At 42.3% G+C, this 71,798-nt stretch overlaps 2 protein-coding genes across 3 annotated transcripts; one reads left to right on the top strand and one right to left on the bottom strand.

Annotated features, from left to right (window-relative positions):
* Positions 1 to 14,042: 14,042 nt before the first annotated feature.
* On the top strand, positions 14,043 to 50,978 carry CCNYL1 (cyclin Y like 1). Of its 2 annotated transcripts, XM_025892549.2 has the most exons (10): positions 14,048 to 14,511; positions 25,434 to 25,508; positions 27,140 to 27,174; positions 32,534 to 32,634; positions 35,708 to 35,743; positions 38,531 to 38,582; positions 39,845 to 39,964; positions 43,938 to 44,104; positions 47,410 to 47,572; positions 48,954 to 50,978. In XM_025892549.2, the coding sequence occupies exons 1-10, from the start codon at positions 14,286 to 14,288 to the stop codon at positions 49,068 to 49,070; spliced, it is 1,092 nt and encodes a 363-aa protein (XP_025748334.1). In that variant the 5' UTR covers positions 14,048 to 14,285; the 3' UTR covers positions 49,071 to 50,978. The 2 variants fall into 2 exon arrangements, with proteins under 2 accessions (XP_025748343.1, XP_025748334.1); XM_025892558.2 differs by lacking the exons at positions 32,534 to 32,634; positions 38,531 to 38,582 and having other exon boundaries at positions 14,043 to 14,511.
* Positions 50,979 to 55,849: 4,871 nt separating this feature from the next.
* Positions 55,850 to 63,215, bottom strand: FZD5 (frizzled class receptor 5). The gene is given in 3 exon segments (XM_025887187.2): positions 55,850 to 60,431; positions 60,433 to 62,408; positions 62,686 to 63,215. Coding segments are annotated over 2 exon segments (1,773 nt in total). The 5' UTR covers positions 62,146 to 62,408; positions 62,686 to 63,215; the 3' UTR covers positions 55,850 to 60,371.
* Positions 63,216 to 71,798: the final 8,583 nt, after the last annotated feature.

Here is a 71,798-nt window from a genome sequence, read left to right as displayed (position 1 = left end):
GAGATTAAGCTTGAAGCCAGAGCTGAGTGTTGGCTATGTCACTTACAGCTATGTGGCCTTTGGCAGGTTGCTTCAACTCTGTACCTTAGTCTCCTCATCCCTAAAATGGGAACAATCAGACCACCTGCTTTGTGGAGAGTCATGAGGAATGAATGAGTTAATACGTGTACAGTGCCTGGCACACAGTAAGTTCTCGATAAAAATCTTAGCCATTCACTAGAATAAGAATTAACAAATGACCTATCTCATGAGGATGTTGGGAAGTTTATATAAAATAATTCATAAAAGTGCTTAACTAGCAAAGCTTCTAGCTCATATTAAGTACTCGGTTAGAGTTACATATTACACTGGTGATTATTATTACTACAATTACTGGTATCTCACTATATTGTATAGTTCTGTTATATAAGGCATATGTCTACATTTCTAACAACAATGATGTGTTAAAGAGTAATTAATTAGATGCTATCATGAGTTGATAAGAACAGCATTTTCACATGTGGAATTGTAAAGGGTTGCAATAATATAACTAAAGAAGATACAAAATTTATTAGCCTTTATGGAAATGGCTGACTTTACTACTTTCCAACTCTTCATAACACAGATTTTCTGAGTTTTCAATGTTTTGCCATCTGAGTTAAAGATATATATAGTTTTTCCTTCAAAGTAATTTGAGTCAGTCCCCTGGTATTTAACTAAATTGAACTCCGTTATTTTGGAATGGTGTCTGTTGACACAAATATATTTGGCATCACTGGGGAATTTAAAACTACATACAGACAGTGTCATGATCCCTCAAACTCAAGACAACAGTATTATTAGGAAGTATAAGCATTGCTAACAAGTTTTATGCTGTCATTTCTCTCCTGAACACAGAGGCATGTTAGTGTCTGGGGTAGCCACGGCAGTTACAAAGATTAAACTATAGTTTTACAAACGTTCTTAACTGAATGCACTAGGCGCTTTGCTATTTTGCTCAGGAAAAGAAGCATGAGAATCTGGTAAGATACGCAGCAAAACCTGCGTAACTTTCCACTCACCTTCTATCTGATTTTGAGATGACCGTGTAGGGTAAAAATCAGCTCCCTTGCTCTCATTTCATCTAGAGGCATATCGGATTCTCCCTCAACCTGGAGGATGTGGATTCACACATGAGATTTTGTTTTGGTCTTGCTTAGCTATTTCTAGTCTAGAAAATTCCCTGACAGCTGATTGAAACAAAAAATCTAAGAATTCGGAAACTGGCTGGCCTGGGCAGAACATTTGCGACTCTGGATCTTCTGCAACAACATTTTATTTTTCTAAGTAAAGAAGTAACATGAGGAGGCCCAAGTGCTGAATGACCAGACGTTGTCACCTTGCCTTGGTTTCAGGTTTTCGTACGGCCTGTCAGAGGTCGGGAGAGGCACAGGCCACTTCCATGTTAAAGCAAACCAAAACAACACAAAACAAAAAGAAGAAGATCATGCCAAAATAGGGTTGCAGCGTTTGTAGTGTATTTTAAATGTCAGTATCTAAGAAGTAAACAATTTCAACCCATGCATGCGCACCCACACACATTCAGTTCAATGTAATTATGCTATTCCCAAGATGATTAAGGAACTATTAGAGGATTTATTAAAAATACTGGTTCATCATTCACGATAGATGTGGCCCGGTAATGAGACAGAGTTAGGTAGGTGGGAAATCATCTTCCTTCTTCAAACCCACCGATGCTTCTCCGTACATATAGGTATAACCTGGAGGCATTGAGGCCCTTTGTGACAGTGAGGACCCAGGCCAGTGGCCCTCCTGATGTTTCTCTTCTTATGCCCTTGCAAATATCCAGCTGCCTGTCTTTATAATGTCAACTCTCATCTGTGGTCAAGTGAACAGATCAGCCCAAGAGTCTGGGCTGAACTGGGACCCTAACTAATGGCATCCATTTCTCTTCCCCCCCCCAATTCTGTGTGTTTATCACTCTGGAGAAAGAGAACCAGTTTGATCTCTTATTTTCATGAAGTGAGTAATGGTCAAAATGCAGCCTAGAGCAGATTAAGTATAGGTTGATAGCATAGGTTGGCCTCGGCGGGGGAGGACATGTCCTGACCCTAAGCAGGAAGCAAACATATGCACAGTGTTAAACGAAGCTACTGATGAGGGTTCCTGCCAAGAGGGAGGACCCCTAAGGAGCCCAAGAGGAGTCTGGAAACTAACAAAAACTTCCCTAGAGGGGCACACAGGTCAAAGTTCGGTCCAGCCCTGAGCTAGTTACTGCCCCTGTGGCCATTACCTCTGATCTGACAGAAGGCGTGAGGCTTCAAACTGGGCAGAGGAGCCATGACCTCAGTCCCCCGTCTGACTAACGGAGTCAGACATCATCTCCTTCCCTGAAATTTCACTTGCAGATCTCAGGTAAGACTCCCACTTCTCCATTCCCTAGGGGAAGGCAGGCCTGAGGGAATGGGAGGGAGAGGCGGGGAGAGGGGAGTGAGACAGAACGCTGGCAGATGGCAGTTGGTGAGTTGGGGTAGAGGGAGTCTGAGGATTGGGGTCCCGTGCGTAAGCGCCAGCAAGAGGGAAAAGAGATAGGGAGAGGAGGAAGAGGAAGCCACCCGAAGGCCTTAACGTGGGGGAAGACAGGTCTCGCTGAATGAGCGGGACCTTTCCAACCTGTGGAAGACGACTCATGGAAAAACGTCTGAGGCTGGTTTAAAATGATGGCTTATCCAGTTTGTCAGATGGGGGAGTGGGAGGGCCAAGGGGGATGGAGGAGGTACACAGCGGGCTTAGGACTCGGGGCCCCCCGGCCTCTGCCTGCGAACCTTTACCTGGCACTGCTATGTCATTTCACTGATTGGTAAGAGTGTTACAGCCTTTCCGATACAGCTACGCTGTTGTGAAAATATGTCAGGTCCAGTGGCTCTCCAGTGGTTTCCTATTTCCCAGAATACACTCTGAAGTCCTTTTTGAGGCCTGCAGGCTACTTTAGGACAGAGTGGTGCCTGCTTCCTCCCCTGACCTCACCTCCTTCCATTCCGCCTTGCTTCCTCTCCCCCTTGCCTCCTCTCACGCTCAGGCGGCTCTCTGCCCCTGTTAGTCGGCTAGGGCCGCTGTAACAAAGTCCCCGATTGGCGACTTAAACAACAGAAATGAATTTTCTCACAGTTCTAGAGGCTGGAAGTCCACGACGGTGTGGCAAGACTGGTTTTCTCTGAGGGCCATGTGGGAAAAATCTGTTCCGGGTCCCTCTCCTTGGTTTATAGGTGATCGTCTTCTCCCCATGTCTTCACAGGACCTTCCCTCTCTGTATGTCTGTGTCCAAACTTCTTCTTCTTAAAAGGGCACCAGTCATTTGGATTAGGGCTCACCCTAATGATCTAATTTTAACTTACTACCTCTCTAAAGACACTATCTCCAAATATAGTCACATTGTGAGGGAGTGGGGGTTAGGACTTCAGCATATGAATGGGGGGAGGATGCAGTTCAGCCCCAAACAGCTTCCTATCACAGAAGACTCCCTGACAACATCCAAAATAGTGTCCCTATTAGTTGACACACATTTTTTAAAAAATATTTTATTTATTTATTTGACAGAGAGAGACACAGCGAGAGAGGGAACACAAGCAGGGGGAGAGGCAGAGGGAGAAGCAGGGAGCCGGATGCGGGGCTCGATCCCAGGACTCCTGGATCATGACCTGAGCCGAAGGCAGACGCTTAACGGACAGAGCCACCCAGGCGTCCCTAACTGACACACATTTATTCATTTATTTTTCGAAGGTCTTCCTCTATTTAATTTTTTTTAAAGATTTTATTTATTTGTCAGACAGAGAGAGGGAGATCACAAGCAGGGGGAGCTGCAGGCAGAGAGAGAAGCAGGCTCCCCGCTGAGCAAGGAGCCCGATGCGGGGCTCGATCCCAGGACCCTGGGATCAGACCTGAGCGAAGGCAGATGCTTAACCAACTGAGCCACCCAGGCGTCCCCGGTCTCCCTCTGTTTAAATGTCAACCCTAGAGGGACAAATTCTGTTTGGTTAACTGATGCATCTCCAGTGCCTGCCTAGTCACTGCCTGGAGAGTAGCAGGCCCTCAATAAATATTCATGAACCAGTGAATGCATATTATGAAGCTATTGCAAATTACACTGCAAAAAATCAACGACAGAAAAAGATGCTCGTGGGATACTGTTAGGAGAGCATGGTAAAAACATGCGTGTGTAGCATCATTTTATGTTTAAATCGTATGCATGTAATTTATCTTTATTAAAATAAAACTTGGAAATGCAACAAAACGCTAACAGTGGAGTGGTTCTTGGTGTAGGATTTTGATTTATTTTGATTTCTCTCACTTATGTGTATTTTCTTATTTCTCTTCAAAGAATATATATTACTTTTGTACCAGGAAAAAAGTTATTAAAAGTTAACAGAAGATATTTTTGTCATGACTTTTAGCTGGCTATTAAGAGGAAAAAATACATTATTAATCCTTTTTGTGGGGACACAGTGAATGGGCAGTCTCTCAGAGCACAGACTACGGAGTGAAGTCCTCACTTTCCACTTTCTAGATTTGTCTTCTTAGGCATGTCGGTCACATGCACTGAGTCCCTGTTTCTCATCTGTAAAATGCGGTAATAGTGGTCCACAAAAGACTTGGGCTGTCTTTCATCCCTGACTAGAATTTGATTATTCTCATCTCAGTGATTTGGAAATTTCAAGACGCCAAGGATCAGAGACCAGTCCAAGGGTTTGGCTCACCCTCTCTTCCCTGCCTAGGGCAGGCCAAGCAGTATCCAGATAACCCTCCCATTGTTTCTGGGCTTAAGACCTGGTCTGAGGAGAGGTGAGTCAGTCACTTGCCACAGGAGCCCCATGTAAGGGTGCACAAACACTCAGTAATTAAGATAGATAAATAAATAAATAGCATGTTTTGAAAAATAAAATTATGTTAAAAATCTATAATGAACAAAATACCAACAATTTTAATAAAGATGGGATAAGCATTACCAATTTCCCCTTTGCCTCAGGCTCCGTTATGGCTCAGTGTGTTACTGCTTCCAGCCCACGGCCTGCAGGTAAGGAACCTGCAATTATTCAAATCATTATTAATTACTACTCAATTATAATTAATTATCCAAAGGATCATGAGCCTCAGAATTGCCATTGTTCACTCTGTGATTGTTTTGGCTTCTAGTCAAGCCCCTGTAGGGATACCCATAGAGAAAGGCATATTTTTCTGACCCTGTTTCTTTCTTTTTCCTCTAGAGACACCTCATCCCAATTGCTAACTAATCAGCCATCTCCCCTCACCGAAGACTCCGAGGGGCAAGCATCTCCCTATTCTTTTATAGAAACATAAATTGCCAGCTAAGTATGATTTCTACCCAAAAGAGTGCTAAGCAGAGTTTGCAGATGTGGCAGGCTCCTCCCTTGATACTTTTGGGAAGGGCACATAGACCTTGGCATACCTTGCTTCAGAAGTAGGCAATAGCAAACAGCATGCTCCTTCCGTCTACTTCCCAGAAGGGAAAGTCCTTATGTAATGGGAACAGATGGGTCAATGGTACCAGGTGGAGAGTTGCCCTGAGGGGCTTTCATATTACCACATCCTGAGATTTTGGTGGCTATATTAGTTTATGCATGTAAAGCACTTCACAGTGCATGTTCGCAGGGAAATTACTAGTTAAACATAGCAATCACAGTAACATTTAAAGTCATGTTTTCATGAGATGGTTTCATTTTACACTGGACACTTCATTTGCTGAAACCATAGATTCTAAGGTGCTCTACCAAAGTAATCACTAGAAAAATGCGATGTTGTCAGCATGTAGATTTTAGGAGATTTCTCCGATTGCTCCTAAATTTGATTTAAGGTGAACACTATTTTCAAACATACAATTCGAAACATCACAAAATGCACGTAACCAATGGCAAATTTGTTTCTGAAAGCACCTGCAGAAATCTGTGTTCTTCCTAACTTCTAAAACACTCAGAGAGCAAGGAGGGAAAGGGATTGCTTAGATGCCAGGTAGTGCAGAAGACTTAGATTTGGTTACAGTACATTTAACGTGATCCATTGTAAGGTGATGATCTGGACAAACCTGATAATAGTGAAGGAACTGGCTTGGTGGGGGGGGGGTGTTTTAATTGAAGGAATGTTGCTCACCACACCTCTCCCTCCTTCCCCCACATTTTTATATTAAATAGTGTTTACCAGAGAAGTGAAACCCACTGGGATTTTATATTTGTGTCCAATAAGAAGTCTGACTACTCTGAGACCACCACACCCTGAGGGATACCCAACCGGTCCCTGATGTTCCGGCCTCTGTGGGCCAGGCCCCTGATGTGTGAGTGAAGAAGCTGCCTGGGCCCTCGGGCCTCGGGAGTCACGACATACAGAAGGCCGGAGGAGCCCAGCTGACAGCCAGAACTGCTGCTCCAGACGGATGGCCCCAGGTGAGCCAGCCTGGCCAGCTCCAGTGGCCAGACTCACTCCAGCTGAGGCCGCGGGGGTGCTGGGGCGGCGCGCGTGCACAGTTCTCACCGTGTCCTGCCTGCTGTCCTCACCCACACACACTTGAGGGCATTATAAAATAGCTGTGGTTTTAAACAATGCTGTCAGGGAACAGAAACTAGAAGCAGAGGCACAAAAGAGAATAGAGAATACCAAAAAATAAGGAATGGTTATAATCGCTCTTGAATTGTGATTGTTGGTCCTCTCAGATTCAAATTTTTTCATTCATGTATCCTCTCATTCCAGAAAAGTGTATGAAAGGGCTGCAAGCCAGGCATTATACTTAGCGCTGGGGATACAAAACCTGAATAAAATAGCTCTGTCCTCTGGGTAGTGCCTAGTTTAATGGGGGTGGGGGGTGGGGGGAGGCCGTTCAAACAAGTAAGCAATTCTCATACAATGTGATACAAGGCTGCATCCTGGCAGAGGTTTGCAGAAGGGACTGATTGCCCCAAAGATGCAGAATTTTACAGTCTTAAGTCAAAGAAGCTTGGCCGCAGGCTCTGCTTGATATAAGCCTCAGAGCATGAGGAGAGGTTGACCGAATGGCCCAGGTGGGGCAGCTCCAACACTCCAACAGGCAGACTGGGTTGGGGTGCGGGCTTCGGCTGCTACCACTTCTGTTGTCTCAGTTTTCCTTTGCCTCTTCTCAGCCAAGCATTGACTCTAGAACCAGACTATCTTTTTTTTTTTTTCCAGAAGAGTATTCTATGTCATCTGCATAGTAAATAGAACAGAGAAGACATAGCTCATGGGATGTGGGGCATCACTCAGAGAAGCACCCTTACAGAAGCGGGGCCTACTCAGCAGAGGGGCCAAGGCCCTAGCTCCTCCCTCCCCAAATGCAATCTAAGTTGTTCGTTTTGTTGTTGCTGTTGTTTTTTTAAGTGCACTTTCTCTACAAATGTGTCTCTTAAGACAAATTTCCTGGTCCCTACATCTATCCAGTTTGCCATCCTAATCCCTTATGATAGAAAATTCTAGAGGTAGTGCAGGGTGGACTCTGCGCTGTGAGGATAAAGATGGATCTGTCTCCACAATAGGTCAATAGAGTCATCACGAGGAAAAGATCATGCCCTGAAAACTATGAGCTCTGTTCCTAGGGGACAAACTTGGTTAAAAAGGCTTCTTTAAACTTTTCCCTGCTGTCAAGTTTAATGAGACTCCTCCTCCTACAGTGTTTCTAATATCAGCTTGACTTCAGGAAGCTGCTGTCAAAAAGGCTACCCGAAGACACAGAGGGGAACATGTTAAATCACTGCGAGAGAAAGGTTCTAACTTCAGTAAGCCACCTTGGCCAAGGATTCCATTTTAAGAGTAAAAGTGACACATCTAAGATTGACACATCTTAAAAGCAACAAGGTATCACACAAGCGAAACAAGTGGAAATAGTGAAGCCTGGGGTGGTAGGGTGGGTAAGGAGGATCCGCAAGAAAGGGAAAAACAACCGAAAGCTAAATAATGTATTTATTTCTCCTCAACCTAGTTCTTTTTTTTTTAAGATTTTATTTATTTATTTGAGAGAGAGATAACACCAGTGGGCTGAGGGGCAGAGGGAAAAGCAGACTCCCTTCTGAGAAGGGAGCCTGATGCAGGGCTTGATCCTGGGACTCGGGGATCATGACCTGAGCCGAAGGCAGATGCTTAACCGACTGAGCCACCCACAGATTCCTCTACTCTGCTTTCTTCTAAAGTGGATTTGGCAGTGAGTTTATTTCTGGGGCAAGTGTACAGGGCAGCTCTTTCTAGAAACTGGTTAAGTACAGATCACATGCCTTTATAGCCTTTGGATCTGGGAGTAGAACTGGCACCTGCTTCAGAAAACCAGGAGCCTGAACAGCTGTGGGCTAAGATTTTAGATTTCCTATAGCACTTAGACAAATGCAACTGGAAGCAAATAAGCCATTAAACAGCAAAGAAGAGAAAAGCCTCCAGGAAAAGCAAAAAGAAAATCCTGGCCTCTTAAAACCGTAGGCCCTTCCTAGAACTTGTCCTAGAAAGGGACCCGATGTTTGGAGTTGTAATCACAGTGGACATTTGGGGCCAGAACCGACCTGTCCAATGAACGTTAACTGCTCTAATGGTATGGCAAACTAACACCTTTTTATTTATTTATTTATTTATTTATTTATTTATTTTTTACTAACACCTTTTTAAAAAATTTTTTTTCAGAGCATCATTTCAAATAAATTAACATTCTGATCTCAACTGACTCAGTGGGCAGAAAGAAACCTGCATCCTATGAAAAGAGAGAAGGCAGGAGAGCAGTTCAGAAGGTGTAGAAAGAGACAGATGGAAGAGGCACTGGATAGTTTTCTTAAGTATGAGTACCAGCACTGTCAAATGCCCCACTTACTGAAAAATACCAATTATAATTTTCTAAAGTCAGGAATGAGAAAAGTCAAGTTGTTCCACGTCAGATCAGATATAGTAATAATTCTTAGCATTTTGTCATTAAGAATATGGTGATAAGGGGAGACTCTCTGCCCAGAAAAAAATGTACATATTACCTACACACAAAATCCTATTCTATGACTAATCATTATAGTCAAGATGGAATCGAATTAGGCACAACACACCTGTAATATATATTCCTAATCACTTGACTGCCATAAAATCTTTCTTGCATCTAAGCTAGTTTTATTCTATAGTTTAAGCCTCTCTCCACTTTTTTCTGTCCTCTTAGCTTAAGAAAAGATCATTACAGAACTCTGTGTATAAGTTTTTGTATATGCTTGCAAAGGGATATGAAATTTTACCATGATCCCTTTTGCTTTAAGCTGAAACTTCTCTAATCTTTTCTTACAGATTTTAGCATAGAGTGCTAATTAATGTACAATACCCAGTTATCCCTTCAGCATTAGTTACTCAGCTATATGATTACGTTTTCTGAGCCCCTCTTGCAGTTACATGTGGCCATATGATCAAGCTTTAAGTCAATGATATGTAAGTTCTATGCTATGTGCATCTTCTTAAAAAATCTCCATTCCTTTCCTCCACCCTGATGTCTGGAATGAAGAAAAAAAAGTGAGGCAGGAGAGGAAAATTAATTATAGTCTCTTATATGGCTCAAATAGAATAGAATACAAGGCCCTAAAAATGTAACTACCAATTATTAATCTAATTAAAGAGGCACCTGGGTGGCTCAGTCGTTAAGTGTCTGCCTTGGGATCAGGTCATGATCTCGGGGTCCTGGGAACCAGCCCTGCATGGGGCTCCCTGCTCAGCCGGGAGCCTGCTTCTCTCTCTCCCTCTGCTGCTCCTCCGGCTTGTGCGCACTCTCTCTCTCCAATAAATAAATAAAATCTTAAAAAAAAAAAAAATTCCTCCCAGGGGGTATTCAGCCATCAGCAGGCACAGACAAGTTCTCAGATTCTATCACAGAATCAAACTCTGCTTAATTCAAATCACATTACTACTCTTTGCTTCCCTTTGTTCTGTCATCGGAGGATAGAGTTTTTTTCTTAATGCTCTCCAATGTCCTCTTCACACAAAATATTTTAAAATCTATTTTTATAACAATGCTTTCCAATGTTTTCTTAACAAGATTTAAGATTCTTTAATTTTCAAAGTCATACATATCTATTTTGATGTGTGTCTATTGTTAAATGCAAGCACTATTTTATAACATAATCTTAGGCATCGTCTCAAGTCTACAAGAATCATCCAAAATGGCATTTGTAGGGGTCTCTGGGTGGCGCAGTTGGTTAAGCGACCGACTCTTGGTTTTGGCTAGGGGTCCTAATCTCAGGATTGTAAGATTGAGCTCGCGTTGGGCTCCACACTCAGCGCAGAGTCGGCTTGGGATTCTCTCTGCTCATCCTGCCACATGCTCATGCTCTCTCTCTAAAATAAATTTTGGGGGCACCTGGGTGGCTAAGCATCTGCCTTCAGCTCAGGTCATGATCCTGGGGTCCTGGGATCAAGCCCTATGTCTGGCTCCCTGCTCAGTGGGGAGTCTGCTTCTCCCTTTGCCCCTCCCCCTGCTTGTGCTCTCTCTCTCAAATAAATGAAATCTTAAAAAAAATAAACAAAATGGCATCCATGACATTCCTAGAACTTCAGACAATATTATTATTATCATAGAATGTAGTCACTGAGGATTTAACAAGATATTCACTGAAACCTAAACTTTACTGAACCTTTTACCATTCTACTGTGGTTTCCCACATTTCAATTTATTGCCTATTTTTGTCCCCAAACCTTATTTACATCTTTTAAACAATTAAATTAAGCATTAATCATCCCTGCTTCTCTGAATTTTAGATCTTTATCTTTTTTTTTCTTTTGAGTATAGTTGACACACGGTGTTACATTAGTTTCGGGTGTGCCTGCTTCTCTGATTTTTGAGGTTACCTTTTCTTTCTGCCATCCTAATAAAGGAGGACATTCCTCCCTTTGGTCCTTTTTTGGGTACCTTATGTGGTTAAAGGTTTGTAAATGTTCGTACTTTTTGCAATTACATGTCATTTTCTTCTTAATTTTGTTTTTACTTGCACCCCAGAGTTGTTGCAATTTCTTTTTACTTTTTGGGGGGAATAATGGCCCCATCTACTTTTGCGACATACCTGTTTATACTAGAGCTCCTTGATTCGTGGTCAAATCTCTTCAATTTACCCACCTTTGAGGGAAGATATTTACATTTTGTAAATAAGTATATTGAGCTTTTATGAAGTGCTGACTTCTCTACACATTGTCCTCTCTTTCCCAGAGGAGCTTTCCAAATAGAAGCTTATTAAAATAGAGGAACATAGAGTCACCAGATGAGCACTTCCTAAGCCTCTCCTTTATCATAAATGTCTGTGTGGCCACACAGGTCCTTTCTTCTTCCTTGCTTTCCTATCAGTCCAAAGCTAATCTATCCCGGCTCTGGAGTACATCCACTTCTGCCTCCTTGGGGACCTTGCTCTTTTAATTCTCTCATCTTCTGTAACTTCAAACTTTTTTTCTCCATTGACTCTTACCTTTAACATATAAATAGACTCACTTTTTTGGGGGGCGGATATTAAAAAAGAAATCCTTGATCATACAGCTCCCTCTAACTACTACTGCATCTCTCTTCTCAGTCAGATGTTTGGGAAGAGAAGCTCTCGGTTCTGGGCTCACCTCTGATTCATTTCTTTATTCACTACCTGCCATCTGCCTCACACACATCCTCAGTCTCCCAGTTGCCAGAGCCAATGGCATTTGTAACTTTCCCCACCCTTGACTCCTCAGGGAATTACTTATTGCATGCCTACTGGCCAGGCACTGTTCTAGGAGCCACCCTGTAATGAGAGGCAGATGTGACCCCCACCCTCACGGGACTCACCTGATCCATCAGCCATTCCTGGTCCTTTGAATTCACCACTCACCTTTTCAGGCTTTACTTAAATGCTGGCTTAAATCTCTCTATTCTCCAGTCTTTCTTTTTTTTTTTTTAAATCTTTTTAATTACACACATCTTTTTAAGACAATCATTTCTGTACCCATGGCTTAAATTACATTCTATATATTCTAATGACAACACAATTTTACATGTTTTTTCATTTAAGTTTTATTTTACATAAAATGCTTCATTTGCTAAAACCGTAGACTCCAAGTTGTTCTACAAAAGTAGTCATTAAGAAATGTTGTATTCTTAGCATGTCAAATTTAGGAAATTTCCCCAATTACATTTTTTTTTCTTTTTTGGTTTAATATGTGTGTTATTTTTGAAAATACAGGTTAGGCTATCACAAAACAGACTTAATCAAAAGAGGTATATATCCAACTTTCCACCAGAGAGCTCCTTTGGGGTGTTCCACTTAACAGGCGAAAATTATCTTCCTCCTCAAGCCTGTTCCTCTTCCTGTATTCTATCTAGGAGAGAGTCACTGTTGTCTACCCCATCCTCTAAGCCAGGACCCTAGGGGCCATTTTTACCTCCCCCTTCACTTCTCCCTCCATATCGAGTTATCAAGCCCTTTGATTCTACCTCCCCAAAGATCTGAAGTCCTTTCCCTCCTGTTCAGTCACTGCCACCGCCTTCTCTCCTAGCTGAACTTAAAGTCCCTGAACTGGTCTTGTTGCTTCCTTCAGTCTTGACTGTCGCAAGTGACCTCCCTACAAACAATCTGATAGTGACTCCTCGACTACATATTATTCAATTGTCTCATGTTTGCAGGATAAAATCCATCCTCTTTCCCCCAGCGTCTACTTTGGGGTCCGATAGGTCTAGGTTTGAATCTCAGTCTCAAGCCCTTTCCCTCAGTCTGACCTCAGACAGTTGGACTCTCTTAAGTCTTTTTTGTCATCTGTGTGAGCTCACTGAGGGCAGGAGGGTTTCTGCATACAGTGCCTAGCATGTGGGAGAGAATGTTGAATGAAGAGAAAACATTTCAAAATCTACATTAAAAAATTGTCCTTCCTTCAAAAAAAAAAATCCTGATGTAAAATGTCACTTCCTCTCAAGTTTTACGTCTATCTTTATTTTCTGGTAATCACGATGAGGTGCCTGTGGTGATCTGCACTATCTAGGATCAAATCCTGGCCCCACACCTGAGCAATCACGTGGCCTTAGGAATGTTATTTCATCTCAATTTCTTCTGTAAAAGGATTATTTTTGAGGGTTAAATGAATACCTCGCTTGGAATGGGGTTGGGCACACACTTAAGTGCTTGCCGAACGTTAAACTATCATTATCATCAAATCAGGACCGTGTCACCCCACTTTGTGGTTCTCAACTTTGTATGAGAAAATCGTGCTTTATGTGCTGTTGGACAAAGAAGATAAACCTGGAAACTCCTGTCGTGGAAGGGAGAAAGAGAAGGGAGAAAAGCGAGTTGGTGAATCCCAGCGTTTCTGGGCTGGGAGGTACGAGTTCGGTCCCTATTTTACGGATAACGAAAGGGAGGGTAACCTGTCCTCGAGTCTCATGCAAGACACACAGCCACAGTGCTTTATTGAGAGCAGGACCAGGGCTCCGGGAGTTGCTGTGGTCAAGTTGCAGGCGAAAACTAAAACTTGGAAGGCAGGAGAGGAGGAGCATTTAGTTACAAAAACGGTCAACAATTCAGGTGGAACTAAGTTCGGTGACCAATACATAAAATGAGTCAGCTGTCAAACGGTGGAACAGAGTTGCTGAGGAAATCGGCTCTATACTAACAAGACTTTCTATAAAGCCCACCAACCCAGGACCGCTTGGAGTAACAAACCCCCGCTGCGCTTCCCGCAGAACCGGAAAGCTCCCGGCTGCGCGAGATGAATGGAAACCCGAGTCCGTGGCGCGCCGCGCGGAGGGCGGAGCAGCCGCGGGGCAGGGGCGGGGCATTATGAGTCACGTGCCTCCGCTCCGAGGCGGGCGCGTGGAGGGAACTCTGGGCGTGATTGGTCCCTTGTAACCAGGTGACCACAGAATGCGTTCCGGTTGGCAAGTGCCAGCCAGGCAAGCCGACTTCAGTCTGGAGGTGGCGGCGGAAGGAGGAGGAGCTCTGACCGCGCTCTCTCCCGGCAGTGGCTGTGCCTCTGAGCGCTTGTCGGGTCCCCACCCCTTTTAAATAAGCCGGGCTGGTCGCCGCCCTCACAGACTAGTTGGCTTGGGGGAGGCGGCGGCGGCGGCGCGGCGGCGGGGGTGCGGCCGGGGCCGGAGCCCTGCCCGGGGCCCGGCGGCGGGGCGGACCGGCGGACAGCGGGCGAGGCCGCGCCTCTATGCGCGGCGCAGCCCCGGCGTAGCCCGGGGCTGCCGGTGCCGACCGCGCCATTGTTGGGGGAGGGGGTAGCTGCTGAGCGCGGCGGAGTCAGGGGCGAGCGAAGGCGGCGAGGAGTGGAGGCGCCCCATGGGGAACACGTTGACCTGTTGCGTGTCCCCCAATGCCAGCCCCAAGCTGGGCCGGCGTACGGGGCCCGCGGAGCCCGACTACGAGTCTGAGATCTACGAGGCGGCGGCCGGGGACGCGGTGGCAGTAGCGCCGGCGCCTGCTGCCGTGGAGCCCGCCGAGTTGGATTTCGGAGCGGGTGAGGGCCACCACCTGCAGCACATCAGCGACCGGGAGATGCCTGAAGGTAGGGAGGAGGCGGGCGCTGTCCGCTCTCGGGCGGTCCCCCGGGACGGAGCCGCCGCCTCGGGCTCCTTCCTGCCGGGAGCCGGCTTTCCCAGGGCTGGGCGCCGGGGCTGAAGGCTGGCTCTGCTTGACGTCCCCACCCCTTATTCTTTCCTCGTCGTGTCCAGCCAGTTGCTCTCCCTCTTCCCTGCCCCGAACGCTCAGTTCTTTACCGTATTCCCATTTCCCAGCCCGGCCTGAGACCCTCCAGTCCGCAACCCCTTCCTGTTTGTCGGTCTACTTAACGTGTCCGGGGACTTTATAAAGACTTTTTGGTATATTCACTCCCCAAAATGTAATTACCCCAACTTCAGAGTATCCACCCCATCTCCCAATCCTTACCAAAGCGAAGAAACCAGGTAAGAGCCTGATGGTATCCTTCCTCCCACCCGTTAAAGTACTTGATACGCGGGACAGTTAAGACGTATTGTTAAGGATTTGTTATTTAAATTCAAAGTAGAGATTGGCCTGTGAGAGTCTATGTGGTGTTCTTAAGTAGGCTGTTTTCAACAGCCTCGATAGAAGCTGCCTTTCTCTAACTATAATTTGAAGACAGACGGAAAGAAAATGATGGGAGGAAGGGGCTTGAAATAACTGTGAACGGTGTGAAATGTTACTGCCAGGGCTGCGACAATAGTTTTTATACCGAACGGAGAGCCCAGGGAGTTCTCATTACTTTAAAATTCCCACTTTGACCCAAATATGTCTTCAGCCCTACCTCAGTGACTTAACAGACTTCACTTACTTGTTGCCTGTTCTAAAAATGAGAAGAGGGGTGGTCCATGAGACTATTGGTCAGAAGTTTACAAAGAGAAAAAAAAAAACCCATAAATTTAGACCTTAATTTGTAATATAAAGGTTTGGTAATTAAGGTGTCATCTTGGGGCGCCTGGGTCGCTCCGTCGGTTAAGCGCCTGCCTTCTGCTCAGGTCATGATTCCAGAGTCTTGGGATCAAGCCCCTTATGGGGCCCCCTGCTCAGCAGTGAGTCTGTTTCTCCCTCTTCCTTTGCCTCTCCACTTGCTTGTGCGTGCGCGCGCTCTCTCTCTCTCTCAAATAAATAAATAAATAAAATCTTTTTTTTAAAAAAAAGGTGTCAGATCTTGCACAAGAATGTTTGTCTCCTAATCTCCCTCTCCTTTCCCCCCAGCTCCTGTCTGTAGAATCTTGTTCAACTTTAAGAATGTTGGCGTGAAAGTTCTTCTGACTAACTGTTGGGGGAGGGGAAGAGAAAAGAGGAAATGTTTGATTTTTGCCTCTGGAATTTTGGAAAGGGATAACTAGGTAAAGATAATTCTGAGTAACTGCCTGGCTCTTTAATGAAGTCTTACATCCTTTGAAGTAGAAAACATTGTATCATAAAGATGTTAAAGCCCCATTAGCCCATTTGTTTCATTTAAGTGCCCCAGCTAATTTCATCATATCCTAGAGGAAATGTAGCTCTTTTTCTAAGTAAACTTTAGTTGGGCTGTTAATTTCTTTGAGTTATAATAATTAAGCCTGTGGATTTACCCATATGATGGACATGGCTTTGTAACTGCAAAGTACTGCTTTTTCAGAATATTGAAGTATTGTAAGAGAATGAACAAATTATATGAATTAATTGTACTTTTAAACACAAAGCATGTAAGGACTTGAGAAAACTTCTGCTCTGCTTGGTGCTGTAAGGTAAGCCTCTGAGTGATTTGACAAACTAGTTAATAGACGGGTAGTGTTGGATGAGAGACCAAAGTTGGACCTTTTTATAATTCTTTGAAGATTTGCAACACATCTTCATGTCTGTCTCATTTGGCCCTTCCAACTACAAATAAGGCCCATGTGTATTCTCCCCGCGTTGCTGATGAAGGAGGAGAGACTCCAAGATGGGCAATGACTGTGTAACACAGCTACTGAACAGAAGAGACTGACATGGAGGTGATAGATTGCCAAATTCAGTTCTAGGGATGCCTAAGAAACTCTTTAGAATGCATCTGGTATTTTATTACTTATCCATACGATAGACCTATCTCCACTCACTTGTTTTATTTCCATTCAAAGTTATTGTTCACAATTCAGAAGCAACTTTTACCTCTCCCTCCTATGTCTTTAATCATTACAGTAGAAAAGACTAAAAGTAGAAGTCTTGATATAGCCTAGATTAACCAGTCAGATAAATGGGTTGATGCGTTTAAAAGAGTTTGTTCTGGTGATCTCTAATTAAAGCCAAGAATGCCCTGGACAGAGGAACATTAGGAAACGCTGATAAGGTAAGGTACCCAGTATTAAGCATAGGACTATAAGGAGTGTTAAACTAGAAAAGTTAAAAAAAAAAAAAGTTCATGAATACACAACTTACCTTTTGTGTTTAACATGATAGTTTAAAATTTCATTTGTTTGTCTTAATTTTCTTTGGCGTTCAATAAAATGATAAGAGAAGCCTCAATTTCAGCATTTGCCTATTAGGTTTCCATAGAAACAAGGTCAGAACACCAAATAAAAGTACAGGCACATTGAAAGTTTGCTTTTAATGTCTTTATTTCAGGCAGTTTTATATCAGTTTCCCTAGAAACTAAGAAATACCTACTTAAATATAAAACATTTTGGCTTTTCTACAATGAAGAATTTAATTGGTTCATTTCTTAGACAAAATCATCCATACATAATGTGCCTTTTTTTTCTGAAACATTTCAGAAGAACATGATTTCTTCAAGCCATTTCAAAGAGCTATTCCTAAGAACCTAGTGTAGATGTCATATAGACTCAAAAGAATTTTTCCACTACCTTACCTTTATCTAACAGCATATCCACAATAACTGATGGTAGTATCAATAACACAAAATAAGACACTAACATCCTATTATGCGGCCTTATTACTATTCATCAACTTTTCATATAGCCTTTTATGTTCTGACCTGACAGGCTTCACTAATTTGCTGGCCAAAAATGCTCTCTCAAGTGACCCCTTCTTCCCCCTTCCCCTGAGGAGTGGGGAAGGAATTGGCAATATGATGTGGAAAAACCCCTGAGCAACAGAGCTTTCCTCTTTCCAGTAGCTATTTTGAACACTTTTGTTTTGCTTTTTTTCGATGACAATAGGCGTTTGCTGTAAAAGGTTTAGAAAATACAAAAAAGTCATTCACTTAGAATATCCAGAATTTTTATTAATATTTTAGTGTTTATTCTTCCTAAACCTTTCATATGTATATAAACATAACATTTTGTTTATTTCACAAAAATGAGATAACTTTATTTTTGCTGCTCTATAACTTTTTGTTTTAAAGAGAAATAATGACCTAAAGCCCCTGGAACTGTGCTTGACACCGAGAAAGCACTCCAGGATGTATTTCCATGGAGCTGCACAGAGCTCTACCACATGCCTTTTAATAACTGTTTAGTGTACCATTGAATGCTTGGAGCACCATTCATTTACCTACCCTTTATGATTGGGCATCTCTTCCAGTAAAACAGAACACAATCCCATTATCATGCTTTATTCTGGGGACACAGATAAAAACTGGTGCATTGTACCGCTCTTTAGAATTCAGATGGTATACTTTGTCTTATGACCTAGTCATTTTGTAGGTAAAGTACTTTAACATTAAATGTCCTTATACCAAATTGAAGTTACTGTTGGTTTTTCACTGGATGTTAGAATTCCTCTTTGAGATTTTTGTGGTTCTTGGTAGCTTGTCTTTAATTCGGAATAACTACTACTCTAAGAGATCTGAAAGTAATGCTGGTCTAAGATGACTAATCAAAAGAAGCATTAGAAGAAATCTTAGTTGGGAAAACTGGGAGAAACTTAACTGGGTTTGAGTACACTGAAACAGATGTTTTTTGGGCACTGTTTCAGATGCAGGACAGACTGGTATACAGGACAGAGCCCCTACCCTTAACTCCTTACATTCTGGAGGGACCTAGGGGCAGACAGCACATGAATAATAAAAGAACCTCAGGTAGAGAGGTGCTGAAAGAAAGTGAAAGAAGGTAAAGGATGGGAGAAGGGCAGGTTTACAAGAAGTGGTTAAAGACTGCTGCTCTCAAGTGACAAGTACACAGCCCTAAAAGTGCGAGGGAGCTGTGAGAGGATGTGGGAGAAGAGGCTTCCGAGCAGAGTTCCTCCCATGGGAATATGCTGGTGCAGGCACAGGACAGAGACACGGGCACGGCAGCAGCAGGGTGAGAGGGATGCCAGCAGGGATGCGGTGGGTTCAGACCTCGTGTGCCTATCGGGCCTTCACAAAAAATAGGGATCTTAGTTTAGCTGTAATGGGAAACCAGTGGAGGATTATATGCAGGGGAATGAGGTTAATTCTTTAAAAAACAAAACACAAAAACAACAGGCTAGCCCTGTGTGAGAATGTGTAACATAGGCATGGATGGAAGCGGGGAGACCAGGTAGAAGGCTGGTGCAGTAGTTGAGGTGAGAGCCAAGAGTGGACTGAACAGAAAACCATACAGGCCTAAACCATAGACTAATAACAAAGATATGAAGGGCAAGTCACAGAAAAAAATGCAGATGACCCTTAACCATGTCTTCATGCGTAGGAGAAATGCAAAATAAAAAACTATACTGTAGCTTCTCTCCTTTCGAGAGAAAATCCGATGATGCCACATTCTTTGGTGAGACTGTGAAGAAACAATTATATTCATATATTGCTGGTAGAAATGCAAAATGGTTTGACCCCGTGAAGGGGAAATCAGCACAATCTCACAACGTTGCAGACACATTTAATCCAGAAACCCTATCTCGAGGAATTTATTCTGAAGATATACCCCACAAATATGAAAACCACATATTCACTAAGTTTTTGTTGTAATATTTTCAAAAGCAAAGTATTAGCAATAACTCAAATGTCCGGTAGGAGCTGGTAAAATCAACTGGTACATCCACATGGTGAAGAGCTATGGAGCTGTAAAAAAGAACAAGGTCTTCACTGCTGTGAAGTGATCTCTAGGATATGTTACATGGAAAAAGCAAGGAGAGGATATAACAGTAATCGACATGACAGAAGCAGAGGAACTAGGGATTTGCTTAAAGAAACCAAAATCACTGAGAGAAATTCTTACTAATTGTGTGACTTTTATTCCTTTCCCTTTACTGTTAGCCAAAGCACATATTTGCTTAAGGTGATATTTGGGTGTGAGTAAAGCGTGGGCATTTCATACACCTTCTAATGAAATGCTAAATGTTCACTTTTTGCTTTTGAGTTCATTTGTAAGAGCTTTGTTTTGTCATTTATTGTGCTTTATAGGTATATTGATTGCTCTTGCATTTCTTTTGATTCTCACAATGTTTTGAGTTACACAGTATAAGAATTAAATGTTTTACACATGAGGAGACAGGCTCTCAGAGATACAAACTGAGTAGTCCAAGTTTTAAAAATGAGAATAGATCAGGGATATAAATTACAGATATATGACATACTAGAATAGAATTTATTGAATGACTTATCATGTGGGCTACTTTGGATACTACTTTTTTTCCTCACCCTTTTGTGTGTGTGTGTGTGTGTGTGTGTGTGTGTATTAAAGTCATTAAGCTTTAGAATTAATATATTAACATTGCCCAGTGTGAAATAAAAATAAAGGTAACTTGCAGCCCAGAAATGTTCTTTGAAGTTCAAGAAACTGAGCAAAAATACTCGTTAGAAGTGTATAAAGGAAGAAAGGTGTACTTCCCTCTATGAAATGTCACATCTCCGTTACAGTCCCTAAACACGGATTGAGAATTAAAACAAGGCAAGACTGAGAACCAAGGTAGATGCGGGTACAGAGGTGGCTTGGAAGCCAGAGTTAAGAAGCAGGAGAATTAATTAGGAATTACCTGGAAGGAGTGGACTCAGGGATAAAATCATCAGTGTACGTGGTAATTGTAAGACTTGAAATATTTGTGCTAATGGACCATAAAATGAACACAGTGTACTGTATAGGGATGAGAGCATAGTTCAGTAAATGCAGGAAGCCGTAAGTGAACAGGTGCCCAAGCAGTTGGCCCAGAAACTGCTGACATCTTCTATTTAATTGGAATATATTGAAATCAATATATTGAAATCAATCTCTTTGTGAAATACGCTGCTCTGACAGTTTCTTGGTCACTACCTTCTCTCCCTAATATTTTTACATTTATTGACATTTATAGTTGCATAATTTTACACATTTAGCCTTTGATAATGCATTTCATTTTTTCTAAGTTGCCTGTATTTTCACATTTTTAACATCTGTGCATCTTATAACTGGGGGACTCCTAGATTAAGGGAAAAGCAGTATTGGATGTCAGTGGCTTTTATAGATTTCCTCTGTATTTACATTAAGATCCAAGTTTAATTTTTTTTTGAAGTCCTACTTTTCCTACATCAGCCTGTCATGCTGTCAAATTAAGTTGCAATTTAAATTGATTTAAAAAAATGATGGGTCTTAAAATACAATTTGAATCATAACTTCTAATCATGAACTCAGGAATATTTCTCTTAGGTTAAAACATTCTTAGAGGTTTCTAAAGAAGTAATTTGGGGGGCGCCTGGATGGCTCAGTCGTTAAGCGTCTACCTTCGGCGCAGGTCATGATCCCAGGGTCCTGGGATCGAGCCCCGCATCGGGCTCCCTGCTCGGCGGGAAGCCTACTTCTCCCTCTCCTGCTCCCCCTGCTTGTGTTCCCTCTCTCACTGTCTCTCTCTCTGTGTCAAATAAATAAAATCTTAAAAATAAAGTAATTTGGGATAGGTTCACATACAAGATGTACAATAATATCATGACATCTCTCTAAATCACTGCGCACACATGCATATGTGCATGTTGGTGGGAGGTGGTGACACTTTGCTTGATAGTTGGCAGTCTTACCTTTGTGATAGTGCAAATAGGGTAGTACAGTTTATCACAGTTGTCTTAGGTTCTTGGGAAAACAGTAGTGGACAGTGCAGAAACACTGTGCATCTGAGTTTAATATCTAATGGCTTAAGTACCCATTCTGTAAAATAGAAATGTGGTTTTTGTCATTAGCAAAAAGTGCAAGTTATATAGAAAATTGTCATAGGCTAGAGACAGAAGATTACTATTTTCTGAAAACCTCATGCAAACTGACAACATTTTAGGGTCCTCGTAGGTGTAATATGTAATAATACATACAAGTGATAGGCAACTCACCAAAGTGGAAATAACACTGGTAACTGTCGGGAAAATAGTCAAACTGTGTAATCAGAAATGCAAATTAGAGACAGTGAACTTCCTCATTTACATCCGTAGGAATTTTTTCTTTCAAGTATGGGAAGTCAGGGTGGGAGTGAAAACTGGTGCAGTTAATAGCATTATACACTAATATGCTCACACCTTTTTTAGAAAGCAGCTTAATTAGTATTATACATTGAGCCATGACAATGATCTAACCTTATGGTCTAGTCATCCCATTTTGGAGAGCTTTCCTAAGGAGAAAAAAACAAAATTATTTTTAAAAAACTATGTATGGGAAGATTTTCCTCATAATATAAGAATAAAAGTTTGTAAGCTCCTAAACCCTAAGAATAGGGGATTGACTAAAGTATAGGAATAACACTTGGTAGGCCACTGTGTATCCATTAAATTGTAAATATATTAGAATGGGGTGGAGATTGCTTCTCAGGAACAAAATAGGATGTAAATGGTACACTAATTAGAGCTATTTTTTTCTTTTTAAAGTGTAGGTAACAGAGTAATGGTTGTGAGTTGATGAATAATTTTTAAACAATATTATTTTGGCTCTTGCAAATTTTTGTTCGTGATCAGATATTTGTTAAAGGAATGAGCAAATGACTTTTATCTGTTTGCGCCTTCAATGCAGTCATCTGTACTGCTGATTAATCCAGGTCTCCTTCAGTTACAAATTAAAATCTAAAAATTTTTTTTTAAAATACTGGCTTCTGTAACCAGAGTTAATGGAGTAAATTGGGTACTACTTGACCTAGGAATTAAATGGCCTGTCTCAGTTCTGCTCTCCTCTGTTGATATATCCTAGAAAGGCTCCCCTGCCCCCCCGCAACCTCCCTAACCCCATGATAGCAAAGGAAGCCTGGGGCAGCTCCAGACTAGCCAAGAATCCACAGCTCTGCCTTTCTTGCTTCCTTTTTTTTTTTTATTAAAGATTTTATTTATTTATTTAGAGAAAGCATGCAAGTGGGGGGAGGGGCAGAGGGAGCGAGAATCTCAAGCAGACACCATGCTGAGTGGGGAGCCTGACGCAGGGCTCGGTCTCATGACCCTGAGATCATGACCTGAGCTGAAATCAAGAGTCAGATGCTTAACCAACTGAGCCGCCCAGGTGCCCCAGCTCTGCCTTTCTCAGCGGTTTTTTGGAAGTCCCAGGGCAACAGTGGCTGCCCCAGCCTAGATGGGGTAGGGGGAGTGCCACTTTCCTTCCTGTCACTTGGGCTAATTGTGCTTTTCTGCTATTTCTTTTATCCAGGGCCTCCTGATTTTTATATTTAGATTCATAGTAGCATATCTTGGTTTGGGGAAGTGTGTGTGTGTGTGTGTGTGTGTGTGTGTGTGTGTGTCCGTGTCCTTCCTGTCACTTGGGCTAATTGTGCTTTTTTTCTGCATGTTGCTATTTCTTTTATCCAGGGCCTCCTGATTTTTATATTTAGATTCATAGTAGCATATCTTGGTTTGGGGATTGTGTGTGTGTGTGTGTGTGTGTGTGTGTGTGTGTGTGTGTGTCCGTCCGTGTCCTGCTTCCCCCTTGATTCTGGTACTTATTTTTCGTGGATTTCCCATTGAAAAGTGTTAATTAAACTTTCGTGCCATAGGCACTGATACATAATGTGTTTACTTCTGCAAACATTTCTGCCTAGTTTTTAGATTCGCATGTAATATATTTGCTTTCTTTTTGGTAAGAAGTGGGTCATGAACTCTTTCAAAAGCCTTAGGTTAGAGGCAGCTGTGAAAGTCTTTGTCACTTTGAGCACAGCTGAATTCATTTATTTTCCAAATAGCTAACATTGTCTCATTTTTCAAATATGTGAAAAGTTTAATTTTTATGGTTCTTTTACATAAAAATGTTGAATAGAATAGTTTCTCCAAAAGCAGTCTAACAAAGTTCAAATTCAGTGAAGGAATTTCCATGAAGAACAAAGCTATGTTTAGCTATGTAAATTTCTAGTGCTGGCAGTACCATTAAAATGGATGGTTCAGATTCCTGTTAAACCAGGAAGTCCCAAATGATGTTTGTGAAAGAGTCTAACTATATTACTTGGAGGAAAAAGGGATTCTAGGTAGATAAATTGTGAAATGTTGAATTAGACTATATTCACTATAAGACTGATTAGTTTTTAATGGACATTTTGATTCTCAAAGAGCCAGAGATAGTATTTTCTATTAGACTGCCAACATCCCTTTTAAAAACAGAACAAATATTATGTGGTTTGGGAAATACTAGACTTAACCATTACTCCGTCAGGATCTTGGTCTGGTTTCTTACAAGATTGGCTAAGTATTTTGGGATGGACATTGCTGAGGAGTGTCGTACGGTGGGTTTTTTTTTTTTCTTTTTAAGAGAATTTTGAGTTGTTCTTACAAAGGTTGTTGCAATATGAAAGTCATTTGTTTAATAGAAGTATCAGACTGTCTTGTCAAACACCATGAAGTAGCCCAAAAATATATTTCAGAGCTCACAGAGCTTAAAAAGAACAAAGATTATATGTAACCAGACAAAAACCTATTTCTGCATTTCCTTTTTTTTTTTTAAAGATTTTATTTATTTGAGAAAGAATGAGAGACAGCATGAGAGGGAAGAGGGTCAGAGGGAGAAGCAGACTCCCCGCTGAGCAGGAAGCCCGATGTGGTACTCGATCCCTGGACTCCAGGATCATGACCTGAGCCGAAGGCAGTCGCTTAACCGACTGAGCCACCCAGGCGCCCTATTTCTGCATTTCCTATTTCTTGCTCAGACTGCTTTGCTTATCAGACTGTCACTAAACATCTTGAGGAAATGCAGAGATCATTTTGTTTGGAATCTTAGACACACCAGAGGTTTGGCTTTTTTTTTAAATGACAACTTTATTATCCCCTATGGTGGCAAACCTTGTTCTATGAAAATTCAAGTACCTGTTTTGTATTCTTGTGTAAATAGAGAATTTCCCCACCTTGGTGCAAGGTGGACTACAGGCAGACATACCTTTATATAGGTATGGACAAAATTTTTTACAAGTAGCCCCATGATCTGCTCCAGAAAGTACTCTTATTGAGCCCCAAATTAATCATGCAGCATGGATGGAAGAAGCAGGAGTTCAGCTTTGGAAATTGAGAGCAAAAGTTAAAAATTACTTGCTATCATAGAAGTGTACCTGTAGATTAGAACATTGAACTTTTATAGAGTTTTTAAAAATCTGCCGTGATGGATAGTCCTCCACATAAACCACAGCTAACTAAATGAGTTCATTTGTTGAATGGAGTTAGAATTAGCTATTTGATTGTTTGAAGAATATTTGCTTGCCAAAAGCAACTTGTTTGGTTTTGGCATATTTGATATATTGAGCTGGTGTCTGACAGTAATAGCCACAGCATAACTTAGTTTTTGAGACTGCTTGTGGAATATGCTAGTAATATCAGCTTAAAGGATGGTGACAGGATTTTTGATAGTTAAGTAGGAGGGGGAAGGCACACATATAATTCCGTCTAAAAGTTGCATAGATTATTTAGGTGCAGGTTAAAAAAAAGTTTAAGACACAGCCTGGTTTTATTCCACATATGTCGATTCTACAATTTTGCAGTTTCCCAGTATAATTTTTATATTGTTGCCTTTACTAAAATTGGCTTTTTATCATTACTAAAAACTCTTCCCGAGACTGCTAAGTGATTAAAATTGATGTGCAGTTATTTTTAAAGTCATGTATTTTTCTACTCAAATTATCACACCTTTTTCTCTTCTTCCTATACAGAGTTAGCTTTGGAATCAAACCCTTCTGACCATCCAAGGGCAAGCACAATTTTCCTGAGCAAATCTCAAACGGATGGTAAGACAGTATTTTTTTCCCCTGAGAAGACTGAAAACTGTTTTTGTTTTGTGTTTCATAGAAAGCCCCTAAAAGAACTCATACATTAATTTAAATGTTTCACTTTTTCATGTATTCATTTCTTATTTTAATATGTGATGATATACTTTAATTGTTACTGATTTAGTTAGCAGAACACGGAGACTCTCTACACGTTTTGCCACCTCTTTGTCACCACAGTCACTTGTGAGCACATGATTTGATGTGGTCTAATTCTCCATACCATCTTGTCCTCTTCGCCTGGCTCCAAAGAACACAGGCTTCAAAGATGAGTGAGATAGGATTTAGGCCACAGTTAGGTTTTCATTTAACAAATAAAATTTAAAAAATCAGTTGTTAATTTATGGGGATTGAATCTGTGATTTTGGCCCCATTTTGCGCTATGCTCAACCAAACAAGCCTGTCTCACATCTGCATTTATTCTCTACTCTCATGTAGTGTTGTGCCAGGGTACATGGGGACAGACATGCCCTGTGAGATCTCCTAGAGGGTTAGCTTCAGCAACAGAGACCAGTATAAATTGCCTGTGTCCTTGACTTATAATGAGAATCAGAACTAGAGTTTTTAGCACTCCTGCTTGCCTGTTTATTTTCCTTAATGTTATGTTAAATCCTTTTTTATTTGAACTAAAAAGCCATACATGACCAGGTTTTTCAGTTGATTATGACAGCAGGAGTATAAAAAGTGAGTGTTCCATAATATTTGAAGTATGCCGCACAATAAAAAAATGGGGGTTTTTAACCTGCATTTTCACAGTGTATGTACATAGCCTGACTTGAGCAGACCACTTCTGGTTAGGATTGCTGTATTTCCCTGTTTCTTCCAGAAACATAGCCTGCCCACATGTACAAACGGTGTGGAGACGGTAAAAGCAAAGCTGTCTCATGTCTCTTTTTCCTCAGTCATAAAGGAGGCAGTGTGGGAAACAAAGTGGGGTCCAGGACCCTCATTGGAGCTTTTATTCTTCTTCTGGTCTTTGTTAGAGCAAAGTGATTTTGTGTGCTCTAGATACATCCAGTTAGATTAGCACACATTAAAATATAAATTTAAGATCGATACTTTCCAGTTGTGTAATGACCCATTTTATTTTTTTAGCAAGGTATTTTAGTAGATCACCAATAAGTGCTTCGGGATGCTTCTAGGATACTGATGTATCTAGAAATTAGTGCCTGGCCAGAAACTGATTCTTAGAGCTGTCAGATCCTGGTAATTGAAGTAAGTTGTATGTAAACATAGAATTAGAAAATACTGTGTAGTGGTTCAGATATTCAACAGGTAAACATTTTTATTAGTTAAATTTTTCACCTGGCCTAGTTTGCTTTGTCCTTTTCTTTTGTACATGGGGAGCCTTTCATTTGTACCTAACAAAGAAAATCTGTTAGGTCAGAAAGTAAAACTAAGTTTTTAGATTTTACTTTATAGGATTTATCTTGCTAGGGGATTTAAATTATAAGTTTTGTGGGAAATTATATTTTAAAAATGGAATTTCATCTCATTTTGTTCGTTGGTAATCCGTCAGATAAGTAGCAATTACTTTTACTTTTCTATGGCATTTGTATCAGAATTGATCAGTTAATTTTTTTTATTCTTAGTGCGAGAAAAGAGGAAGAGCAACCATTTAAACCATGTAAGTAAACAGTTGAAAAGTTAAGTAAGAAATTAATAGTTTGAATTAAAAGTATGTTTGCCATTATTCCTAAAAAATATAATGGATCCAATACTGTTAGCACTGTTAGGACCTCTTTTTGTAGATTTTCTAAATCTCTTCTATTTTCCTCATTATCAGATGTTTTTAGGAAAGTCTCTGGCTCAGTAGTGCCCATTTTTTAAGGGTTCTGACATTTAACTTAAATTTAAATAACGTGGTTGTGGTATAAAGTTCTGCCTTCAATTTTTTTGCCTTAATTTTTTAATCTTATTTTTTAACCAAAGTAACCAAAACATAATAACTAAGTTAATTTTTAGCACTATCGACTTCCTGTTGTGCCAGGTGAAAGCTTAGCTTCATCACTCCACCGTGGCCTTATTTCCTTGCCTCTATTCCGTCAACCTGTATCATGGTTTTTGTTAAGTCAGAATCAATGTGTATGTTGTTATGACTATGCAAATATTGTTCCCTGCTGAGCCATATAGTTCTCTGCCTGTGCCTTCTCCTGTATACGCTTCATTCTTTTTCTTAAATATTTCTGAAACCCAAGCATTTCTGCACTTCTCCAGGATAATCCAGTCCCCATTTTCCTAGCCAACATGATCTCACACAGCCAAATGCTGTAAGTAGCTCCCTGGCGGGTCTTTCTGCTTTCACATTCTTCCTTTGTGTGTGTGTGTGTGTGTGTGTGTGTGTGTGTGTGTGGAATTAATTTCCTGACGATATTCACTTGCCTATTTTCTAACAGCTAATTCCCCCCCCACAAATGTTGTAACATTTGTCACATGTCCATCAAAAATATTTTTCGTTTACTAAAACACATCTGTTCCATTTTTTTCTTGGACACACTCTTTTGTCTTTCTATTCTGGTAGAGTAGACTGGTTTTCGCTAGGCTGGCTGTGTCTGTTTTCCTGGGATATCTCCTTGAAGTCATCTGGGATCTCACATAACTGCTGTCTTGTTGGATCCCCTATGTCCTAGATTCTCTGTTGCCCTTTGTGTCGTTATATGCCCTTGTTTTACTGGAGCACATTTTTCTGGGAATGGGCAGAAGTTTTTAGAGATCTGGCTTCTCTGAAACTCCTGCTGTTTGATAAAGTATAGAATTCTAGGTTGAAACTAATTTTTGCAGTTCTACAGACATTTCTCTGTTGTCTTCTCATTTACAATGTTGCTCATAAATCTGTTGACATATGATACATTGTACATTTCCAATTTTAGTTATTGTTCCCCCATCCCTTCTTTCTCTGAAACCTTCTAGTACCTTCTCTGTCCCTGAGATTTTGAAATTTCATAATATGGTTTGATAAGGACCTTTTCATTTTATTGGGGCCAGGAAGTCTGCAGACCATCTCTTCTAGTGAATGTCTTTTTTTTTTCTTTAGTCTGGTATTTCTGTCATTCGGATGTTGGCCCTCTTGGACCAGTGTTCCTGCACAGATCTCTAATTTTCCCTCTTCCTGTTTTCCATTCTGTCTTTGTCCTACTTCCTTGGGACTTCCTTGACTTTATGCTCTAACCCTTCTCCTTCTATTGAATACTGAGTTTTGTCTATCTTATTTTTAATTTATACAGTTCTCTTATAGTCTATCATTATTTATAGCATCTAGTTCTTTCACCCGTACAATTTCTCATCTTTCTGAGGGTTTTTAAGAATTTTTTAAATTTTCATTTGCTTCTTAATTTGATCATTCCCATCAATTCCTTTTTTCTGTTTTGATCTCTCTTACTTGTTGGAGGCTTCTTTCAAATGTGTAGTGGTCCCTGCCTGTATCTGTGATCTCACTGGAAGTACCACAAGAGAGCAAGACTTTTTCACTAACAGGCCTCATTCTCGGTGTTTGGGGGCTGAGTCTCTGAATTCTGAGCCTGCCTTGGGTTCTGTAAGACAAACTGGCTTTCTTGTTCCTGGCCCAGTCTCTGTTCTGCCATGTCAGTTGCCACTCCTTTGTCTAGTCTTTTCACCTTTCAAACATTAAAAAGCACCTGCTATTTATCCTGTGTTGTATATAACCTCTGAAAGGAGGGGGAGAGGAAATAGATTTGTGATCAGTCCACCATGTTTTTAACTCAAACTTAGTATGTGTTTTGAAAGTATAAATTTAAGTTTAAAGTTTTAACTCAATATAATTAATGATATTAATTCAGACAGTATTTCCGGTTATACTTATAATTAGCATATTACACTTTTCTTCTAAGGCCTTGATTAAGAATTCAAACCATGTACCTTGTCATATTGTCCCATTAATGCACAACATAGATGAAGTTTTCATTAATGCATAGTGTTGGAAATTTTTAAGTGGTCTTATGAAAAAGACAAAATTTGTCCTGTGAAAATGGGAGACACAAAAGTGAACTTCAGCAGTAGATACAATGGGCAGGTCAGTGGCTGGGGGCAGGATTTCAACAGGTACTTGACCTTTGATGGTAAGGCTTGGATTGTGATTTCCTAGACTTCTAAGTATGATTATTTTCTAGTCTTTGCCATTGAACCATAAGTCTGTGAAATAACCTTCGTTGTAAAGGTTGTAAAAGTCCATCTATTCTGTTAGTGCTCAATGAGTAAAGATAAACACTGCCTTTGTCCCTGCTTATTCTAGTAACCAACTGAAATAATATCTATGAACACTTAACTGCCAGTACTGTTTTTTGCTATTTGATTTTTTTTTTAATTTGCATTTTATGACCCTATTTTTGTCAGTGTTGTTTATTGAGGCTGTAAGCCAGGGATGGTAAGCCTTTAACCATAAAAAATAATTGTCTTAAAATTTTGGCTTTTAAGCTAATAAATAATTATAGCTAATATATACAGGCTTTGTTCAGAGGCTTAATTCTGCAGCCCTCTAGTTGAATACTAGGTATTACTGAATACTGAAAAGTAGGCCTGGCCTGATGGGGAAGTGTTCAGTGTTTCTTTGGTTGGATCTAGCCAGTAGACTAAGTTGCTGATTCACTAGGCTCCCCATATGGCTGTAAGACCACATCTAATTAAAATTTTTAAATGTTTCACTAATATTTTCAAAGACAAGCCAGTATATATTCGTAATAGAAAAAAAATTTAATGGAAGAAAGTGGGAGCAAATATAACCCAAAGCTCTACTAACTGGTCTGTATTTTGGTGCGTTTTCTTTCTATTCTTTTTATGGCTCCCCAGTAGAGGTTTTTGGTCAGAATTGACTTTTATTATGATATAATATACACCATAGTATACCCTACTAATAGTGGCCTTAAAAGAGAACTTTCTTCCATTTAGAGTAAAAGTATTTAAATGAATTTTTCATTTTTCGTGCTGTATTTATTGAGATTCTTAAAATAAATTACATATTCACTGAATAGCTTTAAAGAACATAACAGTTTTAGGTATAATTGAACATTTCTGGCTTGAAGGAGAATTTAGTGATACTTTTCAAAAATAGAATGTCTGGAACTTTTTGTTAATAAGAGGTAAATGGCTTTGCAGGAAAACATCTGAAATAAGCAAATGGTGTTTTTATATACCGTGTGGGTATTTCTGATTATTGGCTACTGGCAGTTTTTAAATGCTCTGTATTTTAAAAAGTTATCAACTGGATTTTTTTCCCTTACCCCATCTGTCGTGTATTTGAGGGGGATGCTGACAGGAGAGTATGACAGCATGGCGAACGCTATTTCATCTTAATAGGAGGAAGGAAGGCTCATCTGAATTAGTAAAAAACAAAAACAAAAACATAACAAAACCAAGCATTAAAATTATTGGTATTCTGTGGTATTGAATGCTGCTATTACTTTTAACTACTTACAGTGACTGGGATTTGTTTATTGGTCTTACTTTAAGGAAGAGAATTGTCCTAACATAGCTTAGGCTATTTCAGTATTTGACTGTTGTTATATACTTGGGCTCAGGCTCTTCACAGATAAATGGATACTTCTAAAGTGTTTTAAAGATGGTTTATTCTATGGAGGGTCTCCAGAAGTTCATTGTCACCTCTCTGACACTATGCTAATAAATTCTCACTAATTTGTAGTAAGATTTACCTTCCAGTTATAACTGATTTTAAATAATTTGTCAAGCACTTATTGAACTCCTAATTTGTCCCAGGTTCTGTGTTCAGTAGCTGGAGGTAGGAGTAAGAGTCCTCCCTTCCCTGGAGAAGCTTACTTTCTTAGGAGGGAGACATCCTGCAAGCAATTGGTAGCATGTATCAAGTGGCAGATTAGATGTGTGAGCATTCAGAAAAGGGAGAAGTTTTGTGGTGTGACTGCTGGCAAAGGTATCCTGGAGGTAGATGGGGTCAAGCTTTCTGGGACAAGGAGGAAGAAAAAAGGCATTGTAGGCATAAAAAGCAGCATGAGTGAGGCAGGAAATTGTTGTGATGAATGTCAAGCAACTTACAGAATAGAATTAATAAAATTTTTAAATGAATGGAAAGTACTCAGAGGTTCTCACTTGAGTAATGTGATGGCAGTCTTATTTAAACATGAAGTTAAAGTGAAGTTCTCATAGTAAGCTGTTTTATGGATGTGAGAGAATCTTAAAGCAGTACTCTCTTGCCCTCCAGATAAGGAAACTGAGGCCTAGAGAGACCTACGCCCCCCCCACCCCAGCTTATTAGTGATAGAGCAACCCTGGTACAAACAGCCTCTGACTTAAGAACATCTGTGTCATCACACTGTCTCCTGAACTGATACATTTATTATCAGCTTTCATTTCTGCAATAAAATGTTCTTGCATCAATATTATATAAGGCATTATATTTCATTGTAGTAAATGAATAGTAGAAATAGTCTCAGCTGCTTTTCATTTCTTTTTTTTTAGATTTTATTTATTTATTTATTTTAGATTTTATTTATTTATTTGAGAGGGAGAGAATGAGAGATAGAGAGCACGAGAGGGAAGAGGGTCAGAGGGAGAAGCAGACTCCCCGCTGAGCAGGGAGCCCGATGCGGGACTCAATCCCGGGACTCCAGGATCATGACCCAAGCTGAAGGCAGTCGCCCAACCAACTGAGCCATCCGGGCGCCCTGCTTTTCATTTCTTAGGGAAAAAAAAACCACTGAAATCTTATTCTAAGCTTCTTACATTATTATAAAAGGAATTTATAATAGGTGCTTGCCAGGTTTGATAATAGGTAATTTATCAAGGGCAGTAGTTTATAACCCATTCCTTAAATCTTGTGTGGGAAGTTAGAGCATCCACTGGGTTCCCATAGAGCTGCACATGATAGCACACTCAAGCAGTTCATGAAGTATAAGAAAAATCTTAATGCTTTATCGTTTGACCTTTTAAACCGAGGAAAAAACACACTTTTATAGGTTTAACTTACTGTGACATTTTCTTCTATTTCCCTTCCCCTTCAGGTATCTCCAGGGCAGCTTACTAAAAAGTATAGCTCATGCTCAACAATATTTCTAGATGACAGCACAGTCAGCCAACCTAATCTTAGAACCACAATAAAATGGTGAGTACAACTAGGTTGCCAAGGGCTGAGTGACAGACCCCCTCATGCTAAAAGCATCCTAGCCATACTTGGTCATTTCAGTCATTTAATTGTCCTTTTCAGTGATCAGGTTAAGAAACTGGTGTCTATTTTATATTGCTTTCCAGGACCTCAGTCTGAATATTCAGTTTCCATTTTAATCTTAGAGTGTATGGTAGAAGGGAAAGCCAGTTAGCAAATAAAAAAATCCCAGGAAAAGTACACTTCTTACTTAATACATTTCCATTGTTAAGACATTGTTGAACATAATGAGAGGGAGAGGTACTTTTTATTGGATGTTTCTAGAAAAATATTTCTTTATGAGTTAATGGGCCTAAAACAATGTGTACTACTTTGGAAGCTACTCTTGAAAGAAGGAATAGTTTGTCCCCTACTGGCGGCAGAGTGTATCTGCATTTAAATTTAATTTGATTTTTGTCAGATTTTCCCCATCATGCATTTTTTTTTCCTGCACTATTTCTGTATGAAAATTAACTTCTCCTTCCTATCTCCCAAAGAGGGGGAAAATATACCAAATCAATATTAAGGAACAAATTCTCAAGCTTAATTTCTTTATGGATGAAATTTTGCTCAACTGAAAATAATAATTTAATAGATATACTTAATTTTAACTTTATATATGTGTATAGATATAGAAATATACCTCTAGGACACTATATCAGTCCATATATAAGAAAACCACAGCAGAGAACAATGAAAGAGAGAGTTTTGGAAACATAGCTGTGGTCAAGTTTATATTTCAGCAAACACGAACAGTGTTGTGATGGAAACTATTCCTTAATTTCTGGGAACACCTTATAATCCACAATTAAAGTTGCACTTTCAGAACACCCTAAGATGAACCTTTCAAGCTTACTTAAGGGAGGAAAAAAAACCCCAAAACTGGATATGCAGAGCTTCCTGACTTCATCACGATTGGCCAAAGAACATTATTAATGTCTCTTTGGGACGTGAGTGTTGATTTTCTGGAACACAGTTTGGAACACTACTTCAAAATATTAATATTCTTATCTTTAATTTTCAGTCTTAAAAAAATTGGCTTATAAATTCAATCTTGTTTCTGATGTACCAGCTTTGTCAGCTCATTAAATTATCAGTAACTTCTACTTTAATTAAAAACAAGTTCACAGTCATAATAAGGTCACTTTCCTCTCTCTCTTATAACAGTAGTGGAGATCAAATTGTATTTCAGCAAAAACTGAGCCCCAAAATTCTGAAGTCCTGAGCTTTGACACCTAACAAGTAATCACTGAATGTTTTTATTCAGCCAAGACACTAAATCCATGTGTAAAAAAAAACTTTTTTGGTTAGAGTCCCCAGCTTTTGAGTTCAAAAGATTCTGATGTTTTAGTATATAATTCTGAAGTGGTTTTAAAGATTAACCTTGCTCAGACAAGTAGGTTTCATGCTTGTTTTTCCCAACTTAGTCTAATTTGTGGAAGTACAGTAAATTTAATTTGCTTTCATGAAGTTTTAAAAATAACAATTCAGTGCATTTATTATTGATGAAATAAAGGTTTACTGAGAAAATTAATAGGGCAAATTGGCTTTTAGGAATGATTTTGAAAAATGTTTACATTGGGGGTAGTGCATTGTTCTCAGTGGTGGGAGCCTTATTAGAATCACTTGTGCAACTTTTTCCAGAAATCTATGTTTCAAAATACATGCATTTCCCCCTTCCCCTACCACAGTCTCACAAGCCTTTTGATAGCCTGAGGAAGGATACGAGGCATAATTGTATGGACAAAAGCATCCCAAATGAGTCATTCATTTCCAGATTTCGTTGCACATTGCAGTCACCTGGGGAACTTTAAAAGCACTTCTGATGCCCAGGTCATACCCAGTGTCAGTTAAATCAGACCATCTGGAGGTGGAAGCCAAGCAGTTTTTAAAGCTCCTCAGGCGATCCCAGTGTACAGCCAAGCTTGGAGAACCACTGCCTGGTTAGAGTGTGGGAGAATGAGAACTGCTTCTGACCACCTGTGGGACCTTGGGCAAGTCAGTTTTAAGCCTTGGCTCCTTATGTGTAAGATGGGTTGTTTAATTAAATGCTATCTAAGGTTTCGTGGTTCTTTTCAGCATAGAACTTGGAATTCTGTGATTTTAAAATCAAATTGAAGATGAAACTGTTTGAAGCACTATAGAAGTATCCATCTTTGATGCTGATAGCATTATAGGCCTTTTTACAAGTGCTCATATTCTGTAGACCTAGCTCTAAAATTCAGATTTGCCTTCCCTCAATTGTTCTGAGCTTCATTTTAGACATTTTGAGGGCAAAGGGAAGCATATAACTAGGAGAACCCCTTTGTTGCCTAATACAAAACGTCTGTGAATAACTTAGGACTATAGTAATGTAAAGAGTGTCTGAGGACTTATATCTATCTGTTCATTAATATTTAACTAATTTGGAAATACCTGTCATTAAATATTATACTGTGTAGTATTATGTTGCATTGTTAGCACTGCTTATTTCAGGGTAGCTAGACCTATCATTGATTTTGTGGGTACTTATATTTGCTATTAAATTTTCTAATTATGATCTTCAATTACTTGGTATGGAACACTTTTAGGGAAACAATGGAAAGTGGGTGGGCTTGGTGGATAGTAAACTAAATCAATTGAAATGCAGGGCCTAACCTTTTTTTTTTTTTTTTTTAACACAAAAATTACCGTATGACTTAAATTTAAGCATGTGTACAAACAGATAAAACTTGTAGAGGAGGAGGAAAGATTCTGTGAGTAGTACAATGACAAAGGACAAATGTCAGGGAAAATGTGTAATAATTTATATGTTATAATTATGGACCAAAACAGGTCTTCTAACAGTTGATCCTTTTTTTTTTTTTTTTTTTGCCAAAAGCCAAAGGACTAAAACAAGGGGGAAAGTGCCCATATGAACTGTTCTGAATTAGAGGATTTCAGGGCCCCTGGGCCCCTGGAAGGATCCTCTCTCTCTCCCAACCCCTTTTAAAATAATGTCTTCATGCCTAAAATGATAAAATCAGTTGTTACAATTTTCTTTTTCCTTCCACAGTGTGACCTTAGCAATATATTACCACATAAAGAACAGGTGAGCTCTTTTAAAACCTGTCTTGTTATTCTAGCTAATTTGCAAGATATTAAGTTTAGTGTTAGGTAACAAGTATAGATATTATTAGAATATCTAATAGATAGTAGAGTGCTTTTATTACACTATTGAAGACTCAAAGAGTGTTCATGTGGGTTATATTGATATTTACTGTATTAGAAATTAAATTTGAGGATTTAAAAATTAAATCCACTGTATGTCAAAACAGGGTTTTTATGGCACTATTGAAACTTTGAGCTAGATAAATCTTTGTTGTGGAGGGTTGTCCTGTGCATGATAGGATATTTAGCAGTTCCCCTGGCCTCTACTCACCAGACGCCAGTAGCACATCTCCCTCCCTCCACACTGTGTCCCCGGACATGGCCAGGTGTCCCCTGGAGAACAAAATCACCCCTGATTGGGAACCCCAGTGTTAACATAAATCATTTTTTTTTATTAAAAGTAACTTTTCCACAACAAAAAAGTTGAGTGAAAAGTATGTCATTGATTTACAGTTTTACAGATCTCTTTACTATCTGGCTTAATAGAAGACAGCTCATTCTCATATCCTGTCTTCAGTGATTTGTTTTGAAGAAACAATATGAAGACCCAGCCTTGTTCAGATATTTAGTTGGAAAAGGTGTACTTTTAAAGGCTTCAGATATTGTGGATATTCTATGATACTTTACTAAAAGTCCACAAGTGCTAGTTTCGTAGATTATAATGGATTTTATATATATACAAATTCAATGGAATTTTAAATCGTATCAGTGAACTTGTACTGTGTTAATACCCATTGATCTATCTTGCACACTAAATGGATCTTTTACCTGTATGTGGTTTTAGAATATTATGCATTAGTCAGTTGGAAAGTACTAGTTCACGTTTCTTTATACAGTGTCAAAAACTCACTTCTCTTAGTATCACCACCTGTCTTATCAGAAAAGCCTTTAAGTATTGAGAAGCTATCAAGCTTACAGTAGATGAAGCTCACAGTAAAAGGTACATATTTTCCAAAATCCTGATTTTTTTAGCTTGATAATCTGAATTTTATCATTGGCAACAAATACTTTATTTTTCTTGAAGTTCCAGGCTCACTTTGGTTTTTGTCTTTTTTTAAGATTTTATTTATTTATTTGAGAGAGAGAATGAGCAAGAGAGAACACAGAAGCAGGGCGCAGAGGGAGAAGAAGAAAGAGACTCCTCTGCTGAGCAGGGAGTCTGACGTGGGGTTCAATCCCAGGACCCTGGGCTCATGACCTGAGACGAAGGCAGATGCTTAATTGACTGAGCCACCCAGGCGCCCACTTTGTTCATTTTTTTTTTAATTTTTAGATTTTAAGTAAACCCTACACCCAACATGGGGCTGAACTCACAACCCTGAGGTCAAGAGTCCCATGCTCTACCGACAGAGCCACCCAAGCGCCCCACTTTGTTCATTTTTAAAAAAAAAATTTTTAGATTTAATTTTACGTAAACTCTACACCCAACATGGGGCTTGAACTCACAACCCTGAGGTCAAGAGTCCCATGCTCTACCGACTGAGTCAGCCAGGAGCCCCTCACTTTATTCATTTTTAAGAGAATGACTGTCAGTTGTACCTTAAAAAAAAGATGATGCTCTGTGAAAAAAGTGGCTTGTTCAGCTCACAACTAAGTCACAAGTGCCTTTCCTTAACTGTCTTTCAGCATGCAGAAGTGTTTCATAAATACTTATTTTAGAATATTAGAAGGATCGAGGTTTAGTGACACTGTTAAATCTTACTGCTTTATCAAGGATGTTCTTTAGTAGAGCAGAATTTTTTTCAACTGCAAGCGGCAGTGAAGACCGGAATGACTAGGTACGGCTGGGTACCACTGCCTTGATTCATGCGCAAAAACAAACAGTTTTACTCCCTTTTATTTTTTTATATAGTCACTGCAAATGTCAAAAGTGTATGAGCAAGTAATGTCTTTAGTATTCCTATAAAAAGTTTTGACTTCATGGGTCTCTGAAAAGGGGAGCCCTAGAGGCCTACAGACCACACACCTGGAGAACCACTGTCTAAATGGGCACGGCGTGGGCGCCTGGGTGGCTCAGTTGGTTAAGCGACTGCCTTCGGCTCAGGTCATGATCCTGGAGTCCCGGGATCGAGTCCCGCATCGGGCTTCCTGCTCAGCGGGGAGTCTGCTTCTCCCTCTGACCCTCTTCCCTCTCGTGCTTTCTCTCTCTCATTCTCTCTCTCTCAAATAAATAAATAAAATCTTTAAAAAAAAAAAAATAAATAAATGGGCACGGCGTGTTAGTGTGGTAATCTTTTAAATGAAAAGACTGGTCTCTCAAAATTTAAGAAAAAAATTACATTTTTAACTCAAACTATTTAAGAGAGACCAGAAGAAATACGTGATAATATATAGAGAACTATAGAGAGAAAAAAACGGGAAAAACATGAATTTAATATTCACATTTATTAAATTCTAAAGACTTTTTGTCCACCACTACTACTTTATAAGATGTTCTTATGTATTCCAATGTGGGGTTAGAGGAGTAAAAATATATTTGGTTTACTAGCATTGCCTGCTAGGGAAAGTCAGTGTTCTGAAAGGCAGCTCTGGCTTGGCTGGTTGTGGTAGAAGAGATTTCACAGAAGTCAGGAAACCCTCTGAAGGCCAGAATGCAAAAGAATTTGTGAAACTGTTTGCTTTTTGAAGGTTAAGCTTCTTCCACTCCCCTCTCTACTTCCAGCAGGTACTCAGTACTAAGATATTAATTCCTGAATTAATTTTTTAAATGCACGTTCTTATTTTATAGAGATGCAAATAGATCCTTGGATATTTTTGATGAGAGATCACATCCACTCACAGTAAGTGTCAGTTTTTTATTGAAGTTGCATTTTTCTCTCGTGCAGTTGCGTTTATTTCATGCTGATTTGATTTGAAATTAACTACCAGGAGAAAATTACTCCCTCCAGCTTGGAGTCAGAATCATCTTAAGTCTTCTTCCCTGCTCCATGTTGTGTCTAATCATTTTACCAAAGGAATGATGTATAAGGTATATGCTAGAGCAAGAACTGAGCTACAGCTTTGTAGAATTAGTGAGCTAAAGTGAGTAAATGGACCCAGATAACAGAAAATGTATCTTTTTAAAAGATAATTTTCATTAACCACAAATATAAGTATTTGTAAATAAACCTAACAAGTATGTTATGATCTCTGTGAAGAAAATTAAAAAACAATTTAAATTTTAAATCCTTTAAAATAACAATTTTTTTTTTTATTTTTTTGAGATTTTATTTATTTATTTGTCAGAGAGAGAGAGAGAGCACAGGCAGGGGGAGTGGCAGGCAGAGGGAGAAGCAGGCTTCCCACCAAGCAGGGAGCCCGATGTGGGACTTGATCCCAGGACCCTGGAATCATGACCTGAGCCGAAGGCAGATGCTTAACCATCTGAGCCACCTAGGCATCCTTAAAATAACAATTTTAAAACTCACTTCCTCAGGTTCACTACAGCCACATGTGGCTGGTGACTCTTGCATAGGTCAGCACAGACTTAAGAGTCTTATGGTTACAGGGAACTGAAAATTTTTTTTTTTTTAAGATTTATTAGAGAGTGTGCGCATGCACACACGTGCAGACAGGCAAGCAGGGGAAGAGGGAGAGAGCAAGAATCTCAAGCAGACTCCCTGCTGAGCATGGAGCGCCACGCAGGGTTTGATCTCACCACCCTGAGATCATGAACTGAGCTGAAACCAAGAGTTGGACGGACGCTCAACTGACTGAGCCACCCAGGTGCCCCAAAATTGTTTTTTCAAAGTTGATTGCAGAGAAATATAACATCGTGATCAACCAGACTCTTGAGCCTAAAAATAGTTTACATCTAGATAGAAAGGAATATATATAAATTTTCTGAGGTCATGCCTGTGTTTTTCTTTAACGAATGGTGGTGAGTACTGAATCAGTATGGTATTTTGAGATCCCATTGTTTATATTTAAAAAACTAAGAGACATGTTACCCAATCAAAATCATTTTGAGCACCTGGGCCCAAATGTAAAGACTGCTGTATTATGGGCACTTAAGTATTTTTCTTCGGTGGATACTTATACTGCATTTTTTTTTTTCTTTCAGCGAGAAAAGGTTCCAGAGGAATACTTTAAGCATGATCCTGAACATAAATTTATTTACAGATTTGTTCGTACTCTTTTCAGTGCTGCACAGCTAACAGCTGAATGTGCAATAGTAACTTTGGTAAGGTATTTCTTCTTTCTTATAGCCTCTTTTTTCAATTTCAGTCTTATGCACAGGGTATGGTCCTGCCTTTCACATAAAATAGGTTCCTGAAATCATCAGAAGTTTATTAAGAGAAACCTATTGAAAGTAAAATACACACATTCGAGCTTAATAATATAATCATTATTTTTCAAAACGTTGCTGTTGCTTTTCTTATCACAAAAGAATTGCTGTTAAAGGCAGGAGGAGAGATTTCTCCCTCCACGGTTTTTCCCTCCATACCTCAGCACACAGATGTACACGCAGTGCACACACATACACACTCAAAAGGTGTGCTGGGGGGAGCTGGGCTAGGACAGGGGCAGTAACAAAACTGGTCCACAGGCAGAGACTCATTTGGTGTAGGTCTAAGCTGAGTCCCAAATTATTTCAGTATTCCCCACACAGTTCTCATGTGTGTCTTGAGAACTATTGCCCTAAATTCTCTGTTTCTTGGATGACGGGTGTGCATCCATCCCTGGTTCCCTCTTGTGCCTGCCTATGAAGTTGCCCAGGGTTATAGTGCCAGAAGTACTTGTAAGGACCTTTGTGTTATCCATACAGAATTCCTGTGGTAAGATTTTATCATTTGAAAAATAAATACTATTTTAAGTGAGAGGCAGCTGGGGTTATTTTCACTGCTCTGTACAGCAAACCTGTATGGGAAAGTTAATTGCATGGTCTGGTGGGAAAAAATACTTAGGTCAGCGCCTGTACTCCTTTAGTATCCAGCTAGAATTTAGGAGGGAGGCTTGTGCTTTTGAGTAGAGACCCCTCAGTGGGCCCTCAGGCCATTTGTTTGAGCTACAGACCATTTGGAGTGCTTAGCCCAGGCTGGAGAGAGGCAGGAGTGGTCCTCCCACATGGAGAGCAAGGCGATGCTGGAAGGAGAGCATCTGGGTTGGAGAGGGGGAGTTCTTGGTGGACAGGTTAAGTGTGACATACCCATGAGGCAGCAGAGTGACACTGTCTAATCATCACTTGAAGATATGGAACTGAGCATGAATCCGAGCTAGACATAGGGAATTTGGTAAGAGTAGTAGCTGTTCAAATGCAGAGAAAAGTATAGACTAAAAAGTGGATAGAAGCTAGATCTGTAAGGACTAACAGCATTTAAGGTACACGTCCTCAGAGGAGTGGCTAGAGTGGTAGGACCCAGGAGGGAATAATAAAAGAGATGCCAAGATGAGAGGCTCAAGGAGAGTGTGGTCCAAAGGCCGAATGCTGCCAAGCAGTTGCCCACTGCACACCCATTGAATACCAAGTCTGTGTCACTGTTCTAAGTGTTGGGGACAGAGGAGAAAACAGGTGGAATAAAGTTCTTGCCTTTATATAGCTTATATTCTAGCAAGGAAGAAATGAGTTGTTTTTCCATTTGTTTTGTCAAAAGAGTGTTACCTAAATATTTCAGGTAGTGGTAAATACAGGGAAGAGAAAGCAGCGTGAAGGGGTAAAGTGATCGGAGGGGCTCACCATTTTAGATAGCATGATCAGGACAAGCCTCTTTAAAGAGGTAACACCTGAACCGTGACCTACCTGAGGAAGATGATGAACTCTGGCATTACAGGCAGAGGGGACAAATGCAAGACTCTGAGATGGGAGCATGTTTTGTATATTCAAGGAACAGTGAGGTGGCCAGTGGTCAGAGGAAGAATGAGGGGAACAACATGCCAGATGAGGTCACAGAAGGGCAGGGCCGGATCTTCTGGGGCCTTGTAGCTCGCGGGCCTGGGAAGAAGGGAAACTGTTACTTGTTTGATGGGAAACCTCTGGCAGATCTCGAACAGGGGTATGAAGTGCTGTTCATTGAAGAGGCTGTCCTGGCTGCTCTGGGGACAATAGACTGTAGTGGGAGTCAGAGTGGAGGCGGGGAGGTAAGGAGGTGGTGATGGTGATATAGCTGAGAAGTGACAGATAGAAATCAGTCAAATCACCAGCGGAGGTAGAGGTAACAAAAACGGCCAGCAGATTGGAATGGGATTAAGTCAAATGGAGGCCCCAGCAACGAGGCCAGTGGTAGTGCCCTTTAGGTTACTAGGGAAGGCTTGGGGAGCGCAGAGTTGGGCTGAAGGCACCAAGGACCTGGGGAGTGATAGCGGCAGGGGGTAGACTACCCTGGGTTAGGAAGTGGATGGGAGATGAGAAGCCAGCATGAGGCATTTTTCTGTGAGCAAAAACAAGAGGAAGCTGGCTGGGGCTGGAGCTGGGGGCGGGGCTGTGTAGGATGGGGGCAATGGGCAATGTAAATCCATTCATATTGCGGAAAATCTCTGGCAGGGAGGGAAAAAATTCTTCAAAAAGAGATTAACTGTGTGAATAGTTCTGCACAAGTGGGATGGGATCACCGAAAGAAGAGTTAACTTCAGTGAGAAGAAGAAAATCTCATTTCCACAGACAGGAGAGCCAACAGAATCAGTGAGGCTGGGCAGATTCCAGGTTTGCCAGTAAAGGGGGTAGAGGAAGTTGAGAGACTGCCAGTATTGTATAAGTGCCTCTGATTATTCCCATGAAGTAGAGAGTTGAATCGTGTAGGTTCAACTTGTTCATTCTTAGGATACCCGAGAGGCCTGAGTTTGGGGGAATTGGGAGCAGAATTTCACTAAGAACATAAAATGTTCAGGAACCATTTGTTTTTGAAAACACAGTTGAGTTTGGAAAATACTGGCAAATCTGAGCTGGCAACTGGACAACCTTCAGACAATAAACACACACTAAAATTGGACTTCTCTTCTTGTCAAATGGCATATATACTCTTCTGTAGAGAACCCTTTGAAGTAACAACAAATCATGGCTTACCTCTGTAATCTTTACTCGGCTGGGAACCGCCCAGGGCTGGGTGGAGTGGACATTTGATACGGGTAAGAGAGATCCTGGAGTCTCTTACAGCGAGTGTAGAGGAGTCCCCCAGTGCAGGGAGGCTCTGTTAAGCACTTTAAAACCAACAGAACTGACTAAGCAGCGGGTAATGTAAGACAGAAACGAATTATCGTGAAATAATGAGATGTGAAAGTGAGGGCATGGGAGAAGGATTGTCCTTTGTATGCATGTATGTTCCTGTCTTTTTTCCTTTTTTTTAAATTTAATTATGTTAGTCACCATACAGTACCTCATTATTTTTTGATGTAGTGCTCCATGATTCCTTGTTTTCCTATAACACCCAGTGCTCCATGCAGTACGTGCCCTCCTTAACACGTCAAGCAGAGAAAGTCAGTTATCATGTGGTTTCACTTATCTGTGGAACATAATAGCATGGACCACATTAGGAGAAGGAGGGAAACATGAAGGGGGGGAAATCGGAGGGGGAGACGAAGCATGTATGTTCCTTTAAAAGACACTCTATTAGGGGACTACTTGATAGTCGTAAAGGCCGGCCTCCAGCACACCTGTTTGTACTTGCCGTCCTGCCGTGCCACACAGCAGCCACTGGGGGGCTCTCTTGACCACCAGTTTCTATCTTCAGGCTTGTGCCACAAAAGGCTGACTTACTGTGAAAAGGGAAGGGCAAAAATGTGCTCAGTATTAACCAGGGTTTTACATGTTCAAGTATTGTGTAAAATGACCGTGTAACGACCAGCCAGGTGTGGTATCTTGCACGGGGTAGGCACTCGGGTTTATTAAACAACTTGAATCTGCAATCAGTTGTATTGAATCACTTCCCTTTATGAATGGGAAGGTTAATAACCCAGTGCCTGTCTTCAAGATGCCCTTTGCTGAGATGTTCATTCATTCCTGTGACCAAGGCTGGAAATTCACATGGGCAGAGTAGGCAACAGAATTATCTGACCTACAACTGTGACCTGGCCTCTGGCTTTGGCTGCCGGGGCCAAGTCTTTGTAGACCTTTGTAAGAATAAAAGGCATGTCAAAAACAGATGAAATCTGTCATTCCTAACAGTTCTTATCACAGCACTTAAACTGAACTAAAATCAAAGACCAGTGCTCTACTTTTGCAGGTTTACTTAGAAAGGCTTTTAACTTACGCTGAGATCGACATTTGTCCCACTAACTGGAAAAGAATTGTTTTGGGAGCCATTCTTCTTGCCTCCAAGGTTTGGGACGATCAGGCTGTATGGAATGTGGACTACTGCCAGATCCTCAAGGACATTACAGTTGAGGACATGTGAGTTTGTAAGGTTTGGGTGAACTTTCTAACCATTTTCCAGTGCCTCCTTTGCTCCGGTAAAGTGTACATTTCAAGAAATATTTTTAAAGGTTACATTGTGCAAAGAACTGAAATAGGCATAAAATTACAGATTTCCTATCTGGCTATGGTATAACAGTTCCTATTTCCCATCATTAATTGGTAGGTCTTGATGTGTTACTGTTTTAATAATCTGCTTGGTAAATTGAAGTGTATATTTCTGCTGGTTTTTGGCATACATTTTACAGGCTTATGCCCAACACAGTATTATAAACAATCTTCATGGCTTTCTTAAAGCTGTCTATGAGTTCCAGTCCATTTTAAAGAAGCCTATGTCTGACCTTTAAAATAAATGTTTGGCCACTGTTAAGGTCTTAGGGTCTCTAGACCATTGAGAGGTTATACCTTCAACGTGAGTCAGCTTTTGCCGGTCATTCTGTCCTTTTTGTTTGAAGTTCTGTTGTTACAGAAACCATGGTACAAAAGTAGCCACATGTATGAAGGTTTCAGGTCCCAGTTCTCCTGCCTCCTCCCATGCTAGCAGTATTGCACCTATTTAAAAATAGGTCTGAGTTGTTAGGAAGCTCCTGTTTCTCAGGCAGTCCCGAAAAGCAGCCCTGGGCCCTGGGACATCAGCCAGTGCCCGTCGCATTCGAGAGTCTCTGGGGCCACTCGGCAGTCACAGCAGCGTTTTGTGGGGCCTTCTGTCAGCCATGAGGGGGGTGCTCACAGGTGGCATGCTGACGCGGGAGTGAAACACCAGACTTAACGAGGGCTTTCGATCTGGCCACCCTGGCTTCCGTGAAGGGCCCTGAGGGTGGTAGGCAGGATGAGCCAGTGAGGTATTTCCAGTAAATTCTCGAAGTGCCCACGTGAGAGTGAAAATGTCTTTGTGGGTGGCATTTGGGAAAATGTGGAAGAACACGTCTTGATTATACGGAACAGCATAGGAAGATTAAGATCATGGCAGGCAGTGGCAAGTTTGTTTTTGTTACCTTTGCCCGTTACTCTAGATAAGATTGTCATTCGGAATTACCAAAGTGCATATTTACAACTGAAGTGAGGACACTTACGACTAGGAGAAGAGACCAGTGATTGTTGGTGGCTGTCCGAATGGCTTTTGATAATAGTGGAAACTGAGTGGGCATGGAGATGTTGCTCGCAGCCATGGTAGCAAATGGGGTAATGGCAAATAATGGATTTGAAATGAAACAAAAGTACTTTTGGAAGTTGCAGAAACTAAAGTGACTTTGATCACCACTGTCATCAGTCTGCAAATTCTGGTCCCTTGAAGGAAGAAAAATTTGTAATCTTGAACACTAGCCCTAACATGGTGGCAATTGAAATTTTCTCAAAACCTTCAACGAACCTGGCTGGGACTCTGACTCTAGGGAAAACCTCAGAACATGCTGGGAAGTGTGTGAGCTCCTAAGAGTGAGTTTCCAAGAGCAGTGATGGCAGTGTCTAGCTACGGGAAGACCAGTTCCAAACAATACTTTTTGTTATAAACAGAGAAGCACCAGGAGCTATGTTGATAATAAATAGGCTGCTTTTGTGTATGATCTTTGGAAATTGGAAAGCATTACAACAAAGTGTTTAATACACATTTGTTTTGTCCCCCTGCTGTTGACTTCGATTTCTAATAGTCTCATTTTGAGTCTTAAATTGAAAAATTGGTGTCTATCTCTTCAAACTTTCCAACATCTATGCTTTAGAATATATTCTCCTTCAAAAGAATAAGTTAAACTGAGCAGCTGCTATTCAGAAGATTTGCTGTGCCTGTAAATGGTGTGCTATTCAGCCGTTTGGCTATTTAAAAAAAACAAAAAACCCAGAAGATGCATATTCTATAGGCATAATGCTTTTCTCCAGTGATTAAACCTTTATTAATAGACATGTTAATCCTATGAAGTACTGTATTTCCACACAATTAAAATGTGTTAGCGGAGAAAATATAAAAGGGATAGTGAAGTGCATTTATTCCTGTAGTAAATTAAGTCCTGATTAGCTGATTATCAAAACATTATCTGATTTACATTTCTATAGACTTACAGCCATATGAACAGGAAATTAAATTTGGAAGTAGGTTCAGTTGGGTTTAAAATTCAACAAATGAGAACCTCATCTCTGCTCATATTCTGAATGCTCTCCAGACCATACAGGAGAACATCAACATTTGTTGATCTGTCCAACAGATAAAATACTAAAACTTTAAAACCGAGAAACCAAATATGTTATAAAGTAAGCTGCTTGTGTTTGGGTATTTATCATTTTTATGTAATTCTCTAAGGGATGACTGTGAAAGTGGTCCATTTTATATTAAACATTGGGCAAGTGAGCCTGTATGGTCATGTGGAGCAAAGGACTGCTCCCAACGTTTTCCTTTCCTATTTTATTGAACTCGCCCCCTGCGGGCGTGCTTGTTCTGTTCTGGCAAGGGGGTGGCGCCACATCTTGGGGTTGCATCCCCAACATGAGAGAAAGGCTGTTTGAATCCAGTGCTCTACCAGAGGTCATATTATGGTGAGTTTAGTCGAGCCAAGACATCTCTTTGATCATTCTGCCCTCCAAAGTTTAAAAACATGCATCCTGTCCTGTCAGAGTGACAATTTCTTGCTGTAGTGAAATGAAGGCGAACAGAAACTTGCATTTACGTATGCCCCTTGACACAGCCCCCATGCACTGGGCAGGGGGAGGGGATTCCCTTTTCCATCCAGTGTGGCTTATTTATTTATTTATTTATTTGAGATGAATCCTCGTTGCTTCAAGAGTTTCTCCCCCTCAGAGATAATAGCAGTGGCTCTCGATGGATCCATTTGTTGCCGTGGTGATGTGCCCACTCCTTTTGTTGGCTCGTCTCTACTTCAATAAGCCCCTTCCTGTTATCGGCCCGGTGAAAATGTCTGCAAGTTCTTCAGAGCTAATCAACAGCATACATCATTCCTTTCATCTGATCACTATAGTGGGGCCTCGTGAGTGAGCATGGAGCATGAATCGTACAGCTGCACTAATGGAACTCTGAAGAACGAGCCCCTGAGTCAGCAGCAGGAGTGTATAAGAGGGCCTTAACCTCTCCCCCTCGTCCCGAACTCAAAGTGCTGGGGTGCAGAAAGGACCACGGATAGCTGTACCTTGTTTGAACGTTAGTGTGCTCACCCACTGGGTAGCCTCTGTTTGTTCCAAAACAGAATTTAGAGCCCTCCCAGTAGCTCAGAATGGTACTTTTGAAGATCGCCCAGTTGACTAAAATTGTCTTGTGTTGGTTTTGTTGTCTCCTCCCCCAGGAATGAGATGGAAAGGCATTTTTTGGAGCTACTTCAGTTTAATATTAATGTTCCCGCCAGTGTTTATGCCAAATACTACTTTGACCTTCGCTCCTTAGCAGATGACAACAACTTGAATTTTCTGTTTGCTCCTCTTAGCAAAGAAAGAGCACAAAACCTAGAGGTAAGGCTGTGAAATCATTAGTCGGGGTTTTCTGTCAGCCACCAAAACCAGCATCTGTGGCTAAATCTCATTAAGCAGCGATTAGCAAAATGTAAAGCTTTTAAATTAACACATCGAAGAGCTTATTAACCCTTTGGTGGCATATTTCCTGTGTCTTTTATGATTTATATAAGGATTTCACGTTATTTTAAAAAAGTATATAGATATTTCTTCTGTGACCATAATTCAGAATATTTTAAGTCAAATTTAATCTGTTCTTAATGGTTTTCCATTTGAACCTCTACCCTTCCGTATAATCATACATGAATAATTTCTTATGATTGTATCCTTATATCTACGTACTCACCATTCTTCTTTTTTAAGATTTTATTTATTTGGGGGAGAGAGAAAGAGTGAGCATGAGCAGGGGGAGCGGGGGAGAGGGAGAAGCAGATTCCCCACTGAGCAGGAAGTCTGACACAGGGCTCCATCCCAGGACCCTGAGATCATGACCTGAGCCCAAAGGCAGACGCTTAACTGACTGAGCCACCCAGGCGCCCCTCTACTCACCATTCTTAACAGTCTTTTACTCAGTTCGCAAATTCATGCCAGTGTTTTCTACAGATACCACAGTTCAGTCCCATGAGTTTATTAGACAAAGCATCCGTGGCTCACCTGAGACTTAGGCTGTATAATGTGTGTTTTAGGTACTGTTGTAGAGAGCCCATGGATTTTTAATGGAAATGGTAATGTATATGAGACAAAGGAATTATGGTTTATGATTTTTTAGTGAGTATACAGCAAAATTATTCACAACTGAAATTTCAAGACATTTAAAATGGACACTTTTTGTGGTACCTTGGTGTAGTTTACAGTAAGGTATTTTCTACCATGGTTAATGTGCAAGTGAAAATAGCACTTTTTGGTGCTTCGGTCATTGGATCTCTGACCTTCCGATAAAGTCCAGACATGCCTGCCCTGTTAGAATTGCTTAGAGAATATAATAACCAATGAAGACTAGAAGTTGAATGGCTGAGTAAACGCTGATTCCTGCCCAGGTGTATGTTCATTATGTTGAAGGAACAGGTGTGCAGGGACAGGTGATACTGTTAGGAGCCTGTCAGCCAAATTGGAACCCAATTTGTAAATAAGCAAATTCTTCGTTGCCCAGTGATCTAATCATAGCCTTTTAAGGATATTACCTTAGTGAATTGGCAGGAAGTAGCATCCCCAGAATCTGGGAATGTAGACTTCCACAATCCAAAGTAGCAGTAACTGTCAACTGTCTAAAGGAGTGTGGCTGTGTGGCTTATCAGTGATGCTTTCTGTTGTTTTTTTTTTTTTTAAGGTTGGAACCCTTTTTTTAAATTGTTCTTGTGTTCTATTTGATTGACTTTCCCAGGCCATTTCCAGATTGTGTGAAGACAAATACAAAGACTTGTGTAGAGCTGCTATGAGAAGGTCTTTCAGCGCTGATAACTTCATTGGTATTCAGCGTTCTAATGCCATCCTCTCTTAAGGGAGAAGGGGAGGGGTTGTAACATCATGAACCCCTCAATCTACAAGAACTGGAGAAATACCACCTCTCCTGCTCAAAAACCAGCAAAGTTAAAATTTTCATCTAAAAGACAGACTTCGAATTCAAGAAACTCGTGGATCCACCGCAAGGATGATGCTCATAGGAAAGAATGGGACATTGTCAACGCAAAACACTCTTGTCCTTTTTAATGTAAACAGAGTTACAAAAACCACTCCAAAGCAAAAGCTCCAACCCACACACAGATATCTGCTTACTATGTAGGCTGATAGCTGTGAACTGAGGGTTTTTTTTTAATAGTTTAAATTTTTAGACTTTAAAGACACTAACTATATAACTTTTTTTTCCTATTTTTCTTGTCCCCCTTCCCCCATATTGCTGCATATTTCTTTAGAATCAATGCAGTATTACCGTGAAAACATGGGACTCCTAACAACTCATAAAGCCACTTAGGAACAGACTGTAGCATTGTTAGGTATTGAAGGGTTCTTCCTTCCTACTTTATCATTGAAGCTGCTAGTCCTTATTGGCAATCAGTTTAAACCAAAAAGTTGAATAACACTTGTCATTCAAATTCTTTGCAAGCACTACTTACTAGCATATTAGTATGTTTAGGATCATAAACAGAGAAAGTATGTTATCAATGATTATCTACTTCTATTGGGTCCACGCTGTGTTTCTTGTGAACTATAATGGTGCTTCTCATTTTCTGATGATGTTCCTCTTTATTAAATACATGTATTAAAGGATATTTTCCTAATTCCAACCAACATGGTGGTCCAGTGGTAACAAGCAGGCAGTGAAAAGAAGGTGTCCTGAAAAATTTTAGTGCAACTTTAAGCTTTAATCTAGTGTGCTTGGGCCCTCTGGGGCACTGCTGAAGGATAAATGCTTTAAACTTAGAAAACATCATTTGAAAGTTTAATTACATCTCTTGTAAACTTACCCAGTTTTGTCAATTTTAAATATTAAGCTTTCCATTTTAATTTTTTGTTTCAGCCCCTCTTGAAGATGGCACACATTGGCTGAAACAAAAAAATTAAAATGAAAAGCTTAATATTTAAAATTGACAAAACTGGGTAAGTTTATAAGAAATAACTAAACTTTCAAATGGTGTTTTCTAAGTTTGTAGCATTTATCCTTCCACAGATATTAAAGCTTAAAATTGCATTAAGAATGGAGGGATGCCTTGTATCATCATAGACGTGCCCTCCCCTTTTTAAAACTTCTTTGCAGGGCTGTGCTGTTTACCTGCTTTGGTCACCTGAATTTCTTTTTTCTACATTTGTAGAGTATGAAGAGCAGTGGTAATTCACATGTAACAAACCAAAAGGAACTGGACTCTAATAGTAGTGAGCTGAAAGTAGGTGATCTGAAACAGTTCTTCTAGCCTACCTGTTAACCTGGCTGGAGGGGTCTCATTTCAAGTCCTGCTGTTTAAGAGGAACCCTTACCTCAGGCTTTAAAGGGCAGGGAGTTAAGTAATCAATCTTCTCGGAGATTGGTAATGATGTCACTTAAACTTGAAATGTTAAAAAAAGATTAGTGTTCTTAACCATGTGAAATCTTTCTCCTACCTTCTCAAATGTAATCCTAGGAATTTTGCCTGTAAACAGCATTTCTGGGCCAGGAATACTTTCTCTCAGTATAGCAGGGCTTCATATTCTATTGAGTGCTGCAGGTTCCATCATTTTTAAAGGACACACAAATGATAAATAACAGTATGTAAAATATTACAATCTACCACCTCAAAAAACATTGTTAATGGAGTTCGGAGCTTGGAGATTGAAGTATTGATTGCAGTTTTATTTTGAAAAGAATGCTACAACTTACGTGGTTTTTCTTCCTCATGTTTATATTAAAAGCTAATAAACTCTATTTTAATTAAAATACGACTAGTGTGTTTGTAACCTTTCTCAGTTCACATAGCATTACATCTCTGCCTAACTTCAGTGCTTTCAGTCAGCTCTAATGGTGAGTGGGGTCTTAAAGCATTTTCAAGCTGACCATGATTTGGTTTGACCCTTGCCTCTGGTTACAGTGTTACGTATTTCTTTGACTTCTGCTCTTTTCAACCTGAAGATCATTTAGTACACTTAAATCACTGGCCACAGTACTCAGAGGCATTGTGCATTAGATGGCATCTTTGAACAGCTCATTATTGTACCAAGAGGGGAAAAAAGCACACTGGAAGATTAAATTAGGTAGAATATACCAGAGAGAAGGGAATTACAGGAATAGTGTAGAAACAGAATGTGAGTTATATGAGGATTTTAAGCAGTTAAAATCTAGGAAAGAAAATGGAAGAACTAGATTTGTGGTTGCTGTAAAGAGAAACAGCCCACATATTTTGACTTTAAAATACTCCTTTTCAAACTTACATTTCAGTGAGAAATATGCCAAATCTTCATAAGGTTTATGACACTAGCCACTCAGGTTGAGCAATATACTCTGTAAACCCTGAGAGTCTTGCTGTATTTTTGTCCACCTTAATTCACTACCTAAGGTCAAATCTTCAGCTGATCACTTTGTTCTTGATAAACTGCTGACAGGGTTAAATGATCTGATTTCATTTAGAAGGGCAATCTCTCACAAAAACATTGTAAGATTGTACCCTTTACTATGCCAACTACTAAGCAGAAATGCTAACATGAGCAGTCAAAGGTTACATAAAAATCTGGGAGGAAGAACCCTGGACAGGACTAGCTTTAAGAACGAGTTGGCAGAATAAGTAGAATCACACATTGTTCTTTCCTTCTTGGCTGTAATTCTAGATGGCAGTACAGCCATCTTGATAAATGGGAAATTGAGTCAACTCAGGGTAAAAGTAATAAACATCCCTGAAAGCTAGTAGGTTCTCTGACAAGGCATGGAAACTGGTCACTAGTAGTTTAGTAACTATGGCAGTTTTCTCAGGGCTTTATACCTAGGAAGAGTTTGTTCCCTAAATAAGACTATAAAAGTATCTACCTCATCTATCTTCAGTTTTAGTTTTTTTTCCTTATTGGACTACTGACCAGTGAAAACTTCAACTCTGATATATTGTCAACTGAGTTTTTAAGTCTTTACAAGGAAAAGACAAAGGTCTGAAATGTGTGTCTGAACCAAGTGAAACTGCCACTTTTGTAGGTCAAAAATGGCTGCTCACGAGCAGTTTCACATGGTTCATCCTAAGACATTCTTAAGGCCCAATGCTTCTGGTTAAAGAGAAACTTTCTCCTTGCTGTATCATCAGATTCCATCACGACCTTCTCTTTGACATTTACTCTTAATGTACCCCATGTATGCCCATACATAACTGAAATCCAACACCACTGAATCTTGGTTTTATAACGGTTCAAGATTCATTTCTTGGTTTAGTTTTCCTATATGTACAAACACACTATTCCTTGATTTAAAAAAAGAAAGCTGAAGCCAGTATTTATGGGAGAACCATGCACTCTGTATCCATGTTATCCAATGTTTTGGAAAAGTTGAGCCACAGCATATAAATTAGCTAAAATCTTTCATCACCAAGACCTCTCTCTACTCACATGTGATAGGACTGCAACTGTTGCCTCACCCAGAAGCGGCATTCTTGAGTACAGAGCTACTTGGAAAAGCACTTGAATCTGTAGATGACACGCAGCATGTATCACAGTAAGATTTGACAGCCTAAAGTCTTAACTGTTAGCCACTTACGGACCTGGTTGACCAGACACTGTGACAGCAAGAAAGCAAAAGATCTAGAAGCCTTTCAGCAAAGCCTATGCCTGTAGATACAAGTGCAAGCAGCTTGGTTTTGGAGGCAATTTCCACTATTTTTAAGAACATGTACTTAATGTGACACAAATTTTAATACCAGAGTTTGTGGTTGGGGATTTCTAGAGTGCAGAAAGAAGAATGAAATCATATAGAAATTAAGAGGAATCTGACATCAAAGGAAAAAAGATTAACGTTCTTTTAAGAAGGAACAGGTTAGGTGTTAATGATTATAACTGCTGGGAAGGGAACTACGTAATCTGGATTAGAGAAATTCGATGATCGCCTCAGAACCTAAGGTCCTCAAGAAGGTATCGATGGCATCCACTTCAAGACCTCAAATTATTCTGCTAGTTTTTTGGTGGGTTGTTTTTTGTTTTGTTTTTGAGAGAGAGAGAGTGATCAAGCGTTGAGGCGGGGAGGAGGGACAGAGAGAGAGGGAGAGAGAGGATCTTAAAACAGGCTCCACGCCCAGCCCAGAGCCTGAGGTGGGGCTTGATCTCACCACCCTGAGATCATGACCTGAGCCAAAACCAAGAGTTGGATGTTTAACCGACTGAGCCACCCAGATGCCCCTGCTAGCTTTGTCTTAAAACATCTATTCCTTCATCATCTTACCATTCTCAATTCTACTAACCTTCTAGCCCCCCAGATGGGGGCCCCATTATCTCCTCACTTTGGAACGGAGTTGCAAAAGCAGATCTTCCGTGTGTCCGCCTCCCGCTGCTGATTAGGGTCCTCCCTCAAGATCATCTCCCCTCTGCTAGTGTCCAGTGGCAATGCTGGATGTTGGTTACCACTATGACCCATTTCCAAAGCATTTGCACCAGGTTGCAGGAAATACAGGATCTATGTGGCTCCCAGGCTAACCGGCCCTTGTAATCCCCTATAATCTACTTGAGAGAGCTCCTGGTTTCCCCCAAGCAGGTGTTCCCCGAATACTGCCCTTGTTCACTCCCCTGACCTGCCCACAACTGGAGGTGATCTCCTCAGTCTCGGGAGCATCCCCACCTTCCAGCTCCAAGACTCACTTCATCCGGCATTAGGAATAGATGCCTCACTTCTTAAGGTAGCCCTCTCACCTTATGGAAGGGATTCCGTTCCAACTTTTTAACACCAGCCTTCTACATCCACCCCTCCACCAATTTATCCCCTTCTGCTTCAAAACTGCACCTTCCCAATGCAAGGATGGGGCAATTTGACCTTGCCTGGTCCTTTACTTGTCCTATTATTTTTCGAGATACAGTCCCCAGACCACCTACCTCTCATCAGCTGAAAGTGCCTATGAGAAACGAAGCTTCTCTAAATGCAATGTGGAATCCTGGATTGGATCCTAGAACAGATAAAGCGCATTAGTAGAAAATCTGGTGAGATCCAAGTGAAGTCTGGAGTTAATAGTGATGTGCCCGTGTTGACTTCTTCATTGGGACGGTGTACTATGACGATGTGTTAGTGTTAGGGCCAAATGGGAAAGGGGTATACAGGAACTGGATTATCTTTGCAACTTTTCTGTAAACCTAAAATAATTCCAAAATAAAGTTCACTAAAAAGGGGGGGGGAGCAGCAGCTTCTTGGGCCCCATACCTACTGAATCTCAATTCCTAAAGCTTAAGTCTGGGAATCTACATTTTTAATAGGAACCCCAAAAGATTCTATCAATTCCCTTTCCATTCCATGACTGAACAGTTGCTTCTTCCTTGCTTTACCTTAACCTGACCTAATCCTTTACCTCCTCTCAGCCCTAAGATAAGTACTATTATCCCCTTTTCACAGATGAGAAAACTGAAATCCCCCAAGATTAATACGCCCAGGATCACATAGCCCATAAATGGTGGAGCTGGAGCTTGAATCCCTAGCCATCTCGCTGCCAAGGCTTTAGGCATAACCATTCTACTGCCTTTCAATCCTGTTTCCATTAGTGACAAACTAAAGACCTCTAGATCACTACAAGAATTATTACCAATAATACCCTGGACCCACCTATTTCTTCAACCTGCTAGGTCTCTACGGCCCCTTTGGCTCTAGCTTGTGGCTTTGCCCCGACCCCCCTTTCCAATGGGGGGAAGTGAGCAATGCGAAAGTGCCAGGAAGATGCGCCAACCACAGAGTCCTGTGCGTGGAAGGTACCGTTGCTCTTTGGACAGGATCCAGCTCACCTAGTGTATTTTCCGTTCTGCTTCTCCCAACTGCCCAAACTACTGTAGGAATCTGATTAGCATTCACAGCACTCACTCTGACATTAAATTACATACTCTCATATCGTTATTCACCCCTTATCGGATTTGTCTGATCTCCCCTCAACAAAATTTTCAGCTCCTAATGACCCAGCCCCTCCTACATACGTAGGCCCCGGAGCCTTGCGGGAGAACACGGACACACTGGGCATGAACATGAGGCAGTGGTTCACAGCCTGGTGGCCGATCTGCACTTTGCCAAAACAGGAGCCAGCAGAAAGTATTCGACGGTGCAGTCGTGTCTCAGGTTTACTAAGCATCCGTCCTGATTATCAGGGAGGTGCCAACTCGAAATCAATTTCTATCCTCTTATCTGGGCTCCCTGACTTGTATTTAGAGCTTGATACCACACTGGGGGGCTGTTGACTGATAAACAGTTTTGAGAGTCCCTGCCCCCCAACCAGACACACAAAACAACAGCATCACCTCTATTCAAAGAGGTTCAGTAGAGAGTACAGTTGGAGGGTTGATGACAGAGAACACAATCTCAGGCAATGTCTCTGGTCTTACGTGTATTTCCCTTCATTTCTTCAAGTGAATCAATGATACAATCACAGGATCGGCAGGAGAAACCTATGAAGTATATTCAAGTAAAACATGTGTCCATTAGTTTTGCTTCTGGTGATTGGAATTTGCTTGATTTTCATATTAATAAAAACATTGCCGCTTCAAGTACATCTGAGAAATCTGATTATCAAGTCAGAATCCACCCATCTCCTTAGGTACTCTTAGGAAGAAGCGTGTGTCTCCATAAAAGCCTAAGGAGAAAAAGACGTGTACAGCATCTTTTTATTTTCTTTACCATTGCTTTAATGCACTTTAAAATTTATCTACATCAATTGGGAACAAAGAAACAAAAATAGACATTTCTTTGTTTTTCATAAATAACTACTCTCCATATTTGATAAAAATTTCAAACCATTATTTTACCTTCCCACAAATATAATACATACAAAATCTTTTCTGAAATAATAAAGTCAGCAAATTAAGTATCTTGAGACTAACATAACCACATACGACTGCTGTTCTATGGACTTCCAGGAACAAAACAAGAAACAAAAACTTCTTATCAAAATGCTCTGGGTTTCCTTTTGTTAATGTTACAGATTCAGAATTATAATCATCTGCCAATAATAATTTATAGATTCAAGTTGATTGTCTACAAATAAAATATCGCTGGCTCTGATCTGTGAGTTCTGGATTTGACACGACAGTGAGGATGCTGCGTGACAGGCACTATACATATATGAACATCAGAAAGTACTGAATGCCCTGGACTCCAACTACTGACTCGGTATGTGCCTCATTTGGCTCAGTAATAAATTCACCTGCACCAAACCCGTATCAAAAGTCACTAAATCTCTCATATATATAATATATATTATGTATATACACACCCACAACACACACATACTATACATACAGTTTGTAACAACATGAAGTAATATTGTCTCAAAATGATGTACCACAGACATTATCCTGGCTGAAATAAATCCTGTAATTGTCACTGAGCTGCTAGAAGGTTTTGAGGGTTCTGAGTCAGGTTACTTAGTTACTTCCATCCTGCCCACCCTTTGCCCAGCTTTAATGTCTTGGTAGCTTTTTTCCCCTCAGAATCACCCTCCCCCCACTCCAGGCATATTTTCTTCCCAGGATCACTTGATTGGACTTGGGAGGCAAGAAAGGGCATGCAGAGAGAGGGAGCAGGCAATTCTCAGCCACTGTACCTCACACCTGCCTAGATTTGTGATGTTCTCTGTCCTGTTTGCCACATTTGGTGTTAGAAAGCAGTTATTCAAAGCTTTGTCTCTCCTACCCCCCTTGGTCTTTCTGTAGAGCACAAAAGTGAAAAAAGCCTCTTTAGCAGGGATAGCAGTTCATTAAAATATACAACTACATTTCCTAGCTCTGGGGTTCCCATTCTGTACTTGAGAGTGCAGGTCACGGATGCTGTTATTAAGGTTCAGTGTGGGATCCATGAGGTTTTCTCCCGGCAGCCTGTGTCAGGATTAGTGCAGCCCTGGCCCAGGAGGAAACAGCCTAATGAATACCAACTTGGAAACAGTGCTGTTGGCACATTATTTAAGCTTGTACATGCGTACAATTACACACCACACACACACACACACACACACACACACACACACACACACACAGGCCTGTCACTGGGAACGGTCATGTGGAAAGATGACAAAGGTTTGCAAAGATAAACTAATAAGGCACCAAGAAAAATTATTTTCAGCCAATTTAGACAACATCAAAATGTGAGGAGGGAAATAATATAAGTTAAAGAGCCTTCCTAAAGTCTGGCCAACTGATTCACTAAGAGGTCACAGTTCCTTTAGACAACCTTCTAAATCTTCTATGAAGTGAGACAATGCTCAAAACTGAACCGTGAAAGGGGCATGTGACATTAAACTGAACCATAAATCCTCTCCAACTTCACAAAGCTATCTGTGAAGAAGTTGCTAGACTCCCCCCCACCCCAACACAAACACAACCTTTCCTTTTATTTGTTTTCATGAGTATGGATTGTTTGCATAATAAAAATACAAATCAGGGGAAAACAGTGTGTGAGATGGAAGTAGAGGGTGACCATAAGTAGATCCAACCTCTCTCTCCTAGGTAGGGTGGGGTGGTTGACAGGAGTAAGACTTGAGGGAAGCAGGTGGTAATTTATCTTTGAGGGAAGGGAGAAGAAGGGTAATGGGTGAGAACACAGACTGAAAACACAGGGACACCTCTGAAAGTTAGTTCTGCAACTAGACCCCAAAAGGCATTACCTATATTGCCTCTCCTTGGCTGAGCAACCTAGTTTTTTTAAGTAAATCGGTTGTTCTTTTAGGCTTGGCATGTTGCCAAAATGAAAAAAGAATTTTTTTAAAATGAAGAATTAATCCACCTTCATCCATTTCATGCCACAACTTTTAGATATGTTGTGCATCATATCTGGATTCCTCCACAAAGAAAAAGAAGTAAGGGGGACAAAGGCAAATTAAGCACAATGACTGAAGGCAGCAGAACAATCTATGTACTTTCTGGGAAGACACACGAAATGAGGGAAGAAGTCAAGGTGATCACAAAAGGTCCTCATCTGACGAAAAACAGAAGAAATTGGCCCTCAGACAGGGAATCTACTCCAAGGTTCTAAAAAGCAGCTTCTGAATAAGGGCAGGAATAAGATGTGCAAAAAGTTCTGTAGCTCTATGTACTAAGTTTTGTTGAATCTACTGAAATTTTAACTTGTGCATTTTTATAAACACAAAAGCTTTTGACAGTCTGCAAAACTACAATACTAGGCTTCTCCCTGCAGCGAAGTGTTTCAATTCACTATGGGAACTATGCATTTCTTTCCTTAATACCCATGAAGTGAAAACTGACCTGGATTTAAATCTTACTTTTCCAACTTTGGTATAAATGAGGGACAAATGCCTAGACTCGACATTTTCCTAGGGAACCATTCTAAAATTTTAATTGTTTTTTGCCGTTTTAGCTTCCTAAATGTAGTCCCCACTCAACCCTGGTTACTGGTGTTTTGCTGGCCAATGCACTATCACCTCCTTCCCCAAGCTGTGGCCTCACACTCTTCATGAAGGAACAGTTAAACAGATTAGAAAAGCAAACAGAATTCTTTAATAGTAAAGAAACTCCTGTGTGTGTGTGTGTGTGCGCGCGCGCGTGTGTGTGTGTGTTTTCATATATAGGCTTTCATATATGAATGGTTAAACAGATTTAGGAATGCAAACAGAATTCTCTAATAGCAAAGTGCATGTGTATTTGCATGTGGATGCATGCAAGTGTGTGCTCATCAGAAAAAAAGTGTGTGCTTTCTCAGAAAAAAAAAAAGAGAGAGAGAGAGAGAGAAACAAATTGACGTGGGGGAGAGAGAACAGCTTTCCTCCTGCCGTAGCAGGACCCTGATCCATATTTTAAAAGCTTACGCAAGTGTATTATGGGTGTCATTTGTTTTGAGTGACTGCAGAAAGCCATGTTTTGCTGCTTTGGGAATATCTGGCTATTAAATTAGTCCAAAGTCCAGGGACACTTATTTTCCCTCATTGCTGCCAATGTTTGTTCACAGGTAGCCAGCCTCCCTCCCCCCAGTTCAAGCACCCCATTCAAGGGTGGGTGTGGTTTCTTAATCACAGCTCTCCAGGAGAGGAGGAATAAGAAAAGCAAAAAGACTGTTTAACATGATAAAGGAGGTGGGATGGGGGTGGAGCAGATAAGAGAAGTGTTGGAAATTTACTTAATTACGGGAGGTATATCCATTTTAGTCCTTACAACTAAAAAGCAGCCCCTTTAACAACTATCTCTAAGTACTTCCAGAAGAAGGGAGTGGGGGTTTAATTTTACCAAAATCAGAACACAAATTCTTTTTTTTAAAAAAAATTGGGATCACTGAAGCCTATTAAGAACCACCCACTCCTTCTGGGGCACAAAGCTGCCATTTTACCAGTCTAGAACTCAACCAATCACCATCCCTTAGGTTTTCACTTTTCCAAATATTTATACCGGCACTCTATAAGGCCACCTCTAACTTATTTAAGACAACACTGGGTGCTGTTAAGAATAAGAATGATTACAAGCACTACAGAAATGAAACCGAAGCTCGATAAATAAACAAAGCTAGGATGGCACACAAAATCGTTAAACACTCTCTAACCTTGTCACTTTGGGGAGGCCCTAACCACATTATGCTCCCCCTCCTTGGCATGGATTGGGGTTTCCCCTAACTTAGGGACTATAAACAGAGACAAGCAGCTCACCTTAAAGCATCTTGGACACTTTAAGCAATGAAAGGAGAAAACAAGCCTAGAAAGCACACCCAACCGCTTCCCAGTCATAGAAACCTAAACTTTCACTGTTCACATTTTTTTTTAAAGACACAAGTATAGGAAATATATTTTCCCAATTTAGACCACACAGTTCAAAGAAACCTGAACCAAGCGGAACTTCATTATAAATGCCAACCTTAGGATTGTAAAGCCCCCAAAGCAAAGGTAAATTTTGTTGCCAAAATGCAACAAAGTTTAAAATTAAGAAAACTACATATAAATTAAAAACAGGGTTCCCCTAAAAAAAAAAAAAGGTAGTAAGAAACGCAAAATAGAATACACGTGAGCTGAGCCCCTTTGAGAAGTCCTGGGACAGGTGCTCCCTTGAAAGGGCCCCTTTCCCCTCTCTCCAGGTTGCCCCAGGAGGGGGCATCAGCACCATGAAGGTAAACGGAAGTGAACTTGGCAAAGCTACCAAACAAAACAACCCCCACCCCCCCCAACTCCCGGCCCTTCTGGGCCCCGGCCTCCTACACGTGAGACAGGGACACCTGCTTGTGGTAGGCGGCGGCCGCGGCGGCGGCTGGGGGGGGGGCCCGGCGGCCCGGTCCTGCCCGTGAGCGCTGCGCTCGCCTCATAGTCCCCGGCGGCCGTCGCGCCGCCGCTCTTGTGGCCCCGCCGCGGGCGGCAGCAGCAGCGACTCGTGAAGCGCCGCCACGACTCCACAGTCTTGCCGGACCAAATCCAGACGCCCGACGTGATGCCCACCACGAGGCACATGAAGTACTTGAGCATGAGCACCCAGTACTCGGGCTTAGCGCGCGGCTGGCCGGCGTCGGGGCCTGGGCACGCGCAGGTGAGCGCAGCCTCCCAGCTCTCGCGATAGTGCTGCTCGTACAGGTAGCAGGCCACCACGATGCTGGCCGGCACCGTATAGAGCAGCGTGAAGATACCGATGCGGATCATCAGCTTCTCCAGCTTGTCCGTCTTGGTGCCGCCCTGCTTGATGACGCTACGGATGCGGAAGAGCGACACGAAACCCGCCAGGAGGAAGAGGGTGCCCACCAGCAGGTAGAGCACCAGGGGGCCCAGCACGAAGCCGCGGAGCGAGTTCAGGTTCTGGTTGCCCACGTAGCAGATGCCGGCCACCGGGTCCCCGTCCACGGAGCTCAGTGCCAGCGCTGTGATGGACTTGACGCTGGGGATGAGCCACGCGGCCAGGTGGAAGTACTGTGCATAGCCCGCGATGGCCTCGTTGCCCCACTTCATTCCAGCTGCCAAGAACCAGGTGAGCGACAGGATGACCCACCAGATGGAGCTGGCCATCCCGAAGAAGTAGACTAGCAGGAAGACGACAGTGCACAGCGCAGGGCCTGTCGTCTCGTAGTGAATGTGGCTGTGCTCGCGGCTGCAGGCGACGCTGGCATGGCCCACCACCAGGCGCACCAAGAAGCCCAGCGACACGCACAAGTAGCAGGCGGACAGGAAGATGATGGGGCGCTCAGGGTAGCGAAAGCGTTCCATGTCTATCAGGAAGGTGGCCACCGTGGTGGAGGTGGAGATGAAGCACAGCACAGACCACAGGCCAATCCAGAAGGTGGCGAACGTGCGCTCGTCCGGGCTGAAGGAGGGCTGGTAGCAGGGCACCGCGCAGTTGGGCACCTGGCCCGTGCGCACCTTGTTGTAGAGCGGGTGCGACTCCTTCAGGATGGGCACGAAGGGCTCGCGGCATTTGCACACCGATGGGCCCCCGGCGGCGCACTCGCCCCCGGAGGCCGGGGCCCCCGCTGGGCCCGGGAGGGTGGGTTTGGCCGGGAAGGGCCTGGGGGGCGCCGTGGTGGCCTCGCTGCGGTTGTAATCCATGCACAGGACCTCGGCGTCGCGGCCCAGCACCGGGAGGCGGTCGCAGCTCATGCGCTCCGGCCAGGCAAAGCCGTACTGCCGCATGAGCGGCGAGCAGCCGGCCTTGGCGCGCTCGCACACCGAGCGGCAGGGCGGCAGCGGCTTGTGGTAGTCGGGCAGGCAGATGGGCGTATACATGGAGCACAGGAAGAAGCGCAGGTCCGGAGAGCAGTGGATCTCCACCAGCGGCCAGAACTGGTGCACCTCCAGGCCAGCCTCGTCCTGCGTGTCGTGGTTGAACTGGTTGGGCATGTGCGTCAGGTTGTAGCCGATGCCGCGGCACATGGGCACTGTGATTTCCTGGCACACGGGGGCCTTGGAGGCAGCCGCCGCCCGGCCGGCCAGCTGCGCCAGGAGCAGCAGCAGCAGCGAGGGCGGTGCGGACGGGTCAGGCCGAGCCATAGCCCCCTCCCTCCCCTCGCTTTGCCTGCCGCAGCCCGCGCGGGGCCCACGCAGCCAGGGGAAACCGGGCCGGCCTTTCCGCCGACTTGTGTGTGGCGCCGCGCCTGGCAACCTGTTGGTTTCTTTTTCTCTTAAATTTGTCCAAAGATAAACTGTTTCGGGAAGGCGCTGCCTCCGCAGGCAGCGCTCAGCTCTTCGCCAGATAGGGTGGGGAGGGACGGTTAGGGCTCTGGTTCCAGGGAAAGTACTCTCTAAAAAAGAAGCTGGGGGAGAAGAAAAATTGCAACCACTCCCAATTAGAGGGGAGTCAACGACACAGTCCCCGCAAGCGCTCTCCAAATCTCTAAGTTAACCTCTCTCCCCTCCCTCCCCTCCACCTCCGGGAACCAAACTACTGACTCCCAGCCCATCGCCACCCCCCGCCTCCTTCCATACTGGGCCCTCCGGGCTGTACCCCGGGTTCGGAGAGCTCAGCCGCCCGAAAAAGGGCTGAGGAACCGGGAAAAGAACGGGGAGAAAAGGGCAGGCGCGGGCTCTCACCTTCGCGGATCCCGAGAGAAACGGATTGTCGGCAGGCAGCCTGGGTGCTCCGTCCCTGGGACACTCGCTCAGAAATGCGACTCAGAGACGGGCTGGCACCCGGAAAGTTTGACGATAGGCTGGGTATCCGAGGCGCGGCACATGGCAGCAGGTGGGGCGTCTCAGAGAGGGGGTCGCACCCTGAGCGCGGTCGCCGCAGGCCGGTCACTCGCCCTCTCCTCCTCCGGGGCCCCCCGCATGATCCGAGCGGGGCAGAGCAGGAGCAGGCCGTGCGTTCCACCGGGGTCCGGGAGCCGGACGAAGGGCGAGCGCGCCTGGCAGCACCTGGGCGAGAGGAAGGCGGTGTGCGGCAGCCGGGGGATCCCGCTGCCTCACTGCACCGCGAGCAGCCGGCGCTGGCACCGCCGGGACTGCATGGTGCTAGCCCGCCGCCGCGTCCAGCCCGCTGCTCGCCTCCTCCCCTGCAGGGGGCTCCGCGCTCCAGCGGACTCCTGGGGGCGGTGGCGGCGCTCCCGGGACGCGCCCGGCTCGGCTCCTCCCCCGCGCTCTCTCACTCTTTCGCCCACCTCCCGCGGGTACAGAACGGCGCGCGCTCGGCGACGGCAGCGGAGACTCGGACGCGGGTTGACTGGCCTGTCCCGCCCCGCCCGGGTCACCTGCCTCTAAAGCCCGCCGGGAGGCCCCGCCCCTTCCCCGCCCCCTCGCGCTGGGGCTCGGTTGGTGGGCCGCCCCGCCACGTTCTCCGCGCGTCCCCGCCCACTGCCCCGCGGGCTCGGCCTCTCCCCCGGCGCCCTCCGGCCCCGCCCGGAGCGGGCCGCCGGGGAGCGCGGGCCAATAGCGGGCCGGAAAGCGATGGGGGCGGGGCGAATGCTAATCTCTCCTTCTCGAGACCCCGGGCGGGAAACCTTTGCTGGAAGTCCCTACCGAGTTCTCTGCGGGCGCCCACGGGTCCGGGGCTCACTTTCCCGTAGTAGACTAGCTCATGAACCCTTGCTTCCAGAGCCCCTGCCAGGTCTCTCTGCAGCTAAAAATCCTTAGCTTCCAGCGCTTGTTTAAAAGAACTGCTCGAAGAAGCATTCTTAACCGTGGCACCTGTCTCCGCTCTGCGCTGTCCTCATACCAGGTGAGCTCACGCTGAGAGAAGAGCGAAGGCTTCTTGAGCCCCTACTGTGTGCCAGATAGCGCGTTAATCGTTTATATCTTAATACAAGATCTCAGATCTTTACAGTTCTGTGAGACAGGTACTCCTTACAGGTGAAGGAACAAAGGTTTTGAAACTTGACCAAGGCAACCGAGCTAATACTTTCCCAAGAAAGCCGCAACATAGGCAATCTTCACCCCAGTATTCCGAGCGCCTGGCACATAGTAGGCGCTCAAATGGTAACTCGGGATTCGAACCCACGTAGCTGCATCCCAGTGGTAACCACTCTCCCCCCACCCCGCCATGTAGTCTCTGTATCCCCCTGTCTTCAACCTTTACTTTAGCATTTCGTCACAGAAGACTCGAGAGATGTTAGTCCTTTATCAGTGGAAGTTTAAAATCCCAGGCAGTCCCCAAGATGCCTGCAGGGAGAAGCGGCGCTGGCTCGCGGCTCGGTAATGGGTGGGCGCCTGGCCCCCCGGGGCTGCCTGCTGCTGAGCCGCGTATCCGCGCGCCTCTGGGGAGCGGGGGCGCAAGGAGCAGTCCCCGCCCGCGGGAAGGCCCGCTGGGTGCCCCTGCTGCTGGGACACACAGTGGCGCTCTCCAGATAGGTTATTATGCTGCAAGTTTTTAAATGTCCTAAAAATGCCTCTTTTCTACGTGTTCTAATTCGGTTGGAAGACTGAGGTGTTTAGCATTCTTGAAATTCATTCACACGCTTACAAAGAGGGTTTGAATTGTTTCCCGCTCCCCCACCCCTTCCTTCCTCTGGGAAGGAGGAAAAAAAGCAGGAGGGCCTGGGTACTTCAAGGAGTCAGGACTGGACTAAAAGGTTGAGATAGATAGACCACAGTCATTGTCGTTCTGTCCTGGATCCCGTTTGTACAGACTGGGAGACTGAATTGCAGAATGGCCCTCTCCCTCTTGCTTACCAACAAGGCTTTGTGAACAATAATGAAGAATATGTACATTAATCCCAGACTCAAAGTTTAAAATGAATAAATACTATTGTTTCACAAGCATCAAAACTATTAATAAATATGTTTAAAATGTACCTTACATCTTTAATTCCCTGAAATTCTACAGGTGTTCATATTTAATCTCTTTTGTGTTTTGGAAACACTTAGCACTCTGGGTCGGCAAACATCCCAGGGTTGAAAGTAGTGGGAGTTGAAAAGCTATGGAATAGTAATCAAAAAGAAAGGGAAACCCTCAGTGGAAAGTATGTGCAGACTGTGAACATGCCAAGCAAGGGCTGTCTCATTCTGTGCCCTTTATGCAACGTGTGTATTATTGGGGATGGACAAGTGGTGGCTAATAATAAAAATTATTTGAAGTTGGAGAATGTTAATCACTCACGCTGGAATTTAGCCAGAATACTTGTGTTATTTCACTTGGTTCTGATTCAAACAATGTTATCTACTGGTCTGTAAATCTCTCTCTTAATCAAGAGCGAAATGTTATTTTTGCTTGGAGGTCTCTAATAGTAGTAGTAATAACAGCAGAAAACTGCCAAAAGAGACTTATTGTGTAGTTTTTTGTATCATTTAAATTTTTGCTTTTTTACGTATATTACTTCAATTTCAAGGTAAGCAGTTTAAAACATGCTGATTGTTTAACATGTAGTAGGCAGGCTGCTAAGTAATTGATTTACTTTACCTCTTTTAACCCCTCACAACAATCAAATGGAACCCGGAACCATAACAACTTGCTTGAGGTTACAATCTAGTCCATAGAAAGGATGGAAATCAAAATGTTCTCCTGTGTCATAATTTATTATTCAACAAGCTGGAAAACACTACATAATCTTGTAAAAGTGCAATTTGTTAGCCCCTAGAACATTGCCAAGCATTCTTTTCTATTCATTCACCCATCTATCCTTTCATCTAGCCATTTGTCCATCTGTCCATCCATCCATCCATCCATCCAAGAAGCCAAATTTCTGAGTTGAAGACACAACTGCCATGTTAAACATGTTTCTACAAAGCCAAATTCATGAAATTCAATTTAAATTATTGTCCAAGGTGTGTTTATTAACTGATGAAAATACAGAGGACAATGCTAAACATTCCATCACAGAAGTATGTGCTATTCCAAAAGTTTTGAAGTACTGGCTTTGGATTTTATTATCAGGGAATAGTTGGGAGCATTTTTAAATCTTACTAAATTTGTGTTCCTTCTACATGTATTGTTCTGTTGAGACACCTGAGAGTTCAATGCTTTAGGAATAATAGGTAGACTTTGTATACTCCTCAGTATCTTCATAATCAAGCCTGGAACAGTATGCTGCACATAGACGCCCTCAATAAATATTTATGAAATAAATGGATGAGTGATTGACAACATGAATGAGATTACCTTTCTAAACTTTAGCAACTGGTATTGAATCCCTATGACCTCTATCTCTGAGGTTGACCATACCCTGTTAAATGCAGCATGAGTCCAAACCTTGTCTTGCCTTTTGTAGGTGAACCACCTAACGGCTCCAAGTGCTCTTTCCTTGCCTGTATAATGGAGATACAAATAGTTATCTACCTCATAGAGTTGTAGTGAGGGGTCAACGAATTGATATGATAGAGGGTTTAGAACCTGGTAACTATATAATAATAGGTCTTAGTCATAATTATTAGTTTCTACTATGGTTCATTCTACTTTTGTGTTTTCCCAATCTTCTATATTTTCTTGTGTGTATTACTTTAATAATGGGGGAAAAGTTACACTTTTTAGATGTACTTATGTCTGAGCACACTCTCAGCTGTCACCAGCTATCTCTGGTATTTAGATATTACCTAATTTTATGCCAAAGCAGGGATCATTTCACTTGCCCTGAACCCAAGTGCAACCAGCCAGTGGGTGTGCAAATGTGCGCAGTGGTGGCCCGGGAGAGACACCGCCAGCCAACATGAATCCCTCACAGGTGTTTCCAGACTAGCTCCTTACCTGTCCTAGTGCATTTCTGATCACTTCTCTTACCAGATCAGACACTTCTAGATGAGAAACCACAAAACTGACCAGAGGATTAACGTGATGAGTCATTTCTCCATGTACATAATGACAATGTCTTATTCACATCAGAAGCGGAATAATTCAACGATAATCTTTAGTCCTTTCCCCTGCTCTGGGAATTATAGAAAAGTAAAAGCTTTCTCTGTCCCAAAGGAAATGGAAGTACTAATCTTTCCCACATTGAACTGTGGCTCTCAGCAGCACATTATGATCACATCGGGGAGTTTTAAGAAACACTGATGCTTGGGCCCTATTAAATCAAAATCTCTAGTTCAGTGACCTTTGAGATCTTGTTCTTTAGTTTTGTTTGCTTATTTCTTTATTTTTGTTTTTAACTCTCCAGGTGATCCTGATTTTCAGCTAGGGTCAAGAACGACTGACATAGATGGTTCTGTTATTTCCTCAGTGCAGCCCCAAGCTCGGGCCCAGCTGGATCTTCTGCAAAAAGGGTTAATCACATCCGTGTGTAAATGGAACCCCTTGGGAGAAAGTAGAGAGAAGTACCATCTAATTGCATTGAGTCTGTTTGGGCTGTAGGCAAAACTGAGTAAAGCAACAGGATTGTGGTATAGCAATGAGACTGTTAATAGCAGTGAGGACCAGGGAGGCCTGGGTGGCTCAGTTGGTTAAGCGACTGCCTTCGGCTCAGGTCATGATCCTGGAGTCCCGGGATCGAGTCCCGCATCAGGCTCCCTGCTCAGCGGGGAGTCTGCTTCTCCCTCTGACCCTCCTCCCTCTCATGTTCTCTCTCTCATTCTCTCTCTCAAATAAATAGATGATAAAGTAACATTTTACATATATAATCTCCTTTACCCCCGAGAATCTTGTAAGGTTGGTATTATTATTTCCATTTTATAGATGAAGAAACTGAGAGTTAGACAAGGAACTTGTTCTACAAGGTCGCACACCTTCTGACTTAGATTTTCCTGACTCCGAAGCCTCTGCTGCCATCGACTGCAGACCGCAAGTTAAGCCCAGCAGAGAGCGTCCTGAGAACCACCAGAAGGTAAATCTTGAGATAAGCAACTTCCCTTGTTCCTTTGCATCCCTCTCCTGGGGACCAGGTTGAATCTTAATTCTGGGGTGGCTTCTTGTGGAGAGGGGCTAGTGTGTGAAAACGCCGAGGGCTCTGCTTCATCTAGAATCCAGTGTGAATCGAGAGCCAGCTTGTTCTTTGGGCTTTGCAGACTAGGCATGAGGTGGGACGCCCCTTAGACTAGAACCTTCCTGGTATCTTGGCAGAGGAAGCTCCGGTTTGGTAAATATTGATGCGGCACGTACTGCGGGCCAAGCCCTGGTGCCAGGGTGCAAAGATGAGTAGACTTGCCAGGCAGGGCATGGTGGGAGCACAGCAGAGGCACCCATCCCAACCTGGTGGCTTAGGGAAGACCCAGGCTGTGCCCGGATGGCTGCATATGAGTTAAGCAATCTATCAGGCAGTGTTTGGTACAGGAAATAGAAACCACTCTAGGTATTTCGAGCAGGGGAAGACACTACTGAGAATCAAACAGGGGCTTACAGAATTGTTGGAAAGGCTGGAGGGGCACAAGTCAGCAGGCTACCTGGACTGTGGGGTTCCAGGGACCACCGCAGCAGCTGTGTCCCAGGAGTGACAGGACGCTGAGTCCAGCATTCAATGCCTCTGGTATCATCTCTCAAACTCTGCTTCCCAGCAGCAGCAAAAGCAGTGTGGTGCCTTCTCCTCGAATCCGCCTGCCAGATCTCATCGGAATGCACCTGGATGACTGCACCTATTTCATATGCAGACCCGAGCTGCAAGAGAGTCTGGGAAATGTAGCTTTGAAGTGTCCAATTTCTCCAATTAGATTACTAGAAGAGGGATCTAACAGAAGCAATTCTCAGTATCTGCTATGGGTGAAAAAACTGAGAAGAATTTCCTAGACAGAGGAATCAGCAAAAGTAAAGGGCATGAGGCCATGACAGAACACAGTGCAAGTGGCTCTCAGTAACAGAAGCACCTGAATCAAGGTTCTCACCTGAAAGCACACTCATGTCTAATCAGTGTGGTTTTAAACTTGGATCCCTACATACACTCCACACGTAACACGCTTTCATTGATACAGTGCTTGACTTATTCAACTGACTACTGCAGAAGGAGAAAGGAAATGAGCCAAAAGCACAAAGAAGAAATAAAAGTATTAGGTGATGTTCATGCACACACAGAAAACATAACCTTAAGCTTCTCCAAGTGTACTGTTGCAAACACTGTTGATACACAAGAGTCACCTCCTCTTTCTCTTTCTTAACAGGACTCCAGGTTTTTTGTTTTGTTTCTTTTTTTTCTTTTTTTTTTTAAGATTTTATTTATTTATTTGAGAGAGAGCGTGCACAAGCAGGGGGAACAGCAGAGGGAGAGGGAGAAGCAGGCTCCCCGCCGAGCAGGGAGCCCGATGTGGGGCTCAATCCCAGGACCCTGGGATCATGACCTGAGCTGAAGGCAGACACTTAACTGACTGAGCCACCCAGGCACCATGTTTTCTTTTTAATCTACTCTTTTCTGCACAGCCATGTTCTCCAGGAGGGACAGGAGCTCCAGTCCCAGCCTCAAGAAGTAACACGTGATTTGTCCAGCTGACCATGCTGCCCCCCTTCTTCTTATCAATATTTAGGTTACACAGGTGCACAGGGCACAGGGCTGGCCAAACCCGGGAGTGGGCCAATGTGAGGCAAATCTGGCTTATGAGAAAGATTTTACTCCAAAGGTGAAGCAGTCTTCTCTCTTGCTGGGTATTATTTTGTCTGCATGCAGTGCCTACCATTTTGGGCACCATCTTGCAGCCAGGAAAGAGCTGAGCTGACACGGGAGAGGGATGACACTGGGGCTGCCTGAACCGCCTGCCTCCAGACTTCTTCTTACGTGATGGAACACACTGCTAATTTTCCAAGCCAGTTGAGTCAGTGTTTTCTATCACCTGCAACTGAAAACGTCGTGACTACTACACACAGTCTATGGGTTTAGGATGAGGATCTGCCCACTTAAACTTGGCTAATGGAAGTTTCTAGAGGAGATTTAAGGACAAAAATTTATTCCCCCTGCCTTTTTTTTAACCAGAAAAACTGTTATTCATCCTTCAAAAAGTATTTGAGACCCAATCAGATGTCTTTCCTGTCTGGCTGACTTGTTATTCGCCTGTATTTCCACAACCCTTCCGCCATTCCTCTGTTAGAGCATTTTACTCCTTCTCTTTCAACAAATAGTTATGGAGTACCTATTATGGGCTTCGTCACCTTCTAGGCACAGGGGATACCGCAGGGGACTAGATGCATGGAGATTCTAGTCTAGCGGGAAGACAAAAAATGACCGAAAACATTTAAATGTGATGACTCGGGGCACCTGGGTGGCTCAGTCGTTAAGTCTGCCTTTGGCTTGGGTCATGGTCCTGGGATCGAGCCCCTCATCGGGCTCCCTGCTCAGCGGGAAGCCTGCTTCTCCCTCTCCCACTTCCGCTGCTTGTGTTCCCTCTCTCGCTGTCTCTTTCTGTCAAATAAATAAATAAAATCTTTTAAAAAATAAATAAATGTGATGACTCTTATCAAAGGGGAAAAAAAGAATTCTATGACAGCATTTAAAAGAGGAGGGGTGCCTGGATGGCTCTGTCGGCTAAGCATCCAACTCTTGATTTTGGCTCAGGTCCTGATCTCAGGGTCTTGGGATCGAGCCCTGCCTTGGGCTCTGTGCTGGGCATGGAGCCTGCTTGGGATTCTCTTTCTTCCTCTCCCTCTGCCCCTTCCGCACCCTCTCAAATAAATAAATATTTAAAAAATAAAAATAAAAGAGGAGGAAATAACTACCCTGAAGTTTATTTTATCGTACTGTGGTTATCTGTTCATGTATCAGTTTTTTCCACTAGCTTGTATGTTCTTGCAACCTCACATTCCTCACCCCTTGCCTGAGAGAGTATATTTTTCCAGAGGTGGCTGCAAAAACATCTCCCGTTCCACATGTTCTGTGATGTAAACCTGCCATTCCCCCATAGGGGAGGGAAGGAGGAGGTCCGAACCCCCTCCCTTGAATCTCAGTGGGCTTGTGATGATTTTGACCAGCAGATGATACTGGAAGCGATGCTGCAGGACTTCACAGATAGGTCATAGAAGGCTATGCAGCTTCTACCTGCTTCTCTTGGAGCACCTGTTTTTTGAAATGTTCTTTCTCTGGGGCACTTCCTCTTGGAGCCTATATGTAGAGGCTCCAGGTGACAGTCCCAGCTGAATGAATGTTCAAGTCATCCCAGGCCAGGAGTCTGACATATGAATAAAGGAGCTTCCAGATGACTCTAGCCCCCAGCCTCAACTCCTCCCCAGCTGTTCAAGTTTCCCCAGGTATCATGAAGCAGACCCAAGCCATCCCCGCTGTGCTTTCTCCTACCTTGTGATCTAGAGCTTCCATGAGCATAATAAAGTGCATACTGGGTTTACACCACCAGCTTGGAGTGCTTTGTTACAGTGGTGATGACTGGAATACTCCAAATCTGCCTTCCTGTGGAATCTTAGATGACCAAGTAGACAACTTTTTTTCTTTTTACTTGACCCAGCTGGTGATCAGCTTAGGCACTGAAGCTCGAGAACTTTCATCCTACTTTCATCCTGTTGAACCTCGCTGTTGATGATATGCATGTGAAATGTCTAATCTTTTAAAACACAAATCTTCACCATTGATCTTAATATCCTGCTGCAGTGAGTTCCCCAGGTCAATTGTGTGTAGTGGGGAAAAAAGTACCTCCTTTTATCCATTTTAAACATGCTTCCTTTTCATCCCTTCTTGTCCTCTTGTTCTTCCCCAAGTAAAGGTATTTCCATTTTATGGCTACCTAGACACAGAGAACTGAGTTGAGACAATAATCTTGCTTTGAGGTGGTCACCCAGAAGGCCTCAGGTGTGCTGCAACACGGAGCAGTGAATTTTAGCTGGTGACTTAAAGGTGGTGGGGCACTCCATTCTAATTAGT

Source organism: Callorhinus ursinus, unplaced genomic scaffold, assembly GCF_003265705.2.
Source record: "Callorhinus ursinus isolate GAN/ISIS: 27379988/994484 unplaced genomic scaffold, GSC_fseal_2.0 scaffold2, whole genome shotgun sequence".
Lineage (NCBI taxonomy): Eukaryota > Metazoa > Chordata > Mammalia > Carnivora > Otariidae > Callorhinus > Callorhinus ursinus.
The sequence above is the reverse complement of the archived record's forward strand: the minus strand, read 5'-3'. Positions and strand labels throughout refer to the sequence as shown.

What these genes read in the sequence shown, in the direction of transcription:
- CCNYL1 (XM_025892549.2), top strand. Translation starts at nt 14,286, where the DNA reads ATGGGGAACACGTTGACCTGTTGCGTGTCCCCCAATGCCAGCCCCAAG. An exon ending in AGAGCAACCATTTAAACCAT is followed by an intron (nt 27,175 to 32,533) that starts GTAAGTAAACAG and finishes CTTCCCCTTCAG; the next exon opens with GTATCTCCAGGGCAGCTTAC. An exon ending in CTTAGAACCACAATAAAATG is followed by an intron (nt 32,635 to 35,707) that starts GTGAGTACAACT and finishes TTCCTTCCACAG; the next exon opens with TGTGACCTTAGCAATATATT.